The sequence below is a fragment of the Meriones unguiculatus genome, chromosome 20 (genome assembly GCF_030254825.1).
Source record: "Meriones unguiculatus strain TT.TT164.6M chromosome 20, Bangor_MerUng_6.1, whole genome shotgun sequence".
NCBI classification, from domain to species: domain Eukaryota; kingdom Metazoa; phylum Chordata; class Mammalia; order Rodentia; family Muridae; genus Meriones; species Meriones unguiculatus.
In genome coordinates, this window is record NC_083367.1 from 42,313,793 (window position 1) to 42,385,881 (window position 72,089).

The following is a 72,089-nucleotide window of genomic DNA, read 5'->3' on the forward strand; positions in this document are numbered from 1 at the left end:
ATGCCTGCCTGTAATTTCTGTAGTTGGGTAGTTGAAGTAAGGAGGAGGACGAAAGTCTGAGGACAGACTGTATGACAAGATCCTGTCACTTAAAAAATGTTGTTTTTAGTGCCTGAAATGAGTGACAACACTCATTCATTCTAGTTCAGTTCCAGGTTAGGATCACTAACCAAGATGGTAAGAATGGTGGTAAGAATGGTAGCAAAAGAGCTGAGCAAAAACAAGACAGAGTTATTGACAAAAATGACAAGAATTTAACCATGAAGCCACCTCTACCAGTGTAATTAAGACATGGGAAACTGAAAATAATAAATGAGGTTAAATCTCACTGTGGTACCTTCACACTGAACACAACCTTGCCTCAGTACGGTGTCGCTCAGGAAGGACCTACTCTGTGCAGTGAACCAAGAGACTGATGACACAGGAGGACCTATTCTGTGCAGTGAGCTACCAGGAGATCACACATAAACTGTCCCTATACTGTCTTCCTCTTGACACGTATTTGCAAACCACCAACCCTGTTTCCCTACTGCCATAGAAACAGAAAGACAAGAGCAAAAAGAGAACATGAATTTTCAGTTTCAGGATAGTGCTCATAGTGTTATGGATAAGGAATTTACAATGAAGGGATCTTTTTAGGAAAAGCGCAGCAGGATTTGGCTTTGTATTTTGAAGGAGCGTGATGGGAAGTGACTGGTTAATGAAATTTCAAGGTGTTAGTTAAACCCACGTTATTGTGACAAAGCACCTGAAGCAATCAGCTTTATAAAGAAGGAAGCTCTATTTTGGCAGGCCGCTTCCTTCCCCTTGGTCCCACCTCCTGGACGTCTGACCAGTTTCCTGTGTAGGCTGGAGGCACCCTCAACCTTTGGGCCTTTAGGATGTGAGATGGAAACTACAGCAAAGAATAAAGAGTGAGTTTCAGGTTGACCTGTTTGTGAAAGTTGCTTAAACCTCCCATTTATTTATGTTTTTGCTGAGTTCTGAGTCTGGAGCAGGTAGCAGAAAGAGAAAAAGTAATGGTCTTGTTCGGGCTATTGTCTGATTGGGTTGTGTCTGGAGGAGGGACTAACTAGCTAATGAATTTACAGACAAATGTAACCAAGGCTACTTGATTAGCATTTCTAGAAGCCCCTGTACTAAATGATACATTTAAATAAAAACATGGATGCCAGTTGGTGCCCAAGCAGAATTTTGAATAATTGCATGTACCATGCTTTGCCAATGCAATGACTAATATCACACTTAAACCAGAGACAATCCATTATCTCAGCTCGAAGGCTCTGAGCAGAGACTTTTAGCAAAGTGGGTTTGTCACTGTTATTTCCTCAGTCCTGTCTTTGCAGGCACTGACGGGATGAAAAGTACATCGTTGTGGCACTAAATGTTATCTGCGTAGAATTTGTCTTCTAAATGTGTTCTGAAGGACCCACAATCTGAGAGGACAATGACTAGGCAGCCTGTCAGCCTCATTTCTCTCTCCCTTTAAATCTGCCTCTGGCTTATGTAACACCAACAGGAAAGACTTTCTGAGCATTTTCTTTGTAAATGATATTAATTTTCTAAAAGATTTTTCCTATCTCGAAGGTCCTTGGACATCAAGCCTTGTCTTTTCCTTTCTCGCCTCCCTGTTTGATAACACTTGTAAAGAGAATTGTTTTATTGACCTGAACATCTCTTTTACATCCTTGGATGAAAGGCAGGAGTACAAAGCGGTGTTCTTGGAGAAAGAGTGCATACTCATCATTGTTCCAGGCAATACAAATTTTCAGGCTTCCGATTTGGGAATAAGTAGATAACAGAAATATTAAAACTAGGACAAAAAGACTTGTAATGATAACAGCAAAACTTTTGGCTGCATTCATGTAGAAGAGCTTTGAGATGTTATTTAGTTGTTTTTCAAATTCAAGCAAAGAATGATAATCTTTTTATGCTATGAGCATTACATAGATCTTTCGTTCAAAAATTTGGAAAAAATAAAACTGTCAAAACTCATATTCATAGCAAGGAAATAGAACCAGCCTAGATATCCATCAGTAGATAAATGGAAAATGAAAACGTGGCACAGATATGCAGTGGAATTTTATTCAGCTGTAAAGGAAAAAATTAAATTATGAAGTTTGCAGGAAAATAGATTGATCTAGAAAGCATTTTTAAACAAGGTAAACCAAATTCAGGAAGACAAATATTGCATCATCTCTCTTATATGAATATCTTAATCCTATATTTGTGCATAAATGGGCTAAGTGTGGGTATGAGCTATCAAACAAGAACGAGGACCATGAGAGGAGAAACAGAGATTTCAGGGCGATAGGATACGTGTGACACAAATGTGGAAAGGAGGCCGAGAAAATTAAAAGAGGGTGCAGGGGATAGGGAGAAAAGAATAGTAAGACCAAATTTTGTTTGGAAATTTCATAATGATAATTAAAATAAATAAATGATGATGATATGATAATTGTGTATTAACTATAATAAATAAAATAAACAAATCCTTGTATATGGTTGCCCAGTTTAAAATATAAATTGTTATTCTAGTTGGTACACTGTTTACTTTTGTATGTTTTTTGCTTCCATAGAAGTAGAAATAACTGTTTGTTAATATTGTATGTGTAAAGTTAGTCCTTGTTGGTGACATGCTGCCATTTGTCATTTCCATAAGCATTCTGCTGTGAATGTCCATTCTCTTATAACAGAAAGTGCTATTTATTCATCTATCTATCTATCTATCTATCTATCTATCTATCTATCTATCTATCTATCTATTATTATTTATGCTCATGGTGTGGTTGGGTGTGTCACAGTGATCCCATGAAGGCCAGGATACGACTTTGTGGAACTGATACTCTCCTTCCCTATTTTCATCAGCTCCTAGGATTGATCTCAGGCCTCTTGCACAGCAAGCGCCTTTACCATCTTGTGACATCTGAATATGACATTAACGTTTTTTTTTTTGTTTTGTTTTTTTTTTAAGGTTAGTGTCTTGCTAGGTGGCCCCAGGCTGTCCTCCTCTCCGGGCCTCATGATGAGAGTATTCCAAGGGTGTGCCAACACACCCTGAGACCTGTAGATTTTTGCAGTATGAACATTGCTACCCTGAGTAATCTTGAGCGTCTGCTGGGCTGCATCTTCTCCATGCTGGAAGCCTAGAACTTTTCCTTGAGAATACACGTAGAAGCAGAATTTTGGAGTAGAGCACAGTTTGCGTTTCCTGCTCTGCTATGTGTAGCCAGATAGCTCATCGGGGCGGCTGTGCTAACAGCAGCGTGCAGAGCAGTGTGAGAATGCCCAGAAGCTTCCAGTCCTTGTCCACGCATTGTCATTACCATGCTTACCCTTTGAACTTTGGCCCCGCTACGTTAGCTTTGACCTGATACTCTCACTTGTTTTCTTTCAAAAATTTAAAGATTTTATTTATTATTAGTATTAGAATATGTACATGTGTGTGCCTACAGGTGTGCATGTACAAAGGTGTACTTTCAGAAGTCAGAGGACAGCCTTAGGTTGTCGAAGAGGCTCTCCTCTCGCTGTGAGTTTGGGGCTTGAACTCAGGCCACCAGGCTTGCCTGGCAATGGCCTTTTACTCTCTGAACCATCTTCCTGGCCCTGGTTTGGGTTTTCTGAATATCAATGATACTAAGTAACTTTAATCACTGAACAAAGGTCTATTTTATTCTGCTTATTTTCTTGAGCTACTGATACGTGGTGTTTATTGCTATTGTTTCAGATCCCAGTCTCTTGCTTGTCGCATGTAGGAGAATTATCCTCTTCTGTTTTGTAATGTTGTCTTCTTAGAAACAGAGGCGTTAAATTTTTATGAGGTCCGATTTGTAGGATCTTCTGATAGTGTTTGTCTTGCAGGAAGGCTTTGCTCTTTGAGGACCCCATTACCTACTCAGGTGTCATCATGCAAAATCTTGGTGACTCGAATCCTCAGGTCTGTCATCCACCTGGAGTCATTGTATGCTGTACGAAAGGAATCACGTTCAATACTTTCTGTACTAATTGCCAGCTAGTCGTGTCCAGCTGCTGATGGATCACCCTCTCCTACCACCTCGCACTCTGAGACTGGATGTGAGGCTCACTCCTGGGCTTCTCACTGTGCTCTCTGTCTTTACAGACGTTCTGATCAGTAACCGTGAGGAGTAGAGCAAGCCCTTAGCGTGTAAAGTCCTGAGTGAATGTGTGCCATTGATGCGGGCCCATGTCAAGGACTCTAGCCTGAGACCCAGAAAGAAATGGCCAAGCCTTCCTCTGGGCCAAGTGTAAAGGCTGAAAGCATGGGCAGAAAATGTCCCCTGTAACTTTCTCCCTGAAGACTTCCACAGCCTGAAGAGTGCTTGCTTACAGAGACTGTTCTTTCTGAGATAAGTTAAACCTGTCCCCTTGATCCAGCTGTACACCATAAAACCCTGCCTTCTATTTATCTGTAATAACCCTACCTCCTTGTTCATACACATTATCACCTCACCACTCTGCTCAGTTCTTAAGAAACATGCTATGCTTCTGGAGGATGGTAGTTTCTCCAGCAGAGAGCCCAGATTACCCAAATCCAGCTTTTCCATGAATACGTACACATATACATGCGTTTTGTGTATCAGTCTTTCCTTCGTTCCCTCATTCCCTTGAAGCCCCAGTCAGCTCCACACCTGAAGCAGCACCTACAGCAGATAACAGTTCTAAATTTCAATACAGACAAATTTGTTGATCACTTCCTTTGTAGTTTATGAATCGGCTATTGTTCTGTGCATTCTGATGACAAGTTGCCTTGATCCAGCAGGCTTATGAATTTTTCTGTTGTTGTAAATTCTTTTGAAAGACATATTTTTCCTGATATATTGTTACTGGAGCTTAGGAATGAGATTGATTTTGCCTTGCTGGTTTTGTCTATCATTTTGTACTTTCTTCCTAAATGACTAAGATTACACATAAGGACATGTTTGTAATCTCAGGATTGATTAGTCTTTTTAAGACTGGGAGAACTCAATAAATGTCCTGGCTCAGGGTGAGCCTCAGCCTCCTGAGGACCAGGATTATAGGTGAGAGGTACCACATCCATTCATGTGTTCTTCCTTTTAGCCCGCATAAACACTTACTTTCATTTAAAGATACACTATTTGTTTGTTTATTTTGTATGTGTGTCTGTACAGTGCATGTCTGTGCCATGCACATATGTAGAAGTTGAAGGACAACTTGTGGGAGTTGAATTTCTTTCTACCATGTGGTACCTGGGGATGGGATTTAGGTAATCAGGCTTGGTGGGGCAAACACCATTACCTGCTGAGCCATCTTACAGGCCTGAGCTTCATCTTTTAGAATAAGCCACGGTCATTTTATATTAGACTCAAAAGTCTCATATATCCCAGGCTGCCTTCATTGTGCAGACATGGATGACTGAATTCCCAATCCTCTGCCTCAACCTTTCAAATGCTGGGACTCCAGGCATGTGCCATGATACCTAATTTGGATTAGTCTTTCTTTTTCCAAGTGTCAATTCTGTTTTATTAGTCAACTGGAAAACTAGACCATCCTCCAGTCCAGGAAGGTTTTAATTTAATCCTCTTCCTCATCATCACCAGCTCCACCACCACCGTGGCTTTTCTCGGCATTCTTCCTCTTCATCTGGCCTGGGCGGCCACCACCCAGAGCACGAAGCACAGAGAGAGAAGTCCATGTGCTCCTGGGAGTCCAGACGGACAAGGAAGGATGGGATGTTCACCACCTGCCTGCAGACCCTGATATGACGCTGGCGGATAAGCACACGGGCATGGTGAATAGATTTGGCCAGGCCCAGTTTAAAGACCTGGATTTGCAGCTGCTTCTCCAAGAAATGTTTAATCTTCAGGCACAGGATGTAGTCCAGCATCATCCAGCACTCAAATGCAAACAAGTCGCCCCAAAAGAGCATTGACTTCAAAAAGATGCCTCGAGTCCTTTACATCCAGTATCAGCAGCTCCGGGGAAGCCTTGCAGATCTTGGCCAAGGTCAACTTGACCCTCCACACTTCAGGTTTTTTCTGGAGCCCATATGCTCAGATCAACTTCAGTTCCGGGTCAAGGTGCGATTTCTCAAAGGGTCTCTGTGGGGTCACATAGGTTTTACGACAAAACCACCTTCTGGCAAGCAGCATGTTGACTTCTCTAGGCCCATGACCAGATTAGTCTTTCAAAAACTCCAAGTTTCTCTGGCTATGGTGCATATTTCTAGGCCTAGCAGCAGGGTGATCATGAATTTAAGAACAACCTGGGTTACATAGAGAGAGCCTATCAAAAACAAAACAAACAAAAACCAATAGACAAGAGAAAAAAATGTTTAACATCAGTTTTCATCAAATTATGTAAATTTGAACACATATACATAATTGAGTCATAAAATAGTATTAAAAACAATGTCTTCCAACATTTTTTGTGATCTAAGACAAATGTTTTGATGTCTTGATTTTTAATAATACTTATTTTTTTATGTTTCTGATTTTATGTCTGTATTGCAGTTTCTCCATTTACTTTATTTTATATTCCTCTCAGGTCTTACAAAATGATTTGGTTTTTTTCAGACTGTCCTTAAACATCCTCCCCTCCTCCCACATAATTCTACTGATTATGAAATTTTGCCAGGTCAGCATCAGTGTCATATGCAGAAAGTAGACTCCGAAAGAGTGCGGGGTATATCCTGGTTTCATTTCCTTTCCTACACAAGCTCCTCTTCTCTGTTCTGCTGGGGTTTCTGTGTATCCATCATCGATGAAGCTCCGGACTTTCCATCATAACCACATAATTCATTTTAATATGGCCAATAAATACTACTACTGCATTTCTCATTGTTTCTGAGACACCATCTCTGTGCTTCCACCATTGCTGGGTCCATTTGTTGTAAACTTTAGAGCAGGCCCTGCCCGAAAGCGGTTTCTGAATGACTACAATAAATAGCTATCACCTGCCTTCTCCGTTTGTTGTTGTTTTAATTTTGAGAAAGGCAGTCACTGTGTAGCCCAGGATAGTCCAAACCGGCAAATCTCCTGCTTCAGTTTGCTGGGGTTAGATATGTACCACTATGTCTGTTTTTTCATACACTGTGGACTATCCTGTTTGTTTGTATTCTTTGAATTCCTTCCTTCCCTGATAGTGTCCCTTCCTTCCTATCATTGTTTTATTTACATATTATTCTGCTCTCTGCATTTTTCCCTAAGCGCTTACTTATTTTGATCATATGATAGGCTTAGAAGAGATGTCCATGCTCTGTGGCTATTTGTTCTCATTATGAATGTCACATTAAAAACTCTGCAGGGTGAGTTTCTTCCTTTAAATTTTCACTGTAAGATTCTGCAGATCCTCCACAATAGGCTTATTGAAGAACATATCTCCTCGTCACTACCTTGCTGAGAGGGAATTTAAAAGCAAGAAACCAGGAATGAAGTTTTATATGTCAACAAATGATTTCTTGGGACCCACCAAAAGCGTCATAAACTGTTTAACTCTTGTCAATGAGTTTTCTTGTGGCAGGAATTTCTGACAGGAGTATGTTAAAACAGCTAGGTAGCCAGGAAGATATTGATACTTCTACTTTTCTAGAAGGTGTTAGAACTGATCTCTTTCTCTGGGTTCATGGAGAAGTGATAATTTGTTTTGTTTTGTTTTGTTTTCATGACCAAGTCTTGACCTTGAAAGACTGTGACATATTACAAGACCCCAATTAAGTTTGGAGTGACAGACTTTGACCTGTGATATAATGCTTGCTTCGTAAACAGTCCATAAAACCATTAACACAGTATCAGACACATATATCTGCCATACTCTAAGGGTAAGATTTGGGATTTACAGGCCATTTTCCATGAGCGTGTCATCTGTGGATTCGCTGCTTTCCTGCTACAGTGACTCCTTTTCCTTCACTTCATCCTCACATGGTAGTCAAAAAGCCCAGGCCTTTTCTTTTTTTTTTTTCTTTTTCTTTTTCCTGTAGCTCTTTGCCCTTCCCTGTACATTCTTAAAGAAGAGGGGGCCAGCTAGAGACCTCTCTCATCATTAGCACTAGCTATGGTGAGAGTAGCTATAGTGCCTGGAATGCCTAAGGATATACATCCAAGATTATTCCTTACACATGAAACTAAGAACATTCACAAAACATTTCAGAAAGGAGAAAAAGTAGAAGCAGCATAATAGAGCAGTAACGGGAGAGATCAGGACTGGCATGAGCAGGGGTGTCACCTTCAGCTTGGAGTTTACTAGGTCATCTGAGCCTTGGCTTTTTGGTTTGTAGAAGTTCTCTAGATCATCTGCATGGCATTTTGAGGCTCCACCACTCTTTCGTACTTAAAGTAATGTGGTGGGTTGAATAAAAATGGTGTTTATGGACTTATGTATTTGGATGCATAGTCACCAGAAAGTAGTATTATTTGAAAAGGATTAGGAAGTATGGCCTTTGCCAAAGCTTTCTGGCAAAGTCAAAAAGTACCTAAGTGAGGAATGAAATAAAGAAATAAAGCAAGCCACAAGGGATCAGAGTGAGAGGTCTGTCAGTAAAAACGGCAGCCCCGAGTTTATTCCACAGCTCATTTTTATAGGGAAAGCAAAACAAGTCACATTAATACAAGGAAAGGGTTCATGGAACAGCCAAAGTTGTTTTCTTAAACTACTTTCCTGTAGCAGATACGGTCCAAGGTCACACAAACAAGTTAAAGGAACTTGGCAAAACATCTTGTTTATCTCTGTCTCAAGGTAAAGGCCAGGGTGAAAACATATTTTTTTTTTGCTTAATACTCAATAACAAAGCAGTTTGCCAAACATGCCACTCTCCACAGGCCTTGTTGGAGTAAGTGTAGCTTTGTTGGAGAAAGTGTGTCACTGTGGGTGGACTTTGAGATTTCAAAAGCTCAAGGCAGACCCAGTGTCACTCTCTATTCTTGTTGCCTATAGGTCTCTCAATTACTCCTCTAGCACAATGTCTGCTTGTGTTGCCATGTTCCCTACCATGATGATAATGGACTAAAAACTTCTGAAGCTGAGAGTAATTCTCAATTAAATTCTTTCTTTTATAAGGGTTCCCATGATTGTGATTTCTCTTTTCAGCAATAGAACAATGACTAAGACAAGTAATAGCTCTAGATAATCGCCAATAAATAAACCTAGGGACTTTATCCTTAATTATGAATTTTCTCTAATTTTAAAGGGATCTTGCAATTTGTATTATTTCATAATATTCATAATATTTCATAATTAAATCGCTTTATCTCAATATGGTTCTTCGTTTTTTAATGCTATTATTGATTTTTGTTTTATTTGTTTGTTTGTTTGTTTATTGAGGTAGGGTTCCATTATGCAGCTCAGGCCGCTCTCAAAGAGAGATCTGCTTTAGCCTTTTGAGTATTGAGAGATGACAAGTGTATGTTACTATGCTGTGCCTGTTTTTAAGTATATGAAAGAGAATGTGTCTTAGGGTTACTTTTGCTGTGATAAAATACCATGGCTAAAAGCAACTTAGGGAAGAAAGGGTTTATTTCCTTACATCTCCTGAATCACAGTCCATTGAGAGATGCCAAGGCAGCAACTCAAACTAGAAAAGAACCTGGACGCGGGAGCTGATGAAGAGACCATGAAGGAGTATTGCACATTGTCTTGTTCAATCTCCATAGAACTCAGAACTACCAGCCCAAGGTGACACCTCCTATCTTGGGCTGGGCCTTTCCACATCAATCCCTAATTAAAAACAAAAACAAAAACAAAAAAAAACTACAATCTTGCCTAATGCCTTATTTATGAAGGCATTTTCTCATTCCCTTTTTCTCAGATGACTCCAGCTTGTATCAAGTTGATATAAAACTAGCCTGCACAGAAGGCTAACTGGAGACTCCATAGATACTCCTATGACAGTAAGAAGCATACTTCCCCAATGATGCCAGAGGTCTAATTCCCCAAACTTGTAACTTTGTTATCTTCCAAGACAGAAGGATTACACAGATATGGCTCAGTTAAGGGTATAGAGGTGATGTTACCCTGATCTAATCATAGGGGTGTTAATAAGGGAAGAAGGGAGGGCAGAACTAGAGTTAGGTGACGGGAGAAAATGCAGTTAACATTGCTGCTTTGAAGATGAGAAGGGGGCCACCAGTCAAGGCAACTGTGCACCTGCTGAAGCTGGACAGGACAAAGAAACAGATTGGTCCTGGACGTCAGAAAGTGCACCATGCTGGTATGTGATCTTAGCCCTGTGGGACACATTTATATTAATGGTCTCCAGAGCTGGAAAATAATCTGTGTTTTGTTTTTTGGGTTTTTTTTTTTTTTTTTTTTACCACCAGATCTGTGGTAATTTGTTGCAGCAGCAATAGGAAATTCTAACTAGTTCCTTACTTCTGACCTTTATTATGTTGAACAGATTTCTTTGGCTTTATTTTGTTTGTATGTATGTTGCTCACAGCATCGCAAAACTGTTCTGACTTCATGACCAAAAGGTATGCTGCATTGGATTATTATGTATTATGGCTAAAAGAATAATTGAAACCCTGTACACCCTTGAACCAAGGCTGGTTGTTTCCTGCAACCTCTTTTCACTCTTAAAACTCATAAAACATTGTGTCTAGGTAAGTCTGATGTCCTCTAATAAGGTCTAACTTAATATTAATTTTTAAAAATTTATATGTATGTGTGTGTGTGTTTCTAATTTTATGTACACTGTGTGTGTGTGTGTATGTGTGTATGTGTGTATGTGTGTGTATGTGTGTGTAGGGGTGTCCATGGAGATCAGAAGAGGTCATTGGATCCTCTGGAACTGGAGTTATAAGCAGTTGTGAATCACCTGATATGGGCATTGAGAACTGAACCTATGCAAGAGCAGTACTCATTCTAACCACTGAGCCCTGTGTCCAGCTCCCCTGGCAATCTCTTCGTATAAGAGAAGTTCTGACCCTTTGAGATTTAGTCTGAATTTTTCCACAGTCTTTTAGCTGGTTGCTTATGACACTGGATATAATTAATAATCTCTGGTTCCGAAGTGGAACAGAGGTTCTCGCTGAAAGCATTAGGACATAAAATATCTAACGACCTAGGCTCTTGGTGTGAATACAAGATCCAGATGGACCTTGTGTTGCTCAATGCTTTCTCTTCAGAAGCCGTGTAATGTGATGGTTGCTATCTTGCACTCCAACGCCAGATTTCCAACTTGATAGTCTCATCTCTGTTACTTCCAAGCTGATTACCTTGGGCGTTCTTTTCCTATCTCTACAACAGAGATGATGATAACATATAACTCATCATCATTGGTAGAGAGATTTGAATGTCTTAGTAACTATAAAGGTCATACAAAAGGGCCAGGACTGTATTCAATATAAAAACAGTATTACTAACCATTGGCTATATGATAAAGGCAAATCATCTCTGATAAACAGATGCACACTGTTTTGCTCCTTAGTATGACTAGTAATTACTGCTACTGTGGTTATTAACCACCTCCTACACAAAGTCACACTTAATTCTAATTCAGGACCCACATGTTCTGGCAAACTGCCTGTAGACTAGACGGCTTCATACTCTTTAATGTCAGCAGACACTCTGTGGGTAGTTAGCACATGATAGTCATGAGTACCCTTGATGATTAAAGTTACATTAATAGCCCAGAAAAGCACAAGGATGGGTTCTACGCTGCTCTTTCTGCAAGCTGCATTGTTTTCAGCGTGAAGCCTGTGGGGGTACTGTTTCGTTTCTGAAGTAAGGCTGAGCCTGGGCATCCCACAGACTTGCTTAGCTGGCAAACTGTGGAGCAGAAGTGAGGCTCTTGTGTGTGTCTTTGAGAATGGGGCAATGTGAAGTTAAAGTGAGCTAGGGAAGAAACAGGAAGTGAAAAAAGGAGACCAGGAAGACATAGGTAGATAGAGGAAGAGAAAAAGAGGAAGGAGAAAAGAGAGAAACTTGAGAGGAGATGAAAGATAAATGGAAACCCAAATGGAGACAAGGCCTCTTGGGTGAGGCAAAGGGAGGCAGGAGGAGTTTTATATACAGCATCCCTGATGCCTACTGGAAGTCCTTCCTGCTTGATCCAGCTTCAGAGTCACTGGGATACTCACTGAACAGCGCCCTGCCTCTCCTTCCCAGAAACTTTTGATCCAAATGGGCAGAGCAAAGCCCCATAATTTCATTCCTACCAAACTCATTTGTGATGCCAGTGCTGATGGTGAGAGACCATTTGAGCTAAACTATATTCACACAAAAGAAATTGCTTTTAGATTGCTTTTATTGGGCCATATTTTATATACTGTAGCTTGCCCAGATATTAATATTACTGGTTTCCTGGCATAGCCAGTTCTCTACTCAGTCATATAAAGATTTATCTGTTCCTATATGAAGTCTCAGGCCAGAAAACCAAGAGGCTGTTTTGAATAAAGTTCTAATGACTTGACATTATTTCCCACCAGAACAAATATAATAAACTCCAGTCAGTTTCTGGGCTTCTTAAAGAAAAAAAAATGTTTTCTATACATGGAATATTAAATAAATAGAAAGCATCCACATTATTTTGCTTGCATCTGGTCTCATTTAAGCTATCATTTATTTGTTATTTATTATTATTATTTGTGGTCTGAGAGTTTCAGCCCAGGGCCTTGTACATGTTAGGCAAACATTGTACTATCTCCCCAAACTGTGTTCACTTAAAAAATATAAATAAATAAATGTGTGTGTGTGTGTGTGTTCATTTGAGGCATATATTTCATTACTTGCCTAAGCAGGGTTTGAACTGTCAACCTTCTCCCTTAGCTCCTCAACCCCTGCTCCCAGTAGATGATGTAACAGACCTGTGCCACCAGACCACTCCTTATCCTCTCATTATTCTGATGAACAGAAAATTCTCCTGTTTTCAGAAATGTCTCTTATGCCTTGGTTTAGCAATTTATTGGACTTACAAACCCAGTATCTCTTCTGTTGGACAAGGAGGCTACAGAGATTTAAAGCCCTGGACAGGCTTCTTAAGCTTCAGTGTGCACACAGTCACTGGGGATCTTGTTAAAATACAGATGTCCCTTGCTGGGGCAGGTGTGGAGTTTCACATTCTGTCTGTAACAAGCTCCCTGGTGATGCCCGAGCTGTCAGTCCACATATAACATTTTCAGTAGAATGTCCTGCATAGGAGACCAAGTGACTCTGAGACCTAAGCAGGTGTCAGAATCATCAGAAGCTGTTTAAACGCAGATTTGGGCTGGGGTTCTTGCTCAGTTGGTACAGAACTTGCCTAGCACACACAAAGATTCAGGCTCTAGCCCCCGCGCTGCATGAAACAGTTATGATGATGCTCACCTATAATCTCTGCACTGGGGAGGTATAGACAGGAGAATCAGAAATTCTAGGTTAGCTTTGGTATCACAGAGAGGTCAAGGTTTCCCTAGGCTACATGAAAACAAAGCAGGAACAAAGTTAATAAAACACAGTACATGTGTGTGTGAGTGTGTGTGTGTGTGTGTGTGTGTGTGTGTGTGTAAGAGAGAGGAGACAAAGAGATAGACACACAGAGAGAGAAAAAGTGAGAGAGAAAACATAAAAATTCTGTACCATCATGTCTGAGGCAGTGGGGGTAGGCTCCAAGACTGTTTCTGTTTGCCTAGATGCTGTGAACACATTATTACTGCTGCATGTCTGTGACCAATCCCTGTGTCTAGCTATTTGCATTGCAAATGGAGACCATCTCCTCCAACTTGTGACCGCCATCACTCCCCAGTCTCGGCCCTGCTTGCCTTCTGGCTGCTTGCCATCCCATTCTTACCCTCCTCTTCTCACTCCTTCTCCTTTTCTCCATGTAGCCAAGGCTGACCTCAAACTTACTATTTGCAATGTAGCCAAGGCTAGCCTTGAGCCCCAGATGTTTCTTCTTCTCAGCCTCCCAACTGCTGGGGTTAGGGTTGTGCATGCGCCGCAGCTGGGTGCTCTTCTGAATGCCCTCATCTCTCACTACCGTCATAGCATTCAATCTCCTTTGGTCTCACTTCTCCAACCCGGACTGCCTTCTATCTCCTCTGCCCCACCCCAGAACTGTATCTTACTTTAGGCTGCCAACATCTCCCATCCTCACACCCTGTCCTCCTCAGAACTCTCCCAATGAGGCTTCCTGCCTTTGTATTAAGTCTGTGGGGCAGCGTGCTGGTCTTCCATAGTGATCTTTCTGAACCACAGATGAGAGCATGCTATCATCTAGCTGAAAACCCCAGTCACCAGAGAATAAACTTCATGCCAGTTGTCTTGGTGAAGGTGACCATCTGTAATCTGGATTTAGCGTCTTTTCTCAGCATACACACTTTGAAATCTTATCAGGCAAACTTCAAAACATCCAGTCTCCTCAGCAACTACGTAGTCCTCCATACGTCTGTTTACGTTTCTAGCTTTTCCAAGAATTCTCCCCATCCCCTGTAGAACCCACTTGTCCAGTAAACATCTTCCCACCTTCACGTCCTTCTCTTCGAACAGTTTTGCAACCACCCCAGGAAACAGTGGTCATGTATGTTCTTCCTGTGCACACACATAACAACACTGTTTATGTGTTTCCCTGTGCTTCTTAGCATGCATGTAAAATCCTGGTAGTTTGCAATGTTCTATAGGACAGATTTTTTTTTTCACTTTTCTGCCTGTTTATTTTCAGATTAAATATTCATGTAGCCATTATTGGGAAACAGAAGCCAAAAAAGACCTCAGTTAACTGCCTTAATTTTCCAAGGTTACTGGGACAAACTGACATAAATTTGGTGCCTTAGAGCAGCAGGAAATTGTTGACTTACAGTCCCTGGAGTCAGAAGTCTGCAATTGAGGTGTTGGCTGGGCCTCAGTCTCTGGAGACTCTAGGATAGTTCTCTACCCCCTTTCTTTGACTCTGGTGTTCCCAGCGGTTCCTTGGCTTGTAGTTGCACTGTTTTGACCTTTGCCTCTGTCTTCCCATGGTGCTTTTGTCCCTATAAGGAGGGTTTGTCTGGGTAATCAAGGAGGATTTTATCTCAAGTTCTCTTGTTCAATTACAACTGCAGAGACCCTCATTTCCAAGTAAGGCTAAGTTCCCAGGCCAAGGTGGCCTAAAACTGGGCATATCTTCCAGTGGGTCACCATTTGTGCCACCACAGTAATTGTTAGGAAACAAAGATGAGGTCCATACATAGAAATAAGAGGCAGAAGCTGGGCACAGGTGGCACTCCTGTAATCTTAGTCTTCTGGAGGAAGAGGTAGAAGGATCATGACTTCAAGGCCAAATTAACTACATAATGCGATCAAGGCCAGTTTGGACTACATGAGAACCCATGTTTAAAAACTTAAAAAGCAGAGAGGTAGAAACTTTTTCTTCTCCTGCTGGACCTCAGTTAGAATTCTTGAAGACTACATTATCATGCTAAGTCTTTTCAAATCACTTTTCTCCTATTCACAGACAAGTTCTCTATCTATCTATCTATCTATCTATCTATCTATCTATCTATCTATCTATCTACTTATGTCTCTCTCTCTCTCTCTCTCTTCTTTTTTCAAAATAGGGTTTCTTCTCATAGCCCAGGCTTGTCCTAGAACTAGTTCTGTAGACCAGGCTGGCCTGGAAGTCACAAAGCTCTGCCTGCCTCTGCCTCCTGAGTGCTGGGACTAAAGGTGTGTGCTACCACCAGACAAATTTTTCTCAAAAGAAAGAAAGAAAAAGAAAGAAAGAAAGAAAGAAAGAAAGAAAGAAAGAAAGAAAGAAAGAAAGAGGGGGAAAGGGAAGGGAAGAGAAGAAGAAAAGAAAAAAGAAGAGAAGAGAAGAGAAGAGAAGAGAAGAGAAGAGAAGAGAAGAGAAAAAGAAAAGAAAAGAGATCAGAGCCAGGTATTGTGGCTCATTGTAATCCTAGTATTTGGGAAGCCGAAGCAGGAGGTCTGTGGATTTGAGTCCAGGCTGGCTTATTATCTGGAAGATGAATAAACATTTGTTGTTTGTTATCTTTGTGTGCATGTCAAGGGGCCAAGACTCAAACGTTGAGGGTATTCTAATTTTTGTCTGGCATCATACCGAGTCTTCCTCCCATTAAAAGAGTGCAAATATGTCCTCTGTTGTTCTTTCTGAACTGATTCTGTTTTGTACCCTTCTATTAGCCCTGGAGGAGAGGGAACTGTATATTTCTCTTCCTGACTCAGGACCCTGCCTTCCCCAGTAAAAAGTCCTCTGGGCAAGTGTGAGGGTGGTAGGTGAAGCCAGTTCAGCAACAGCTGGGATAAGCAGCTGTGGAAACTGGGAGAGCAGCCTGGGCACGGGGGTGCGGACCAGATCCAGGTTTCCACATAGTCCCTGCAGCCAAGCCAGGGCTACGACAGTCCTCAAGGCCAAACCCTGCTCTTGGCTCTTAGTCCCAGAGCCAAGACTTCCTCTTTCCAGCTCAGGAGAAATCTAGGGAAAATATCCAAATACAGGATGCAGCATCTATAGATCCTATCCTCTTTTCTTCCCACGGGAGAGTAGAGCGCAGGATTCCGGGATTTGTCAAAGCCTCAAACAAAACAAAACAGGGCTGCTGTTGATTCAGACAAATGGCCGCAGCTGTGGAAAAATTTCCACGTGAAACCGGCAGCTCGGCACAAAAAGCCATCTCGGCAGTTTTGTGATCATTTTTCCAGCACTCTCTCTCTTTCTCCGCAGTGCAGGGCAACTGGTTCCTTGAGGTCAGGTCCCTTCTTTTAGGTGGCCGGAAGGGGGTGGCGCCTCTCCTGCAGTAGATTCGCTTTCCCTGCGCTCAGCCTCCCGGGTTGGTACACGTGTCATATCAGTTGACACAGAGAGTTCAATACCAGTGGCATGGAACTGGGGAGAGTTGCTGCTGGGTGGTTGTGCCAACACTCCGACACACAGCCCTGTGTCCCACACGTTCCTGGGCGGCGCAGCATGCTCGGGCAACGAAGCCTGGAAGCCAGGTTGCCTCACAGCTAAAGCCAGCCCAGGTGTGCTTGGAGTTTTCCAAGGTTTGCCTCATTGTGATTAAGTTTGCTGGAACGGCTGGGAAAGCGAGAAGCCAAGAGGAGCGAACCGAGGTCAGTGAAAGCTGAACCATAAACCTCAAGCGAAACTCAAGGAATCCAAAACCAACTTCAAACCAAGTCTTTATGAGACACTTCTGTGTCTGAAAACTGATGAGCTGTACGGTTTTTCTCTGTTGAGGCTTAGTTATCTTCCCCTTTTGGAGGGTGAGCGTTTCTCTCTCCCTGCACAACACCGGTGTCACAGCCGGGCTGCTTTCATTCTGAGCCTCATCTGTGGAAGCTGCATCCCCATGTGCCGGCATGGTGAAACTGAAATGCATGTATGGCATCTCTAACAATCAGTGATCACTACACAGAACATTATCACGTCACACCTGTTTACAGAGTCAAGGTGGCAGGTTCTTTTAAAGCTAGTCTGTGTGTGTGTTGTAAGCTATCTTAGTGTTTATGTATGGTTAAAGGCCAGGAAAATTAGCCTTTAATCCCAGTGCCTGGGGCAGAGAGGCACGTGGATCCCCAGGTCAGTCTGGTTTACAAAGGGGGTTCCAGGACAGCCACGGCTGTTACAGAGAAACCCTGCCTCAAAACAGAAAAAAAAAAAAAAAAAAAGAGGCCAGGAAAATCCCACAAGATAACATCAACATCAAACTTCAATGTTTTGTATACTTTTAGATGACAAAGTACTAAAAAGCCAATGGGAGGGCCTGGAAGGTTGGCTCAGTGGTTAAGAGCGCTTGGTGCTCTTGCAGAAAACCCAGGTTCAGTATCCACGTGCTGGCTCACAACTGTCTCCAGATCCAGGGGATCTCACCCTCTTCTGGCCTCCAAGGGCAGCAGGCATGAAAGTGGTACACAGACATGCATGTACACGAACATTCATGCCCGTAAAATAGGAGAGAGAAACAAATGAAAGTCTTTTAAAAATCCGTTGAAAGACAGGCAGGGAAGTCTGAAGAAAACAAGTTGCTCAGCTGACTACCTAACAGTGAGTGAGCAGCGCGGACATTTCAGCATTCAATCTAGACTTTTTCCTTGTTATATTTTACAGGGCTGGAGTTATAGTGGATTAACAGAGGGCTGGCTTACCACATATGAGGCTGGAGTTCGGTATACAGAATTGAAGCAAAGCACCTCCATATCAACCTCTGAGCTAAGTCAGTTTGCAAGGGATCTAGCAGTTCTCCCGGAACAAATATCCACATAGATCCATTCAGGCAAAAGTTCTTCTGAATGTGGTAACACGAATCTTTCATCACTGGGGACATTAAGGCAAGGAGAACTGAGAGTCACAGGCTAGCATAGGCTAGACAGTGATACCCTGACCTTCCAAACCAAAACAAAACCTACAATAAATAAATAAACCCAAGCACTCCAGAAGCTATTTCCTTAATACTGGAAGGCCACGTCCAGCGTCGCAGTGGCTTGTGTTACATATTTCCCAGGGAGCTCTTTCTCTGGAGAAGATGCTGAATGCACTATTGGGTGGTTTCTATGATGAACCCACTATTTTCACTCTTGAGACAGGCTTTTTTTTTTTTTATGCAGCCCAGCCTAGCTTTGAACTTGAACCGGCTATGTTGCTGTGGACGGCTTTTTAACCCTTCTTGATCTCCCCACCTCCACCCCCTGAATGCTGGAATTACCGGCATGCACCATTACACCTGGCTCGTGCATCATCTCTTCACCTTGATTGACTTCAAGGAAGCAATAGGGGGAAAGGCACAGCGACAGGCTGCTGTCTAACATTCTGCCATGCAATAGACCTAAATAACTTCTGGGTTATAGGTATTAGTGAAATGTAGGGCTCTCAAGACGACTCAGCAGATGAAGGTACCGACTTCCACAGTTGTCCTCTGAGTTCTCACATACCCCATAGCTTGCATGCGCACGCACGCACATACACACGTAAAGAAAATGTAATAAAAATTCAAAATAACCAAATATACTCAAATGATTATGAAGTTATGCAAATTATACCTTCATTTGTACTGATCTATTTGCTTTTTAAGGTTACAGGGTTACCTTTTTCCAAATACCTTTGGTTCATGATTGATGTATTACATTCCTTGACAAGTGTCCTGGCTCTTATGAACAGGTGAAAACTGGCTTTCCTGACCAATCCTCCATGTCTATTTTCCAGGGACCATCAAAGCCCAACTCTTTGCTTTAGTGTTAATTAAATATAATTCAATTACACCAAAAAGCTGGCATATCTTAGCAGCTTTTTTTCTCCAGAGATATCACTTTATTGAAGAAATTTCTTTTCTTTCCTCTTCTCCACCTACACTTAATGCTCTTAGTTTAGTAATGTCAAAAATCATAACCTATGTTCAGTTTATTGAAATGGAAAATTGGGGGTGGGGAAATTCAGGTGATAAATAAAGAAACGAGAAGAAAATGCCTGAAAAGAAGAGGCTTTGGCACACTTTCCTGCAGTGGGATGAGGTACTTCCTCCTTTGCAGCTTCTGCTCCCCGTGGAAACAGCCCTTTCTCCATTCCAGGAAGCAGCTGCCCTCTTCCCTCACAGTATGTGTTCTTTGGGAAATTTTTCACTGTATGCAGGAGAAGAGATCTGGTTTCTCTCCTGACAGCAAAATCTCATGTGAGGCTTGTGAGAAACTAAGGGCTGTTTCTAATGACGCTGCAAGGCACAGCTCCCTGACTCCTTCTCTGACAGTTTGTGGATGCTTCTGTGAGGAGTAAGTTGGAGTTGGAGAAATCAGAATCAGGACAAGACCCCAAACACCACTGATTCTTTTCTTTCTTTCTTTCTTTCTTTCTTTCTTTCTTTCTTTCTTTCTTTCTTTCTTCCTTCCTTCCTTCCTTTCTTCCTTCCTTTCTTTCTTTCTTTTCTCTTTTATTCCTTTTTTGGTTTTTCAAGATAGGGTTTCTCTGTGTATTATAGCTTTGGTTGCCCTGGAACTTATTCTATAGACCAGGCTAGCTTCGAACTCACTGAGATCCACCGGCCACTGTCTCCTGAATTCTGGGATCAAAGGCTTGGGCCACCACTACCCAGCTAAACACTGATTCTTGAAGTAAAAAGGCAACCATAATTTGGCTTAGCTCACTGCATCTTTTGTAAAGTGCTATTGTTGAATAAAGAGTAATTCCATGCTGGGAGGAGAACATGCCAGTCATTTCTACGTGATTACAGATGTTAGGCTCTTTAACTAGAAAAGTACGTATGTACAATGAAGCAAATGTAAGCCAGGCATGGAGGAATATGTCTGTAATACTAGCACTCAGGAAAGTGAGGCAAGAGGATTGTTATAAATTTATGGCCAGCCTTGGCTACATGTTCACACCTCATTTCAGACAAGAAGGTAAATATAGTACAGAGGAATCTTAGGACATATCTACACAATGACCACAAAGCAACCATTGAAATTCTCCTTACTCAGAAAGGCAAACAGGACAGACATCGGAATAGGGAGAAAACAGGGAACAGGACAGGAGCCTACCACAGAGGGCCTCTGAAAGACTCTACCAGCAAGGTATTAAAGCAGATGCTGAGACTCATCCAAACTTTGGGCAGAGCGCAGGGAATCTTATGAAAAAAGGGGGAGATAGAAAGACCTGGAGGGGACAGGAGCTCCACAAGGAGAACAACAGAACCAATAAATCTGGGCAAAGGAGTCTTTTCTGAGACTTATTCTCTAACCAAGGACCATGCATGGAGATAACTTAGAACCCATGCACGGATGTAGCCCATGGAACCTCAGTGTCCAAGTGGGTGCCCTAGTAATGGGAACAGGGACTGTCTCTGACATGAACTCAGTAGCCGATTCTTTGATAACCTCCCCCTGAGGGAGAACAGCCTTACCAGGCCACAGAGGAAGACAATGCAGCCAGTCCTGATGAGACCTGGTATGCTAGGGTCAGTGGGAAGAAGAAGAGGACCACTCCTATCAGTAGACTTGGGAAAGAGCATGGAAGGAGATGAGGGAGGGTTGGGGGGATGGGGGGATTGAGGGAGGGGGCTATAGCTGAGATACAAAGTGAGTAAACTGTAATCAATAAAAAATAAATTAGTAAAAAAAGAAATGATCATCTCTATGTATATTATATTTGTGAAATGGTATTCACCTATGCAAACTATGTCTCTGAAGAATTTTTAAAACAAAGCATTATGATATGTTGAATATATTATATATACATTATATGTAATATATACATTATATAGACAATTTATATATATTTAGACAGGATTGACAGGAATGACTAAATATATATAAATATATAAATATATTTATTTTTATAAATATTTTTATTAGACAGGAATGACTGGGTTTAAATATATATACATATATACATATATGCCATGTTGTCGGGCCCTAAGAGTTGTATTCTGACTTCCATACATTACTGTGGCACATACACATGTCCCCTCCACAGTAACAATACAAAGGAAAGTATATATACATAGGAAGGAAGGAAATTCTACAAACCGGAGAGTAGATACCTAAATCTGCAGTATCACATAAGCTAGACAGGTAGTATATTCCTATAAGCTCATCACTTGGAAATGAAAGGCAGGAAGATCCAGAGTTCAAGGTCATCCTTAACTACACAGGGAGCTGGAGGCCAGCTTAGGATACAGGAGTCCTTGCCTAAAAAAGAAAAGAAAAGAAAATCACAGACTATACATAATGAAATGATGCTAAGGCACACATATATTTGGAAACAGGGTCTCACTATGTATGTCTGGGACAGATTTACTCAACCATGCTGGTCTCAAACTCACAGAGATCTGTCTGCATCTGCCACCTGAATGCTGGAATTAAAGGTGTGTACCACCACACCTGGCTCTGAAAGTTGTATACTGACTTCCATACACACACACTATGCCACACACACATGCCCCCTCCATATTAACCATAAAATACCAAGGATACATATACAAGAAGAAAGAGAATTCTACAAATTGAGCATAGGTACCTAAAATGTGAATGGTTCTAATTATTTTGTCAATTTTCATCATTTTAAAATGAAGATTTTTCAAATGAAGACTGATTTATTACTGTCAGGACTCAAAATTTATTTCATTGTTTAAAGTACCAATTACCATGGGCCTTAATCTATACAACCGAGTACTTCTCTAGACCTGCCCTAACAAAGATACTGGGGACTTGGGGTGTCCTTCCTTACTGTTCAGGAGGCAAAAAGCCTAAGATCGTAGAGTAGGCAGCTTTGATCCTTTCTGAGGTTTCTGTGTCTGTCAGTAGCAGCTTCCTCTGTCTGTCTGTCTCTTTGTGAAGTGTGTGTTGTGAGTGTGTGTGTGTGTACGTGTGTGAGTGTGTTGAAGCAGAGCCTTATTTATCCAAGGGCGGCTTTGAACTTGTAACATAGCCAAGGATGACCTTGGCTATCATATTCCTGATCCTCCTGTCCCATACTTGCTTAAGGTCATTTTTATATGCAACATGCTATGGGTAAGTTGAATGTCCACAAAATAACTTCTGTTGAAGCTCCTATAGGACTGCACCTGGAGACAGGAATGGCTGGGTTTAAAGGACCATGCCTTGTGCCAGTAGAACTGTTATTCTGACTTGAAGGGAATAAGGCATTAGATATATCTTACTAGAGCTATGAACAAATATAGAAAACTCTAGGCAAGAACAAAGAGAGAGGGGCTGCCCCCATAGCTCTGCATGATGGTTCATGACTGTTCCAGCAGCTGGGGGGTAGAAACAGGAGGACCACCACTTCAAAGGGTCAGTGTTCAGCCACAAAGCAAGTATGAGGCCAGCCTGGGCTACATAGGATCTTGCCAAAAACAAAACAAACAAAACAAAAAACAAACAAACAAACAAAAAACAGAAAAGATTTTAGACTTAAAATTGATTCATAATAAAGCAGAGAAAGTTCTGACACAAATGAAACTTCTATGAAGCTTGTTTTACATGATGATTATTTTTCCACCTCTAAAGACATGCTTTTGACTCCATTTTCCACAACTGCTATCAAAATAATTTTTCAATGCCAATGTTGTAAGATTTTCTGATATTGTTAAATTGAGTTTGTGAAATGGCTCAGTGGATTAAGGCATTTGTTGCTGGGCCTGACCTTCTGACAGAATCCACATTGTGAAGGGAGAATGCTGACTTGTACAAATTGTTTTCTGACATACACACACACATATGAGAAGAGATAGATAGATTAGACAGACACAAAAATAGATACATAGAGGGAGGAAATATAATAAAAATTTTTAAACATTTTAAAAGAATTTTTTAGAAATATAATTTGTTTTATAATACCAAATCAGCCAAACCCTCCTACAAATGACTTGATTGAAATGAATGAACTACAATGAATGGAAATTTATGTCCAGGCTTATAATAATTTAATCCTGGATACAATGAGAATTTAGAAAACCTTGTTTGCTGGGTCTGTTGATACAGATGGTGACATATGCTCCAAATGTTGCCTCTCAAACTGTATGTGTCTGTACATTGACACACACACACACATAAATATATATATAAACTGATGGTGATACATGCTTTCCCTGATTTAAAGTAATACATTTGAAAAGCTGAGCACGGTGGTGTTCACCTGGACTCAACACTTCAGTAACTGAGGCAGGAGGATCACCGCAAGTTTGAGGTCAGTCTGATTTATTACGCGTTCCAAGCTAAGAGGACTGCATGGACACACCCCATCTCAAAAATCCAGGGAGATGAAAGTAAAAAAATGCTTGACAAAGATGCAATGTACAGCTGTGAAGCCCTTGGGCGGTAAAACTGGGAAGATTAAATTCCAGGTTTAGTCTCCGTAGTGAGACTCTCTCAAAACCAAAACAAAACTTACCTATAAACAAAGATGGTATTTTGATGTTGCTCAGTGCTAGAGTACTTACCTAGTACATAAGAGGCCATGGGTTCCATCCCTGGCATGTGCACAGGAAAACACACAAGGGAAAAGCACAGTTACTACCCCATTGCTCAGAGAGCTAGCTTGTACTAATAGGCATGTGTTTGTGGCCTGCTTCCAGGATGCTAGCCAGGCAATCCTGCCTCCTGCTACCCTCACCTTGGTATCATTCTCTCTGGATGGAATTAGGCTCATTGGAATGACTGCTAGAATAACTTTAAAAGGTCTGTGTGTGAACTCCAAAACTGGAGCTTAAAAGGGATTGCAGCCTTTTGTTTTGTTTGGGGCAGTACATTTCTGAGGATAGCCCAGAACTGGCCTTCAGTGCAAAAATCTCTCGTGTGGGACATGGTGGTCTGTGCCTTTAGCCCCAGAACTCAGGAAGCAAAGGCAAGTGGGTCTGTATGAGTTCGAAGTCAACCTAGTTTACAGAGCAAGTTCCAGGAGAGCCAGGGTTGTTACACAGAGAAATCCTGTTTTGAGAAACCAAATACTGCTATTGCTGCTATTAATTCTACTGCTACTAGTAATACTAATACTACTAATAAATAATCTATTGCATACTACTCCACCTAGAAATGGTAGACAGGGTATTCTACATCATGCGGCTATCACATTTCAATATAAGGGACATGCTCTGTCCCTAGGCTACATTGCTAAGACACATAAAACACATACACACATGCACTGGAGAGATGGCTCAGCAATTAAGATCACTTATTGCTCTTGCGTAAGATCCAAGTTAGATTCCCAGCACCTACGAGGTGACTAATAGCCATCTGGAACTATGGTTTCAGAGGATTCCATACCCTCTAACGACCTCTGTAAGCATGCGGAGCGTAGTCATATGTGCAAGCCAAGTACTCACACACAAAATAAAATGAGAAATCTAATTTTAAAAACCACATTAAACATTCTACAGACAAACAATAAAATGCTAAGATAAGGGCATGGATGTCGCTGTTGGCAGAGTGTTTGCCAACAGCACGAGAAGCCCTGGGTGTGAGCCCCAGCTCGTAGTAAACTGGGTAGGTTGTGAGGATGCATTCTTATGATTCCGGCACTCAGAAGTCAGAGACAGGAAGATCAGGACTTCAAGGTCATGCTCGGCTAGATAGCTCAAGGCCAGGCTATGTAAAACCTTATCTGAAAAAAAAAACAAAAAACAAAAAACAAAAAAGCCCAAAGCTTTTAGAACTCGTTAAGACTGGAAAGTAGGACACAGGACTATAGTGATGGGATGAGAGGCTATGGGACTGTTAAGAAGGACTCCTTTAGAGAGGAGCCCTTTAACCCCAGCACTTAGAAAACAGAGGCAGGGGGATCTCTGAGTTCTAGGCCAACCTGGTCTACAAAATAGCCAGGAGTACAGAGAGAAACCATATCTCAGAAGAAAAGAAGAGAAGAAAAGAAAAAAGGAAAAAAAAAAAACACCTTTTGTTTCTTGAGATACAGTTAAGATGAACCACAGACAGTATGTTACACAACAATTCTGTGTCTTTCTGCATGGAATATGTGACTTTCAAAACAGCCCATGTTCTTTTCTGTATTGAGGGATATGTCTAAGACAGTGGTTCTCAACCTATATAATGCTGGGACCCTTTAATACAGTTCCTCATGTTGTGCTGACTCCAAACCATAAAATTATCTTTGTTGCTATTTCATAACTGTAATTTTGCTGCTGCTATGAATGTAAAAAATTGATATGCAGGCTATCTGATCTGCAACCCCTGTGAAATGGTCATTTGTCCCCCAAATAGGTCACAACTCACAGGTTGACAACTCACAGGTTGACAATCACTGGTCTAGGACATTAATATATAGTTATAATAACTGACCTAGGCAATCACCAAGAAATTACTCAAACGTTTATTTTTTAATGTGTATTTGTGAATGTCTACATGTGTGTGTATATATTATATGTATGTACACCATGTTCATGCTTGGTGCTTGTGGAGGCCAGAGAAGGACATTGGATCTCCTGTAACTGTACTGCCCGATGGCTATAAACCACCCAGTGGGTGCTGGGAATCTACCAGGATCTTCTGGAATAGCAACAAATGGTCTTAATTGCTGAGTCATCTTTCTGACTCCTAGCTCTGTTAGTCTTTAAAAATCAACAACCATGCCTTCCATTTGAGTAAAGGCTTTCTCCTTCTCCTCCTCCTCCTCCTCCTCCTTCTTCTTCATTCTCAAAATGTTTTCATATCTTCTGCCCCATATGATATCTATGACCTTCTGAAGATGACCAGAGTGCCATGTGATGCAATGGACCACAGCTGAGTGAAGCTTTGTGGTTGGTTGTGAGTGGACTGAAAAAGCAGAAGGTCAAGCTGAATGGGACTCTTCTTCCTCATGGAGTTGTCATTCTACAATGGCCAAATACACTCAGGGGTTCTCTACTGATAGAGATGTGTTCTGAGGCATCTTTGGAGATTTCACCACCATGTCATGATCATAGGGGAATGGCAGAGCTAAGATGCTTATGCTATCATTAGGCACTGTAATTTTATGGTGCCACTCTCACACATGCAGCTCATCTTGGACCAAAATGTCATGCAGCACATGGTTGTAGCTATAAAATGAGGTTTGATGTGACAAGTGCTATTATGGGCAGGAAGCAGGGATGAGTCTTGGAAACACCAAGGCAGAAAATCAGATTAAGCAAAGTCCCAGAGAAAGACACAGAATATACCTAAAGTACTTCACCAGGCATCACATGGTGGTGTTCTTGGCATAAATGTGCAGTAAAATTGGCCCAGTGGAAAGTCATAAATATAAGTAGCAAAAATAATGTCTGAATCTGTCTCAAATAATATTTCTTTGTAACTAAGCACAGAAAATATTATTTTACCACACAGAGGGAAATGATATTTTGGAAAACAGGAACGTTTTCCAAGGCATGAAGAACACTATGAAATTTCTGCTGTTAAGAATTTTCATCAGGTTTGTAAGTGATCTTGAATCATCTTTGACTTTGGAGAGTCTTGAAATCTGGACTATTCGGGTCCTGTTTTTCACTTACAATTTGCTGAGCAATGGCCAAGTAGATGACAGAAGGTTCCAGAGCTTCCTACTCCATGGCCAAGGGCAGGAGGGGACCTGAAAACACCTTGCTGGCTCAGTAGTAGGTGGCACAGTGGACTGCAGCTGCTTTAGGAAAAACTTTGCACGCTCTTCTTGATTCCAGAGTAGCCTACAAAATCAGGGGCAATGAAACTAATGGAAATTTACTCTAAAGATCTATTTTAAAAAAATTCTTGGTTTTTGACTGGGAGTAGTGATGTGTGGTATACACCTTAACCTCAGCAGTCTATAAGTTTATCTAAAAAAAAAACAAAAAACAAAAAAAAACATAAAATAGTTGGCTTTAAAAAAAATGACAAAAAAAAAACTATTAACTGTTAAATTTTACCCACTTTGTAAAGTGGAATCATAAGCAACCAATCTCTGGCTTTCTTGGTATTTCTTCATAAGGTGGTGAGAGTCTCATCACAGGAGTCAGCTGACTTTGCCAGGAGTTCAGGAATGGCTATAACAACACAAGAGAATGTTTACCCCAGAGAATGAAAAGGAACAAAGGCAACCAAAGGGCTTTCCTTAGGATATGCTTTGATCCCAGTGAGATCTGCATGACCTTTTAATTATAATTGCCCCCATTTTCAATGATTAAAAAAAAATGAAGCTGAGTGCGGTGCCACGTGATTGTAAGTGTAGCATTCTAGAGCTGGAGGCAGGAGGAGGCTGCACTTGGCCTACTCATGAATTTGAGGTTAGCCTGGTCCCAAAGCAAGATACTAAAACCCTGGACCTTACCAAAACAAACAAACAAACAAACAACAACAACAACAAAGAACGGGGATGGAGAGATTGATTGTGATGTGAGGTAAACCCCTTAACCTCAGCAGTCTATGAGTTTACCTGAAGCAAAAAAAAAAAAAAAAAAAAAATATATATATATATATATATATATATATGTATATATAAAGACTAAACCTAAAATAGTTGGCTTAAAATACACACACACACACACACACACACACACACACCTATTAACTGTTAAATTTTAGCCAAAAAGGGATTTCACTTGTAAATTCAACTGAAGTTTTTATTATATAGGAGAGATATTCTACTAACTTTCAGCAACTCTTATCTTAAATTTCTAGTTATCGCCGTGTCTAAAATCAATTTCAGTAGCTAAGGGCATAAGCTAGGGATAAACCAGACCTAATTTGTCCTTGCAAGAAAAACACATGACAGAATTTCATCAACCACTTTGTTGTTCCCATGATAATTGTGTGAGTACTTGGGGTCATATGGTGGGAAGAGTTTGTTTTATTCAACTGCTATCAGTGTTAAGGAGGTCCCAGACTGCCTGGAAAACAGGTATCTGTCTGGTTTGGACTAGCCACAACAAAGGAAATTTAGCCAACTAACCTGAGTCAGACCTAGTGTGGCTGCCAGGCTTGGCAGGCAAAAGGGCATGATTTACAGACCTAAGGCCAGAATACAAAGGTGAACAGATTAAAAAACAAAGAACTGAATTTTTAAAGTACAAATGTGTAGGGCTATTTTCTCCTTGTTTTTAAAGTGAAAAACAAGGCACTTAAACTATAATGCTACATATTTTCACACATTATAATTTATGTTGTTTTTGAGACAGGATCTCATGTATTCAGGCTGGCTTTGAACTTTCTGTGTAATCAAGACAGGTACTCAAGTAAGCTACATCTCTAGCCTACTTCCATCCTGCTTTGGTTTCTCCAGATATGGCATCCCTAAGTAGTCGAGACTAGCCTGAAATTTGCAGTCCTGTTTCTGCCTCCCCAGTGCCGGGATTCTAGGTGTGAGTCTTCAACCTTCTCCAAGTTGGTTACTTCTCTATAAGTTTCTTTCTCACAAATTAGGTCATAATTTAATGTTGAATTTAATCTGTGGCATTCTGGGGATTAAACTCAAGGCTACACGACTAGGATACCTTCTCCCGCTGAACTGTAGTGCCAGCATAGACCTAAGACAGGACCTCATTTAGCCAAGGCTAGCCTTAAAGTCACTATGTAATTTGAAGTGAATTTTCTCATCCTACCTTCTCCAACTCCTAAGTAGTGGGGTTGTGGATGTACACCACTATCCCAAGATGGATTATAGAAACTGATACTCAGAACCAAACCCAGGGCTTTGTGCATATTACGCAAGCCCTCTATCAATGGAACCACACGAGTCACGATTTTAAACGCTCTGAAGGCAGACATGTAAGACAGAGTGTTGTGTGGGACACTATTCCTGAGAAATACATGAGAAAATATCTATTTATCAGGAAGGGAACTGACAACAGACCAAATTATAAAACCAACAAGTTCCAATTTGGCGAAACAATAAGTTTTATTGAGGTTAGTTATAGAAATATGAATGAGGGGGTTACTTAGAGAAGCAGAGATGACTGAAAGACAGAGCATCACCAAAGCCCCTCCCAGCAATGGTGCTAGATCACAAAAACTGGAAACCTGAAGCACACTGTACAACCTACAGATGGTTCAGCAGGCTGGAGGGTATCCTCTCCAGGTGGATCAGATAGTCTTTGCTTCTTTCAGGCAGTTCAGCCTGATTCAAAGTGTCAGTCCTTATAGCATATACATACATATGTCTGTATATATGCATGGGACAAGAAAGGCCATCTTAGTTCATTTTCTATTGCTGTGGTAAAAACACCATGGCCAAGACAACTTGTTAAAGAAAGCATTTAATTTGGTGCTTATGGTTTCAGAGTGTCCGAGTCTATGATGGTGGAGCAAAGGCAGAGCAGGGGCACTAGCTGTGAGCTCACATTTTGACCCTAATTAAGAAGTAGGGGGTAGAGAGTGAGCACTGAAAATGGCATGAGTCTTCTGAAACCTTAAAGCCCATCCCCACTGACACACCTTCTCCAACAAAGCCGCATCCCCCCAATCCTTTCCAAATACCCTATCAGGAAGATATGTTGTGATATTGATCAGAGACAGACATTTCCACCCTACAAATTCCCCCTCAGAACTAAGAGAGGGCTGGAGAACTTACTTGGCTCTAGCTATGCAAGCATGAGGACTTGAGCTTAGTGCTAAGTACCCAAGAGGAAATGCAGGGTATGATAGCATGCATCTGTAAATCCTAGCATGGAGAAGGTGGAAACAACAGGATCTCTGTCACGTGCTGACCAGCCAGTCCACCAGAATTGGCAAAACCAAAGGCCAAAGAGAAATCCTGTCTGAAAAACATAATTAAAAACAAATACAAATACAAAACAAAAATAAAACCAACAAGGTGGAGTGTAAGTGAGGAAGACACCTCTGGCCTCTATATGTACATATGTGCACATACCTAGGAAAAATAGTCACCCCACCAACTGTGTGTGCATGTATTGAATATAATTTTAATAGGTTGTAATACAGTTTTTCGGCATCGTTAACAAAATGGGTTTCCAAAGCATTGCTGTTTTCCCAAGGGAGGAAATTTAGATGTTGGTTTTGTCTATGTAGGAAGCTGTGGGCAGGGCTCTCAGCTTTCAGGAAAATTCTTCCTTCATAGAAAGAAGCTTTCCAGATGCTCTTTGAATCACTTCCATGAAAACACTGTAAGGCTATGAAGATGGAACTGTCAACAATACTTGCTTTTTGGCGGGCTAACCTGTAGCTGCTTCCACCTTTCTATGAGTTAGAAATGGGAATTCAGCCAGGAGTGGTGGTACATGTTTGTAATCCTAGCACTTGGGAGAGAGAGGCAGGAAGATCACAAGTCATAAGCAAGCCTGGGCAACTGAGCTGGGTTGTTTCAGGTCAGCTTGACACAAGCTGAAGTCATCTGAGATGAGGGACTCTCAAGTAAGAAAATGCCTCCATAAGATTAGCAAACCTTTTGTTTTGTGTGTGTGCATGTCATTGTTGTTGTTCAAGAAAGGGTTTCTATGTGTAGCCCTAAATGTCCTGGAACGGGCTTTGTAGACCAGGCTGGCCTCATACTCAAAGAACCACCTACCTCTGCCACCCAAATTCTGGGATAAAAGGCGTGTGCTACCACCACCCAGCATATAAGGTGCTTTCTTGATTAGTGACTGATGGGGGAGAGTCTAGACCATTGTTGGTGGTGCCATCTCCGGGCTGGTGGTCCTAGCCTTTATCAGAAAGCAGGCTGAGGAAGCCTGTAAGCTGCACTTCTCCATGACCTTTGTATCAGCTCCTGAATCCAGGTTTCTTCCTTGTTTGAGTTCCTGTCCTGGCTTCCTTTAATAATGATCTCTGATATGGAAGGATAAGACACATAAACCCTTTCCTTCCCAACTTGCTTTTTGGCCATGGTGCTTTATTAGAGCAATAGTAACCCAAACTACGAAAGCTATATAGAACTCTCTCAGAAAACAATACAAGCAAAAAAGATGGAAAATGAAGGAACAGAATGAAAAGGTTTGCATGCTCTGTAAAGGAAAAAAAATGGTCCAGGAGTGATCTAGAAAGGGTCTAGTTAGTCAGCCCTCCATGAGGGCTGTAGACGTTGATACGTCATTACAGTGTGAATGTCTATGTCCTCCAAAATAGATATGTTAAAATCTTAATCTAAGTCTCAACATACAATATCCTAGTCTGCTTTCTATTTATGTAACAAACTACCCAGGGTCAGGTAATTTATAAAGAATAGAGATTCATTAGCTCTTTGATTCTGAAGGCTGGGGAGTCCAGGGATATTGTTTCATTTACTATATATTTTTTTACGTCATAGGACTTTAATTATAGTTTTAGAGGGCTAGAGAAGAGGGAGGGAGGAAGAGAGAAAGAAAGAGAGAGCACCAGAGAGGAATTGTGACTGGGCCTGGCATAGACTTTTGACACCTCAAATGGCTCCTCCCCACCCCCAGTGATGCACCTCCTCCAATAAGGCCACACCCCCTACTCCTTCCTAAATAGTTCACCAACTGAGACCAACCATTGAAATATCTGAGCCTATGGGAGCTGTTCTCATTGACAAACATCTGCCATATTATAATACAGTAAAGGCAATACATGCTGTCTGCTCTCCCTACAAAGCCACCAGTCCCTCCAGGACTGTGCTATCACAGTGGCATTTTTTAACCTTAATCACTTCTCAAAAACCTTACCTTTGAATGCCATCAACATATGAATACCAAAAATACAATATTGGTGACTCATATGTACTGTACTCATTGTACTATAAGTGATAGCTTTAGGAGATAGGGCCTTTGCAAAGTGATTCATTTACGAGAAGAGTCCTCAAGAGTGGGATCAGTGTCTCTATAAAAGAGGTCTAAGGAGCTGAAGAGATGGATCACAGTTTAATAGCAAGCTTGGCTCTTCCAGAAGACCAGAGTTCATGTTCTTTTCTGTAAGCGGGCAGTGAATTTCCTGATGTTTCTGAGGCCCAGTCAGTGGTGTCACACTGATGCACTTGCCACAGACAACCCAATAAAGCAGCAGTTCATCCACTTGAGATAACTGACCAGGCCCTGAGGTGCAAGATTGCTGAGCCACATGTGGTAGCTTTCACTGTGCCTAGACTTTAAGAGGCTGAGGCAGGAATTGGAGTGAGAGGACATCTGGAGGCACAGCAGAACCCTGTGTCAACACAGACAAACAAGCAAAAGCACAAAAAGTAGCATGTTTCTGAGCTGACTAAATGAACATTACAAATTCCACCCAAGAAAGCTCACAGACTGATTGACAGACACAACTGTTCGTTTCCTCGGTGTTGCCCTGCACATGAGTCATATGCAGATTTCAGCAGGCTTTTATGATACACTTCCAGACACCAAAGGAGAATGAGATGCATCATGAAAAGCCCCATATTTCACTCCTAGACTGAACATTGGCAAGACCAAGCCAGGAGACAAACTCTGAGAAGGTGGAAGGAAGCTCAAACTGTAGCATGTTCAAGTAATTGCCACATATTTGACTAGTGTCATCCAACAGGCAAATATCTTCCACTGGAGGCTTGGCCCTCAGAACAACCTACATTAGAAGTTTTAGCAACCAATGATCTGATGCAGTTTGAACACTGACAATTTACTGTGAGTAATATGCCTTATTTAATATTGTATTACAAAACTTATTTAAAAATATTTCTATCTAACATTGTTTACTATCAAAAAGAACTAGCCCTTACTGAGGGAAAGATTGCTTTTTTGAAGTAGTGGGCTCAGATATTTGAGGTCTAGTTAGTATCCAATTAAAATACATCTTTTGTTAATACACCCACATTTATGATTTTTACTTTAGTTTATTGGACTTTAGTAATCTAGAGCAGTTATTCATCTGACTGATAACGATAAATATGTACAGGTGAATATGTATAGATGAATATGAGATAATGCCTAAACATATATAGCTCTTGTTTTGTTTTCTTTTGTCTTGTCTTGCTTTGTTTAGTTTTGTTTTGACAGTGTTTCACAGCATAGCCCTGGCTGGCCTGGAAGTCACTCTGTAGACCAGGTTTATCTGAAGCTTACAGAGATCTGTCTGATTTTGCTTTCAGGGTATATCACCAACCTGGCATTCTTAGTTAGACCAGGGGAAAACTATCTTGTATCAGAGTAAGGTAAGCTCATACTGCCAGCATTCAGTATATACTAAAGTGTAAAGACTTCAGATGAAGAGACATAAGTAGATGTTTTCCATTATTTATAGGACATACACAAATAAAAAAGAATCAAGAGACCCTACCTGACATGCATTTGGTGGTAATTTTAAAGATATATTTTTATTCCTTAGCATTATATCAAATAGCACTTTGTTGATCAAATTATATTTGAATTGTCAAAAAAAACCATGTTAGTTTAAGATGGGTAGAAAATTACATTTTGAGTACATTATTAGATGAAGTTTTCAGCCTTATGATTAAATGAAGGCAATATCTGTCATTGTTATTAAAAGAAACATGAGGCTGGTCAACCGATCTTCTATGCTAGAGGTTTATTAAGTGGGTATGGAGGGAGTGGGGGAACAGGGCATGGTGGGGAGAGAGAGAGAAAGGGGAATGGGGCACAGAGAGAGAGAGAGAGAGAGAGAGAGAGAGAGAGAGAGAGAGAGAGTAAGAGAGAGACCACGTGTCGGGGTCGTCCCTTTAAGAGGCAAGGTCTCCCTGCCTTCCAGGTGTGGCCACCTGGCCAGCGACACATGATGACATCATAAGTTGCTGGGTAACCCTGGAGCAGGTTGTGTTCCAAAATACTAACAGTCATATCAAGGAAACCATCAAATTTTTTTTTCACCAAATTCTGTACAATGAGTTTACTCTTGCATGCTGTTTGGTGATTTTTGGATAATGTGTTTAAGTGCAGGATGACAAATAAGAAAAGGCTTATTTATAGCAGCATTGAAGACAGAGGTCTTTCAAAGGGCAAAGATACCATCTTCCTCTTGATGAGCAATTGCTTTGCACATATGCTCTGCAAACACCAAGTGCAAAGAGCCTGGCTTATAATTACAAAGTAAAATATCATTCCAAAATTGCATAATTGGTGTTTGCCTTTTGCAATGCAATGAACATAAGGGAACCTTAAATGTCTGATGTGTTGCCATGGCATCTTCTGGAATTTTACTTTATGCTGCTTCAAACTGCCAGCTATGTTAAATTAGAATTCCTCGAGAGAGTGTGTGGGATGGGGCAGGATAGACAACAGAACCTTACAAAGAGTCCAATCTAGGCCAACTGAGGCAGGAGGATTTCCTTGAGTATAAAGCCAGTCTGGGATATAGATTGAAATCCTGTCTGAAGCACACGCACACGCACACATACACACACACACAACGCTAAGACAAAAAGTAGATACAGAAAATGAGACAAATGGGGTCTTTATTTGTCCTCACAGTAATTACATGTTTTCCTGGACATGGAAGCTAGTTAGCCAAGTAGGGATGTCTCTTGCCTGCCTTTGGGGTAAAAGATAGCTATTAGCCTGGGGAAAATACAGTGGCAGTCAGTGCCCACTCCATTTAAATGTGTAAGCCATTGATCTGGTGGGGGTGGGGGCTGTGCCCATGTGTATGTGGCACATTGCTGGAAGAATCAGTGTTAGGGTTAGTGTCCCTCTGCGTCATTTTCAACAAAACCAGCTTCAGAATGCACACTATTTGAACAGAGGGCTGGAATTTTGGACTTTGGATCATTTATGCTGTGACTGTAAAAGACAAAGAGGTGAGTGGGTGTGGGAGCACACACCTAGGGCTGGGGGACTGCTGTAAATCTAAAGCCAGCTTTGCCAAATGTCTGAGGACAAAATGGAGACTAAAATGGTGGTTCACTGTGTGCCAGTGTGGCTTCCTCAGGCTATACTAAATCAGGTACATTCTGGAGTCCCCCCACCCCACCCCCTGCAGTGGATGTTTTTTAATTTCAGTATTGTTGTACTGATTCAAAAATGACATAAATAAGCTGTTGGAGACAACTTGAGTTCTCTGGCATTATCCTTGATTTTATAAATATACATAAAATTCATTACAAGTAACGAAAGGCCAAGAAAAGGTCAAGGCTGTTATTCATCTCTTCCTCTTCAGCGCTTTTGTTATTCAAGTGTCAAACCTGGACATGGTAGCCAACTCCTGTAATCTGACTACTGAGCCAGGAGGAGTGCTACTGGATCAAGGCCAGCCAAGGGTACATAGCTAGACCCTGTCTATAAAATAATTAATCAGTGTCTGGAGATGTAGCTCACCAAGTAGAGGGCTTGCTGAGCATGTGCAAAGCCTCAGTGACGTGTGACTGGAAGCCTAGTCCTCAGCAGGAGCAGGAGTACAAGGCCATCCTCCTTTACACAGTAAATTTCAGGTCTGCCTGGGCTACAGAAGACCATGTTTCAAAATGTATTCATAGGAAAGTCCACAGCGATAGCCAGTGTAAACCTTTTAAGTTCATTAAGTAAATACTTTGAAATGAAGCCTTATTTCAGAACTACCCAGAATGCCCTTGGCTCCCCCTGTGCCCATCCAATCCTAGCTCCTCAGACAGAATTCAAGATCTAGAGGCATATCTCTGTGAGATCTTAGAATTTTGACCCCAGTGTTAGAATCTTTCTTGAATCATAATATTATTTGTATCTTTTTATGCCACTTTCTATATTTTGCTTTCTTATTTATGAAGTGTTTTTTTTTAATTTATTCTTCTCCCATATATTACATCTCTAGTGCAGGTTCCCCTCCCTCTTCTCCTCCCAGCCCCCCCTCCCATCTACTCCTCCTCCATTACCCTTCGGAAAACAGCAGGCCTCCCAGGAATATCAACCAAACATGGCTTATAGAGTAGGACTAAGCACCTCCCCTTATAGTGAGACCACACAAGGCAACCCAATAGGAGGAAAAGGGTTCCAAAAGCAGACAAAATAGTCAGAGACAACCCCTGGTCCCACCATTAGGAGTATCAGAAGAAGACCAAACTATATAACCACAACCTTATTTATGAAATTTACTGTACTACTATTGTCATAAAATACTTGTCGGTTTTTAGTTAGTTCTTTTTTTGTTTTGTTTTGTTTTCCTTTTTTCTTATTATAGGGTTCATGTAGTTTAGGCTGGCCTTGAACTTGCCATGTAGCTACTGATGACCTTGAAGTTTGCAGTCTCCTGTCTTTACCTCAGAGTGCTAGGATCACAGGTGTGCACTACCATGCCTGGTGTTATGCAATGCTGGGATCCAGGTTCGAGCCTCCTGTATGATAGACAAAAATCCCTGCCAACTGAGCTTCACATCTAGCCCTTAAGATGTTTATATATTATTCTTCCATAGGTATATATATGTACTCCTAGATTCCCTGCTCCATATCCCTCTCAACCTCATGTTCTATTCATATACACACAACACACACACACACACACCCCCCACATGCACATTCTCGCTTGTGCAACTCCCCCTGAGTCCAAAATCGGGGCTACCCAAATGTGTATGAATGCATCCACTGGAGCATCTGAACCTATGAGGGCCACACCCCTGACGAAAAATGGCTCTCCCTTACCCAGATGCCATGAACTGCCGACTGGCACATCCTCCGCTGGAGTGCAGCCTGGTGAGCCGCTCCATGCTGAATTGTTGGCTGTCTTGACTGCAAGAGGTTATTCAAATCTTACTGTGCATCAGGCACAGGAAGGCCATCAAGCTGACTTTTATAGTCATGATGTATTTATATATCAGATTAAGTTTGTTTAATAGTAATGCTGCTCAAACTCTTAGGCCTTGCTTGCTAATGCTGCACAGCTCCTAAACATCAAAGCACAGACTTAAATTTACCATCCAACTAGTAATACTTTTGTACCCATTCAGGGCCCCAGAGATAATCCCAAAGAGTTTAGGTCTTGAGTGCATGGTTGAACAAGCAGGTCGGTTCCTCCCCTCTCCCCTTTCTCTGACCCAGTGTGACAACTCTAACAATGTGTCCCAACCTAGTAGAGCATGTCTATGTCTCAGCACCTGGGAGGTGGTGGCTGCAGGAGCGGGAATTCATGCATCTCTAGCTTAAATTATGTGAGGACCTGTCTAGATAGACAGACACACAGACAGATAACATACACATACACACACACACAAAGAGAGAGAGAGAGAGACAGAGAGATGGATGGATGGATGGACAGATAATAGACATATATAGTATGACACCCACCTCCCATGGAAGTTCACACCAGAATTCTAGAAAGGTCACACTAACCATCTTAAAAAGGAACTCATAGAAACATGATATATCAAGCCAAGTTTGGCTTACAAGTGTAGGAATTACAGCATTTTATTAACTCATTTGTATCCAATGAGATTCCTTTTTCTATTATTGTTATTTTATATGTATTGGTGTTTGGCTTGGATGTGTCTGTGTGAAGCTATCAGATTTCCCGGAATTGGAGTTACAAACAGATATGAGTTGCCATGTGGGTGCTGGCAATTGAACCTGGGTCCTCTGGAAGCACACCCAGTCCTCTTAACCACCGAGCCACCTCTGCCGTCATCAGAGCCAATTTTGTTCAGTTCTTATAACCATTAAGTTTATTCTTTATAGATTATGTGGCTTTACAATAAAGGATTGGAGTAATTTTGTCTCTTTGACACAGGCCAGAGTCATCTGAGAGGAGGAAACCCCCATTGAGAAAATACCTCCATAAAGCAAGTTTGTAGCACATTTTCGTAATTAGTGATTTATGGGGGAGGGCCCCTGGCACCCTGATGGTACTACCCTGGGATGGCAGTTGTGAATGCTGTAAGGAAGCTGACCGAGCAAGCAATAAGCAGCAAACCGGTAGGCAGCATTCCTCCATGGTGTGATTGCATCAGCTCCTGCCCCTGGGTTGCTGCCTTGCTTGATGTCCTGCCCTGACACCCTTCAATGATGGAGTGTGATGTGAAAGCATAAGCCAAATAAGTCTTTTTCTCCCCAAGTTACTTGGTCATGGTGTTTCATCACAGCAAAAGTTACCCTGACATAAGACTGCCAGAGAGCGTCTCTCAAAACCACACAGGAAGTAAATGTGGAAGAATTAATTCTTGTATCTATCTACTCAACGTATCTCAGGGTGTTATTTCGGGGTGCATGTGCTTTCATAGGTTCCCCCTAAACTACCAGAAATGCCTGCTTACAATTTATTAATGAGGCCATTTAATAAATCAAAATTTACTGAAATAAATTAAAGAATTGCTTTACCACTCTCAGACTGGTAGAACACATAAATTACATCCGAATTGGCAGCTATCGAGATCATCCAGCTTGTCTGGCTTCTGGTTGGGAAGCCAGACAACAAATTGGGATACTGGCCGTTCCCTCTTTGTTGCTAACGCTGGCTTTTTTTTTTTTTTTTTTTTTTTTTTTTGTGCCAGCAGCCTGTGGGGGAGCAATGGCAGTTCCAAAGCAAAGCAGTCTCGCTGGCCACCTCCTTCCTGTAATATACTCAGCCATTCCAAGTTTTGGGAATGGTTAGTGTTCTTAGAGGATCTATGAACAATTCCCTTCGAGGAGTTGGTGACAGGTAACTTTTGTGTGTTTCTGAGTGAATTGAACCAACTGATCAGGGTGAGTGTGTCACAGTGAAACCCGAGAGAGCATTCATTTTCACTGTGCCAAGACCCTGCCTTGACCTCCTTGCCCTGAAGGTTTGTTTATCTGTTCTAAGTGGATGTCATCCACGTAAGGTCTTGGACTGTGTCTCTAAGTGCATCTAGTGTTTTCTTTTCTTGGTCCTCTTTTAGTTTGTGAGGAGAAAGTTGCTGGATTCCACTTGAGACGCAGGCAAAAGCAAGCACTGGAATTTGCAAGTGAAAAGAAGTATTTCAGCTAACAGCGCCTGGTGCTTCAGTCGTCTCTTTACACCAGCGGTTCTCAACCTCTGGTTCAAGAAAATAGGAAAACACAGGCATTTTCACTATGATTCTTAACAGTAGCAAAATGATAGTCATGAAGTGGCAACAACAATAATTTTATGGTTGGGGTCGCCACAACATGAAGAACTGTATTAAAGGGTCGAAGCATTAAGGAAGGTTGAGAACAGACAAACAGATGCTTTCTCCATTGTACAAATGACCAACCTCTAGGAGAGTGAATTAAGCTCCTCCATGTACCAGAGCATCTCTAGCAGTTCTCATTATTAGGAGACACAAAGAAAACTCTAAATGGCAATACTCATTCTATTTGTGTTTTGAAAAGTTTAAATATTTACATCTCAAAAAGATGTCCAGGACAGGTAAGGCTACACAGAGAAACCCTGTCTCAGAAAAAAAAAAAAAGAGAGAGAGAGAGAAAATGTAGATAATGTTTGAGTTAAGTGTTGTATATTACATTCCAAAGCTACCCTAGTGATGTAAACACAGAATTCATGTTCCTTTCTTCTCAGCCTTAATTAATTCTCAGTGTAGTCTGCTTTATGGAAGACAATCAATAGTGAAAGAGATTACACCTTTGCCAAGCCACGTAAGAAACAAATCTTAGTCTCAGCCCAAAGTTTGTTTGCTTATTGTTTTGTTTTGTTGTTTTTTTTTTTTTTGGGGGGGGGTTATGTCACAGCGCAGGCTAGCCTTGAATTCACCATCATTCCTGCAATGCAAGCATTGCTGCATAGGTGGCTGCAGATCAGAAGAGGATGTTGGATCCCCTAGAACAGAAGTTATAGGACACTGTGATTCTCCTAATATGGGTTATGTACGAGGTGGAACTATGACTCCTAGTCTTCTAGTCTCCAAAAGGGCAGGTAAGCACTCTTAGCTGCTAGGGCCATATCTCTACTTAAAAATATACATACATATATGTGTGTGTGTGTGTATACATATGTACATATGTGTGTGTGTGTGTGTGTGTGTGTGTGTGTACCTTCCTTACACTCTGTCTTCTGTAAGTAGAGACAAGTTGCTCATCTCTACTGCTGAATGAACCTCACTAATGTGGCCTCAACCATGGAGAATTTGTTGTCTCATCAGTGTATTAGTGATTATATAAATTTGGCAAAGGTGACTGTAATTTCCTAAACTCATGTTCCTGAGAGAAAACTTACTTCATGTGAAAATTCAAGAAAATAAATATTCAGACATCTCAAGAAATCCAAACCACACTTATCTGTGAAAAGGGATTTTTCTTAAAAGTAATTACTGTTTTAGAGTTCCATATTTAATAAAGATCATATGGTTATTTCTAAATTCTCAAAACAAGGTTAAGTGGAAAATAACAGCTCTCACTGATGTGAGTTTTTTGTAATAACTGAGGAATCTGGACATGGAAATCTTGCACCCTTTCCAGCTGCTGAGGGCAAAGGTGAGCAGGGAAAGAGATGATCAGCCCAGCATCCAATTTCTGCAAGACATTTTTGTCAACAAATCTCAGGTCTTATATCCTGGGGCTGACCTCGAAGGAATGCTGTTGAGAAGTGCCAGGGTGTTTGCTGCTGGGGAGAGGCTTTGGGTCACACTTGGTTCAGAATGAAAATGGTGGAAAACCACTAGGTTCCCATGAATGAGGAGTCCACAGACATCTAATTAAATGAATGTGTTCTGTCTGGTCGGCACTGATAAACTGCAAGAGGAAAAGCCATCTATCCTGCTATTATTAAAAGTTGAGCTCTGGAAGGAGCACAGACCACAAGGGCATGAATGCTTGGGACATAACACAATTGCTCTGCTCTTAACAATAGAATTACACATAAAATGTCATTTTTCGATGAGTCACATGTTGTCAGTTACTTACATTAAACACAGAGGGTCCCCAAATGTGGGAACCAGGTCAAGAGAACTTTACATTCTCATGCTGACTAGTAAAATCAACACAGAATGGAAGATAACACTCAGGCCAGAAGAAACCCACTGCACTGATAAGTAGAGGGCGTTTCCCAAGTTTTCATGGGTGTGTTCCCAAAGAATTCCGGCCTGGAATGTGATGATATAGAGAAACTGAGGTCAACCAGGTTGCGCTGTCATCTGGCATCTGCGTGAGGATGAGTTAAAGGCAGGGGTTTAGTTGCTGGAGTCCAGACCTCCAAGCCAGCGACACATAGGAGCTTCAGAATGGAGAGCTGATGCCTGTGGACCAAATTCCTTGTGGAGGCAATTCTGTCTGACTAGCTTAATGAAATATCTTTTGAAAGTGTTCCAACATATTTTGTCTCCTTCTTTCCTTCCTTCCCTCCTTCTTGTTATTTTTCTCCTACACCTTTCTCCTTCCAAATCCCTACCAGAAGGAAATCTCCATTCTTTGGAATGAGTTCTCACACTTTAAGTAAGTCACATACCTTTGATTATATTTTAATTTGTGTTTGAGAGAGAGAGAGAGGAAGAGAGAGTGTCATAGGGCACCTATGACAGCCGGACAACTTGCAGGAGTCGACTCTCTGCCTCTAACATGTGGCCAGTTGCTTTCACCTGATAAACCATCTCACTGGCCCTCATTACTTTATCATTTTATTTATTTACTTGCTTGTCTATTTATTTATTTGAGATTAGGTCCCTTACCTGGCTATTATTAATTTCTTAAAATTTTGCTTAAGGTACTCTGGATTATGGGTGTCGCACTCCCATAATCCCAGCACTTGACAGATTAAAAGAACAGGATCAGAAAGGAGGTCAAGGGCATTTGTCTATAAGGCCAGTTTGAGGCCAGACAAGGCTTTGAGGCCAGACAAGGCTACCTGAGAGCGTCTCTAAAGCAAACAAACTAGGAAATCCCAGATAAACAGAAGGAGGTGATTTGACCAAGGTACAAAGCATTGTTTAGGCTTTGAAAAGCTCAACTCACAAAATGTCTGTTGCTGGAGCAGGTCTATCAGCCAAAGTTCTAGCCAGATAGTTTCATGTCAGAGGGCAGGGAGAGTGGTATTTGGAAGTGGTTCTGGCAATTATGTTTGATTGACACATGTTTACATGCAGTTTCAAGGACAAAGTGCTTTAAAATACAGGGTTTTAGCTGAGCGTGGTGGTTCACGCCTGTAATCCCAGCACTTGGGAAGGTGGACTCAGGAAGAAACAGAGTTTAAGGTCAGCCTGGGTCATCTGATATCCTGTCTCAAACAAACACACAAACACACACTGGTTTGTGTGTATAAAAGAAACTACTACCCAGGGTATTGGGTAGTGGCATCTGCCTGTAGTCCCAGCAGATTTGGACGCAGATTTGGGATAGATACTGAGCTTTTGTCTCATAGGGCAGGGGATAGTAGGAATCTTGGAAATGAAACAGGAACCGCTATAGTCCTAACATACATTTTGCCTTAATTAGTAAGCCAATTTTCCCCAGTTAGAAAACCGAGGATCGTACTGCGTGTTTGGGGGGTTTTGCTGTGCTTATGTAGAGGCTTTCAATGCCACACCTCCTTAAATCTTAACGAAAAGTTAAGTAAGCTTAGAAGTTGGAGTTTGCAGCCAGCTTTAGCACCACCGCCCAGCTTCTCCTCCCACTCCCACAGGTTTTTTGTGTTTTTTTTGTTTTTTGTTTTCCCCGGGCTGAGATCACACACCAGCTTTGCCATACTCATAAGCACTCTGGTCCTGGGCCCCACCCACAGCCAATAACTGCATTTTTTTTTAATTATTTTTGTAGTTTTGAAAGGAGAATTGAAATTCCCCGAAGAAGGAACACCCTCAGGGAAAGCTGCTGCAGATTGTTTGGCTGTGGCTAAGGGAGATCTCTGTAACATTGCTGGGAGCCATCTTTAGTCCTTTCCAACAGCCCTTCAACTCAGCCTGCATAGCTCACCTTACATCTCCATGACCAGTGGGTAAATTCTTGAAATGACTTTCTAAGCTTCCCAGACCTCTAGCTTCCACCAACCCTCCCCACCTCGTCCCCAGGCCAAAATGCTCTAGAAAGAGGACTTTGGTCTAACACTACGGACAGACTTCCGGGCTCTGCTGCAGCCTGACTATCTGAGGACCATACTGAAGTATTTGGTAAACATATCAATGACTCCCCTTTGTTCTGTGACTATAAAACTTCAGACTCTTTCTGTGGGAAAGCCTAAGGATAACCGGAGTCTGTACCAGTTCTGCAATCTCATTCATTCAGCTCAGGAGGGTTCTGTCAGGCCTCCATGAGGTGAACTGGAAAGTAAGGTTCAAGGGTCAACACCTCATTGAAGAACTGTACGAAAAGGGGAAGGATAGGGGGAAGTCCATTGGTATGGAACTGAATCAGAAAAAATACAATATTTACTGTTAGAGAGATGAGGTGACACAAACTGTCAGGGAAGAGGCAGAGGCAGGAGGATCATCACAAATTTGAGTCCAGACTAGTACACATAGTGAGTTCCAGGCCAGCCAAGAACTGGTTGTCTCAAAACTCTACCCAGAATTCTTTCTTTCTTTTTTTTAGTATATAAAATTTACACATAACTTTCTAGTATGGGACTACTTAAACTTGTTAGTATTGGGGTTTGGGGCTGTACACCTTCTAGGAGTTTGGGGGTGGTCCTGTGTTTTGTTAGGGGATCCAGCTGTACCCTTGGATTCAACCTATTAGATACTAGATTTCTGAGGGTGTTGGGATTGGGATGGAAAAGTTATCTCAGTTTTTATCTCAGAATTAAACCTATTCTCCAAGTGGTTCTAAGAGGATTTGATGGAGCAGAAGTTCCTTAAAAAAAAAAAAAGTGCTCTCTCCACCTAGATCATTTTCTTCTGAGTTTGGGAATGTCTACTGATTGCACACAAGATTCTCAGATGTTAGCAATCTGTTTATAAACCCAACTGAGGAGGTGGTACTCACCCACAGATAGCAGCAGTTCAAGGTAAGCCATAGGCTGGATAACAAGTTCAGGCCAGCTTGGGCTACTAAATGGAGTTGAGGGGGGTGGATAAGGAGACGGGGAGAAAAAGAAAGCTATCTATGCTTAATCATCTGCCTTTGATGTAAAAATTCCGATTCCTGGGTGACACTGGTGGTTCCCAGTGATTTTATCTGCCCTTAGTTCCGCCCTATTCTTGATTATCTGGTCAATAATGTCATTTTAAGGACAGAGTAATGGTCTCCACATAGAACTCTCCTCAGGCTTTGTTCATATTGATCACCTGCACAGTGAAAGGACTCATTCACAACCTTATCTCAGGATTTAGTTTAGAATGATACTATAAACAATAATTCGGGAAAACAAACTTTGGTTGGTTTTGTTTTGCTTTGTTTTGTTTTCCATTTTCTTCTTCATTTGTTTATTTCCCTTATCTTCTTCCTTCCTTGTTTTGTTTTTCATCAAGGTCTTACTTTGTAACTCAGAACTCCTGGCTAGCCTCAAATTGTGTGTGTGCATATACGTGTGTGTGGTTTTAAAATGAGAGTCAGGGAAGAGTGCTCAATGAGTATAGGTACTTGCCAGGAAGTCTGATGACTTCAGTTTGATCCCCATGACCTATATAATAAAGGACAGAAGCGATCCCACAGGCTGTCTTCTGACTTAAGACACACACGCCAACACTGACTTCAGACGTGAGCTTCCCTGGGCTTCCTAACTACTAGGGGCACATGCTGAGGTATGCACACAGAGATCAAAGGTTAAGCTTTCCCTTTCCACTATTTGCCTCCCTAGGATGCAGTTCAGATAGTCAGGCTGGGTGGTGAGCATGCCTCTCTACTACTGGGCTTTGTCACCAGCCCTGAAATTTCTAAACTTTCAATTAGAAATCGTTTCTTTCCTTGATAGTTATTGTAAAATATTTTAAAATTAGTAAACAAAAGAGATGAAGACAGCATTTTGTAAGAAGTGCCTGTTTCTGAGGTCAGATTTTAAAAGTTGCTAGCTAGACACCCAGTGTTGGTAAGGAAGGCTGTTCTTGTTGGCACTGGATGCTATCTGGGGCAGGGTTCTATCAGTTTTTCCATTAAACCTTTTTCTGACTATTCAGACCTACAACCTAGCCATGCTCTGTGGTTTGTTTGAGACAGTGTCTCCTGTAGCCCAGGCTGGCCTAGTAGTTGCTACATAGCTGAAAATGACTTTGAATTTCTGATCCTCCTGCCTTAACTTCTCTAGTGCTGACAGTACAGGAGTGTGCTAACATGCTTGGCCTTCCTCTGTACTTTTTAAATAAAAAAAAAAAAAGTTTTTATTTGTTTTTGAGACATGGTCTTCCTGTGTAGTTGGGGCTAGCCTCATACCCAAGAGCTCCCTGTTTCAGCTTCTGTGCAATGCAGCCCAGCTTTGCTTTCTTGAACTTCACAATTTCAAGAAAAGTCATAATTCTGTGCAGGATTAGTGCCTTGAACTTACAATTTTACATAGGTAGACTGAAACAGTCTTAATTAAAATAGTGAGAGGTGAGGTGTACCTTATCAATAAATAATGTGTGAAGAACAAAATGGTAGATTTGTAATACATTCAAACAGCTACAGGGAATAGTCACAGATTAGATGCACACATTAATACTTTAGTATGGCCTTATTTGGTGCAGAGCCTATTTCACTGCAGTACAGGTTTCCCTTTAAATTTTTTTATATAATGTTGAAGGTGGATATTTTGTTGATTTTTTCCTTTTGATTTAAAAATTGTATTAATTTAAAGAGTCAAATATGAGTACTTTATTCATATTATTTACCCCTTCCTTCAAACTCTTCCCATGTCCCTCCTTACCTCCCTGTCACCTCTCTTAAATTTATTGTTATATATACACATATGTATAATTACAAAATTGTAGAACACTTCATGAATTTGTGTCATCTTTGCACAGGGGCCATGCTTACTGTTTCTGGTATATTCCAGTATGTTGCCAAAGTGAGCACCCTTTGAATTTTTTTTATTCAAAGGCATATGTTCTTTAAAAAATATATACTTATTTTATTTTGTGTGTATGAGTGTTTTGTATGTATGTATGTGTGTATGTATGTACCACATACATGCCTGGTGCCCTCAGAGGTCAGAAAAGGGCACCTGATCCCCTGAAACTGGACTTGCAAATGGTTGTAAGACAACATGTGGATTCTGGGAACTGAACCCAGGTCCTCTACAAAAGCAACAAGTGTTCTCAACCATTGAGCCATCTCTCCAGTCTCCACTAATGTTCTTATAGTGAAAATGGAAGTAAGGTTTTTAAGCTTTCCTATTTTTTTTTCCAAGATAGGGTTTCTCTGTGTAGCCCTGGCTGTTCTAGAACTTACTCTGTAGACCAGGCTGGCCTCAAACTCAGAGATCTGCCTGCCTCTGCCTCCTAAGTCCTGGGATTAAAGGCAAGCACACTACTATTGAGCTCTCCAGTCCTGTTTTCACTAGTGAGATGTAGTTTCCCTGAGTTGCCAGGGCTCTTTTTGCACTCAATCTATAGCCTAGGTAGCCTTTGAATGCGTCATTCTCCTGTCCCTGCTTTAGCCTTCTGAATAGGATCACAGGACTCCATCGTGAAGCCTGGGTCTACTAAATAGCTATGAAGTATTTAAATCACTTCTCAGAAAATTTAAGGTTTTTGGGAAGACAGTTTGAAAACCTTCCACCCCCCTCTCCTCTTCTCAGGTAGCTCAGGATGTTCTAACACTTGCCATGTACTGGATTCTCAATTCTCCTGGATGTGAAGAAATTACAACATGTACCACTGTACCACTTCTCATCCCTGAGTGCTGTGCAAGAGGCTACCCAGTGTCTGCTTTCTTCTCATTTTCTTTGACAGTAAGAATATTGGCTTACGTTATTGACAACAGTCATATTTTATTAAACTGAGTACTTACAGCAAATCTACCATGTTTCATACCTTCTTTACCATCTCCAGGAAAAAATAAGGAAAAGAAAAAGAAAGGCAGTACATGGAAGAGAGGGGCAGGTCAGGCCATGGAGTGGTGCACAGAGAGGCCAGATTCTATGTGTTCAGTGCATCTGGAGCCATTTCCTAATGATTTGTAGTAGTTTGACTGCCAGTGGCCCCTGAAGGCTCATATGTTTGGATGCTTGGCCAGCAGAGAGTGGTACTATTTGAAAGGATTATAAGGATTAGGAGGTGTGGTGTGGTTAAATGAAGTGAGTCACTGGGGGTGAACTTTGAAGTTTCAAATGCCCAAACCAGGCCCTCTCTCTCTCTCTCTCTGCTTTCAGATCAAGATGTAGCCTTTAGCTACTTCTCTACCTACCTGATACCATGCTCCCCACTATGATGATAATGGACTAAACCTCTGAAACTGTAAGCAAGCCCCCAATTTAAATTTTTATTTTATTTTTTTGATAGGAGCTGTGGTCATGATGTCTCTTCACAGCAATACAACAGTGACTAAGACAACATGTTAGAGATTTTCTTTTATAGTTTTATTTTTCTCTAGTTTCAGATTCGGTAACATGTTATAGTGAAGTATTAAAGGAGTGTGTGGCTATCTGATGCTTATTTTCATTAGCCCCATGGTACTTTCTTCTCCTTTTTATCTGGGCCTTTCCACGACATTATTGGAGTCCTTCCTCTTGGCCTATGTGATTGCTTTTCCACACTAACCCATCCTGGCATCCTCCTTCTTCCCCTCTTTTGGTCCATATCTCTCCCATCACCCTCTCTGTCTTCCCAAGCCTGGGAACCTTAGTCACACCTACCCCATTCTGCCCTGCCCACATATAGGCTATTTAACCAACCAATCATATATGTGTTAGGCAGGTTTACAAAACAAAGATAGGTGTAACCAGATCTTAAGGGCCAGTAACATTAGAACAACCTCCAACAGTAGCAAAAAATAGGATATTTAGGGATCCTTAGCAGTGAACGACACACCATTTTCCCATCTTGCTGTCGTGTCTTGGTCTTCCTTGTCATCATCTGTTCCACCTGCTGCTGTATTTCCTGTTTGAATTGCTTTCCCTGGTTCCTATGTCTCTCTAAGTCCTTAGTCCTTTGAGATCTTCTAGATCCTTCTGTGTAGAAAATGCTGAGCTGGAGATTGTATCGTTTAGCTCTCTCCATTCCCTTTCTCCCATCTTGTCCTATTTTTCCTCATATTCCCTGTTTTGAAATAGAATCTGGCCATGTATCCCTAAGTGGCCTGGAACTCACTAGTAGAACAGGCTTGCATTTGTCCTGTGACTTTCCAGCACTGTGCTTCCAGAGGCCTAGAATTACAATCATGGTTTATCATGGGACTACTTTCATATTCCGCATCTGTTCCTTATGGCTTCAAATGTCGTCATGTGGTTTTTAAAGTATCTCTAAGCCATCCCCCAATCACTGTCTTCATGGAATTTCCCATATCAGTAATCTACAAAGATGTTGTGTTCTTTGGGAAGCAACAGTAGAGAGAATGGTTGTCTCTGCCAGTTGCTCTGGATTAGAACCCACTTCCATTGCCTTATTAAAATTGTGCATTTGTGACTCAGGGCTCTCCTGCTGTGAATCAAACCACTCACGATTTAGTATCATAAAACAAAAGAAACACTCTAAGCCAGTGGTTCTCAACCTGTGGCCAAGACCTCTTTGGGGTTGCATATCAGATAGACTGTGTATCAGGTACTGACATTATTATTCATAACAGTAGCAAACGTATGGAATAAATTTATGGTTGGGGTCACCACAACATGAGGAACTATATTAAAGGGTCACAGCATTAGAAAGGTAGAGAACCTTGCTCTAAGCACATAAATCCCAGTATCCTGATTAGGAGAATGGTGAGTGGCTTTCCCATGCTGTTATGGAAGATCTGTCCTTTACTGCTTCTCACATGTCTGTAGCCAGAACTAGGATGGCTGAAAGGTAGGTTCAAATAGGATTGTCAATTACTATAACTCCGTCTGCCCACCCCAGCACGGCAACCACCAGGTACAAGAACATTTCATTAGCAACTCAGATGTTCAACAAAGAGGTTTCCAAAATCACATAGATGCTGCTTGGCCCTTTGGGACATAGCTTTAGAAGTCACATAATGTCACTTCCACTGTCATATGCCCAGAGTGAGATTTAAGGGAAGGGGACATACGATATTTCAATGATTTAACTCTGGCAGATCTTGGTGATGGCTTATTATCACCATGCTCATTTTTAAAACATAAGGACTAGGCAGATGAGGAGATCAGGGTGTAAAGACACTAGCTGCCAAGCCTGAAGACCAGAGCTCTGCCCCCTGAATTCATCTTGTAGAAGAAGAAAACTGACTCGTGAAAGTTGTACTATGACCTCCTAGTTGCCTCTCCTGCATATACTATGTTCAAATGCAATTTTTTGTTGTTTATTTGTTTGTTTTTTTGAGACAGGGTTTCTCTGTGTAATCTTGGCTGTCCTGGACTCGCTTTGTAGACCAGGCTGGCTTCAAACTCACAGAGATAAGCCTGCCCCTGCCTCCCTGAGTGTTGGGATTACAGGCGTGTGCCACTGTGTCCTGCTCAAATGTAATTTTAAAAGATTAAAAACAAAACCTCCAAAACAGGTGGAAAAAGCTGGGCATAGTGGTTAACACCTATAACCCCAGCCCCTAAAAGGCAGAGGCAGGAGGATCAGAAATTCAAATCATCCTTCTTTATACATAAGGAGTTTAAGGCTAGCCTGGGCTACACAAGGCACCATCTCAAAAACCAAAATAAAAAAAACACCAGCTGACCAAACAAACAAAATGCAAGGAGAAATCAGGACAGGGACACAAACACCTATAATCCCAGAAGTCATGAAGCTGTGGCAGTTATTATTCAAGCTGGAGGCCAAGAAGGACAAGAAGTTAAAGGCGACATTATATATGAAGCAACCAACATGCAGAACGTAGCCATTACATATTAGCTACGTGTGTTTTTCATGGACTTGCTGGTTCTTCAGCCTGAAAGTCTTACCTTCCTCACTATCTGAGGAAGATACAGACAGACTGGTGCCTCCTTCGGGAAGTTTCTTTTTCTCCTCGGGTCCTGGTAGGTTCACCCCTGGCATGGTGATAGGATGAGATGGTGCAATGTCCTGATTTGTCTAGAATGTTCTAGACAAATGTCTAAAATGGTGCCGCATTTTATTCTCAAAAGGTTTCTGATTTGGGTAGTAGATCAAAGGAGAATTGGTACAACTTCCTCTTCTATCAGAGCAAACCAGTTCCTGGATCATACTGGTGCCTGAGAAAAATCACCTTTCCCAAGAGAGTTGGGGCGTCAGTTGAAAGAAATATATCTCTTATGACTTGACAGCAGCCGGTCTACGAATGCTGAGTCACTGACGCCATTTCCCGAAAGTGAGTTAAGAAACAACTGCCCACTGATTCAACGGGTGTGGGACTCTAGAACCAACTACCTGTTCAGCTTTGACGTCGTTGGGAAAGCGGCTTCCGGTGCTGCCACGCCCCATTTGTCCTCATTCTCTACGGCCTCCGGAAGGCTGCCCCGGAGCTGAGGCTCTGTAGAAAGCCGGTGTGCTGAATGTTCTCAGGTGTTCTCTAGGATGAGTCTGAAAGGGAAGAAAATTGGCTCAGGCCTGACTCGCAAATGCGCTCATCTCTGATGTTTACCTTTTCCTGGAAAAACAGGTTTAAACGATCCTGGAAACCCGCTTGTCAGAATCATCCATGAACACTTCAGAAGAATGTCTCAGACCTTGCTAGGTCTCTGATTTTGGAAGAGAGAATGGGGACTTTCATTTTTCCCCTTTTGGCTGGTCTTCCTCTGTATTCAGGGCCCAGTTTAGAAAATTTCCTGGACTGCCATAATTGATCTTCTCTCTCTCTCTCTCTCTCTCTCTCTCTTAATTGTTTTCACAATTTATTCATTATATATCTCGATTGAAGCCTCCTTTCTCAGCTCCTTCCAGTCCCACCCTCCCTTCCTCTTCCCTGCTATCCCTTTCCCCTAGTCCACTGGAAAGGGGAGTTCTCCCCCTTTGCCTTCTACCCATTGCTCATCAAGTCTCATCAGGACTGCCTGGATCCTCTTCCTCTGTGGCCTGGAAAGGTCACACTGCCAGGGGTGAGTGATCAAAGAGCAGGTATCCTCTGCTCCTCTTACTCGGAACCCACAGGAACACAGCTGTCTATGGGCTACATCTGAGCAGGGGCTCTAGGTCCTCTCCTTGCCTGGTCCTTGGTTGGTGCATCAGTCTCTGCAAGACGCCTGGGCTCAGCTTGTTTAGCTTTGTTGGTCTCCTTGTGGGGCTCCTGTCCCCAAAAATGTTTGTCTGAGTGTGTGTCTCAGAAGTTTTGTCTCCACCCCTTTCAGAGCTGAGGTCACAGGTATTCGCCCACTGCCGGGATTGTTACATGGGTGCTGGAATTCAAACTCTGGCCATCATTTGTGTAGGGTAAGGACTCTTAATAGCTGGGTCATTTCTCCAGGTCCCAGGGGGCAATTTGCCTAAAACGAGTGATCTTAAAACAGTATTCACAGGTTATAGGCACCTTTCATGTACTTTGCATAACAAAAACAAAACCCCTTCCACTCCTTCCCATCTACCAAGGAAGTAGGATTACCTATATCCTATACATCAGTGTCCTCAGCATGACGTCACCCCTTCCCACCTGTCTGGTAAGTCCTTCAAACATTGCAAACAGGTTTCTTTCCTTATCTCTCTCATGTCTCAGTTTCTCTCAAATACACAGGAATTCAAAGGAGCAAGCTACGTAAGATGCTAGCTGATTTAACTATCTGCTCCACAACAATAGGCATTTAAAACTTAGATGTAAGTGTGATATAGGCCACCCTTTAAGTTCAACATGAAGAGGAAAACAATTGGCATATTGGAGTTGTCATTCTGAAAGTCAGTCCATGGGCTCTTGAGGCACAGGGAGCTTTGCTTAGCATTTATGTAAAAGGGGAAGACAGTGTTTGAGATGTTAGGCATATGCTTCTGGCTGATTTCTAGCATCACTGAAGTTTTCTGATTTTCGTGTATTTATTTATTTATGTTAGATATTTTATACATGTATATCTCACATGTGACTGTGGCGTGAAAATAAGTCGCACATCCTAAAGAAGTATACAATGATTATGCAAAAGGTAGAAGTTCCTTAGCCATGAATTCAAGTCTAATTTTATCTTAAAGCATATTTTCTTTGCCTAGCCTGGTGATGTAGGCCTGTAGTCCCAGTCCTTCAGGAGTCTGAGGCAGGAGGATGGAAAGTTTGAGAATAACTTGAGCTACAGAATGAGTTCAAGGAGCTGTCTGGGAAATTGAATGAGATTGTCTTAAAACAATAAAATAGGGGCTGGAGAGATGGCTCAGAGGTTGAGAGCACTGGCTGCTCTTTCAGAGGACCTGGGTTCAATTCCCAGCATCCACATGGCAGCTCACAACTGTCTGTAACTCCTGTTCCAGGGGATCTGACTCCCTCACACAGACATGTAGTCAAAACATCAATGTTCATAAAACAAACAAACAAACAAACAAAACAATAAAATAAATAAAAACAAATGATGCCGGGGAGGTGGCTCAGTCAGTCCAACTGTTAGACAAACCACTTGCCAGAGGAACTAAGTTTGGTCCCCCGAATCCATGAGGGAAAGAGAGAACAAACAACCAACGTTGTTCTCTGATGTCCATACATACACCAGTTTATAACACTGGCACACGTGTGTGTGTGTGTGTGAAGACTTCCTGTGCTCTCTGGCCTTGTGTTCCTACTCACTTTTTAGCTTTGGGCTTATTACCTCTCCCATCTTTTCCTGTTATGAAGCAGAAGGCAGCTGTCCAAACACAGCTCACAGGGTGCTGGAGCCAGGTGTGGTTTCACTCACCTATAATCTTGGCCCTCAGGATGCTGAGCAGGAAGATTGTGAATTCAAGTCTGGTCTGGACTACGTAAAGAACTCTGTCTCGAGGCAAGAAGCAACAGTGATCACTAGGTACAATGCTCAAAAGAACAATTCAAGAAGCCGGCTCCATCAGTGCTTGATCAGCATAAGTTGTTTTATTAGTCACGTGTTTGTGGAAATGGCAAAGAGATGCCCTGTAATTGTAAGCTTTTAAATTTTTTTTATTAAAATAAAAATTGTTTACTTATTTGTGTGTGTGTGTGTGTGTGTGTGTGTCTTTGTGCCCACACACATGCACTTATGTGGGGATCAGACTACAGCTTTGTGGAGTTTGTTCTTTCCATCCATCTGTATGTGGGATTTGGAATTGAATTCAAGTTGGTCCCTCTTGTAGAGCAAGCCCCTTTATCTTTTACCATTGAGTCATCTACCTTGATTCTGGACATCTCTTAGACACAATCACAAAACTAGAATAGACAAGCTTCCTGAACAGCTTTATAAGTAGTTATAAAAAAATATCCACCCCCTTTTGGGGGAGGCACTCCTGAGGCCTGCCCCTTACTGGAGAAGGACAGGGTAAAGGGGCTTGTCAGGGCGTCTTGGGTAGTCTAGACTTTGTTCTGGAGGGGGTTAGTCTGTGTTTCACACCTCACCACACACACAGACCTTTCCAGTCTGCCATAGCTTAGGGTCCTGCTCTGCTCCTCAGAGTGCTCCACAGCTGGCTGGAGGATGGGCGAGAGAGACCCGAGGATGGTGGGCAGACAGGAATTAGCAGGCCAGGGTTGGATTCCTGCTTCAGAGGAGCAAGGGCATCAGCACTTTAGAAGGGGAAGTGAGCATCAAACCAAACAGCTGATGCTAAGATCTAAGGGTGACTGTCCTGAGTGGGGGAGGAAAGTGCAGAAGCTCCACCTCCCATCTATTCTTTTATTTCTACCTTTGACCAGGGTTAGCAGTTCGTAGTTTCCCCATTCTGTTACCCGGTTCCTGAGAAGACCCCTCCCAAGCCTTCCACTCTTCCTTCTATAGCTTATCTCCTTTGCTCAGGCTGGTCAGTAGTTAAGATATGCAAACTGTGTAAGAAGCACTACAAAGTAGCTCAGGGTCATCTAGGACATTTGCACCAAAAACAGGCGGAAGAAAGCCACGCAATGCATTGCAGTCTCTTTGAGTTTGTCCTCTTGGGCTCATTTTATTCTGCTGACTTGGAACTGACTGGGAAAACCCCTGACATCCTTTGCAAGCACTTTTTTTTTTAACACTTCCTCTCCAGACAGAGCAGAGCAAGGGACATGAAGAATTCCAGCTCTTTGAGATGTCCTTTAGTTATTTTGTTTTAATCTTGTTTTCATGAACACCTCGTTCATGAAAAGTCTCATAAATATATACAAGGAGGTTCTGCTACCTTGTTTTAACATTAGCCCACGTTTTCTACTCACCAGTCAAGAATGGAATTACAGCACACTAGGATAGCTACTATCGAAACCAAAACAAAACAGAAAATCCCAAGTGCTGGAGAGGGTGTGGAGAAACCAAGATTCTGTGCATTGCTGTGGGAATGCCTATGGACGATAGTATGATAGTTCTTCAAAATTTAAAAATGAGCTGGACAGGGTGGGAGAAGCAAAGAGAGTGATCACTAGTCTTAGGCCAGTGTGTATTACATAGTGAGGCTGAGGACAGTCTGGGTCATCTAATGAGAATGTACAAAAGAGAGAAAGAAAGAAGAAAGAAAAGAAAGAAAGAAAGAAAGAAAGAAAGAAAGAAAGAAAGAAAGAAAGAAAGAAAGGAAGGAAGAAGGAAGGAAAGAAAGAAAAAAGAGAAAGAGAGAGAGAGAAAGAAAGGAAGAAAACTTCAAAAAATTAACACATGGTTTACCAACCTTTGACTTTGAATACATACACCGAAGAATTGGAAAATGAAAATCAAGACCATGCTGTCCTTGAACTCATGGCAAACTTTTCAGGCTCAACCTCCAATACTCTAGAATGAAAAACATGAAAGATCATGCGTTTAAATATCCGTGATTTATACCTCTAAAGAGATTGGATTTAGTCTTAAAGCAGGAAATTCTGATATCTGCTGTGATGCGGATGGACAGTTATAGTCATAACACTAAATGAAATCAGCTGGTCAAGGAAAGTTCTACTCGCGTGTGGATCCTAAAGTGGTAACGTGAAGGCAGAAAGTGGAATGGTGCTCATTAGGGTATGGAGGGAGTGGAACTGGAGGAGTTGTTTAATGGATCCAGACTTTCAGGCAGGGAGGGCGAGAGGGGAACATCTTGAGCTTTGAGACCAACCTGGCTGAATAGTGAGACCCTACCTCAAGGCGAATAGTTGTTTTATTCAGGTAAAGAAGATGAAAAGTTGTTGAAATGGAGGGTAATGTTGGTGGCATAATGACTCAATAGTTCACATAAAATTGTGTGTTGTGCTCATTTTCCAATTAAAACTAATTTAAAAATTGCTACGAGGCCAGCCTGATGGCTCACAGTAAAGGTGCTTGCTGCCAAACCTGATGGTGTAAATTCAAGGTCCCCGGAGCCACATAATAAAAAAGGGGACTCAGTTCCTGAAAGTTGTCCTATTACTTTAGTCTGTCTCTATGTGTCTCTGTCTCTCTCTCTCTCTCTTTCACACTCACACTCACACACACACACACACACACACACACACACACAAGATGAAACATTTTAAATAGTTGGGAATTATAGCTTAAGGAGAACACATGCTTAGTTTGAGCAAAGCTGTAGTTTTAACCCTTAGTATCTTCCCACAAAAATACGTAAATAAAGTAAAAATAGAAGCTTAAGTTTGATAGGTGCATAACGTAGAAGAGCAACAGGGTACATTTAGGGACATTAGAATTTGATGGTGTGGGTCCCATGACTCCCAGCCCCCTCCCAGACAGGGTTGGAAAAATTACTTGGTGATGTTGAATGGTTCAAGGAGCACAGGTAGGTGGTTGAATAACGTCACCTTGTTCTTTTCAGTTCAGAGGGCGATGGAGATAAGCTAGGAGAGGGATTGGCATCATTATCTAACCAGATGGTGTACCGTAAGATGGACGGTTGATACTTAGTCCTCACCTCTACTGCATTCAGTGAACACTATAGGCTTCAGGAATGCCTACTTCCGGCCGAGGCCACTCACACAAATGACTTTTGGCAAAATTAAGTTGCTGACCCTGAGGGGAAAAACAAATCCACCTTATGTGATTTAACACCAGACAGGCCTTCAAAACACGTGGTGTGATATGCATCTTCAGACATTTAGGTTACCAGGCCAGTGGTAGCATGGGTTATTAGTAAAGAAGGCTATGATTATTAAGGAGATTATTTGGCAATAGGAAAAGCAGTAACCATGCTTTGATTGCAGCCTCTCCTTCCTGGGGCCCACACACGTAATGATATCTTTTTACCCTGTGCTACGATGGTGGGAGAAGTGGGTATGATTATCTCCACTTTATAGAAGGTGAAACTGAAGCACAGGAAATAATTTAGGTTTGGGACCGTGACTCACTAGCCGGGTTGAAGTAGAAAACAGGCTTCTAGGCTCCTAGGTGCAGGACCTTCTGGCTGTGAAACCTTTGCTTCTGTTCTGCTGATCCCGTTCCACAAAGCTGAGCCCTGAAGGTTCCAAACACCGGAAATGCTTGGTCTTCCAAGACCTTTCCGAGCAGAGAAACCCATAGGGTGGGGTATCTGCCAGGGCTGAGAAACTAGACTTCTCTTCAGTGTTACTTTGAGCATCTGAATTTTCTTGACTGTCCTGTTTCCCTCTTCCTGACTTCATTTGAATGGGGGTGGGGGGGGGAGGGGGGAGAAAGAGAAAGAAAGAAAGAAAATTAAAATTTCAGTGCACTCTGTTTTCTTGGCACAGAGGCCCCACTTAAGGGCAGTGTTGCTGAAGCGACTCTTGTGTGCTGGGGGAGACCACCCTGTGACCCAGAAATGCGGTTTCGCAACATGCAGATGGAGGTTTTCAGAAGTCCTCAGCTGGGGCTGCTAAATATGACTGAGACAACACAATCCCAGAGACAAAGGTCAGACCTATTTTCATCTCTGAGTGAGGCTATTACTCTGAGACAAGGCCCCTCTTGTCTGATTCCCTGCTATTTTCAGTGATTCGCAAGCCCACATCCCTTTCATCTGGGAGAGCAGAGAGACACATCCACTCTTTGAGATGTGTTTGGGAGTAAAAATAGTTCCCATCTTCATTCTTCTTGGAGTGTTTTCTTACAGCCTTGGGATTCTTCAGGCTGCCAGCCTGGGGGATCCCCTGGGTATTTAGTTAGGACATCTTGGAATGTGAACCCCTAGGGGAAGAAAGCTAGCATGTAGCAGGAAGTGGGGCTGTTGCTGGCTGGGATGGTCCATATTGTCTCCAGTCAATAGCCTGGTGTTCAGGTTAGCGAAGTAGGTGACTTGTGGAAGAGACGGCCAATGCCCAGCAAAGCTTTAGTAAGCTAGTCATATCTATGCTTATCCCCGACTGTCTATGTCTGTGTTTTGTTGGAGCATTTGATGATGAAGGAGAAACTGCTCCCTTAACACAGGCTTCTTGCTTAGTCCTTGCTGTCCACTTGATTTACGGGAATACGGTCTCACTTTGCGTTTCTGAGTTATTTCTCTAAGTGAATGCTGCTTTACAGAAACCTGCTTTTCCAGTTTTCATCTATGCTGTTCTTAGCTGCTGTTTCTGCCGGTTTGCTCTGCTGTGCAGAGAACTGAACCCAGGGCCTCGGACATGCTAGGTAAGGCCTCTACCACTGAGCCACCTCCCAGCCCTACTGCGTTTTTTCAGATTTCATCACTCTTGTCTGCCCCACCTCTCTTTTTAATTGATCCTTGCCTCAGTTCCATACGGTCAGAGAATAGTTTAAGAAACGTGCCTTGCCTTAGTTTCCAGGGATCTACCTAGTGTGCTAAGAGTGGTGTGCTTTTTTTGGTTTGCGGTTCTTGACAGGCATGGTCTGACTGAATCTGCATAAGAATCCCATGAGATCACTTTACAGAATGCAAAAAAAAAAAAAAAAAAAAAGATGTGAAGCAATTTTCCTGAAGTCACCTAGTTACCTTGTGTTTTGAAATAAGATTCCACCTGAAAGCTCCAGACCTAGAAACCGAAAATTATTGTCACAGCATCCGCTTCGAGTTACTGTTTGGTGGATAACATAAAATCAGATGTTTTCTGGGTTTTCTTCTCTTTTTTGCTGCCTCTTTGAAAGAAACCAGTCCCTGAAGTCAGTGAGAATTTGAGCGAGCTGCCCTTTCCTTTTGTTTATAAGAGGAAGTGTGAACTTTGTGATCTGTCCACACATTCTGGCCACTTCCCTAAATCAAAGGGGGAAACAACCTCAAAACCGTGGCTCCGATGTATGTTTTTTTTATACCAAAAGGTCAGAAATGCAAAGACCCTCCAGCTGGCCATAAGGAAATAGTAGGAAGAGAGCATTGTAGCAAAAATGCCAGGAACAATAAGTAAACAAATAAAGGCCGTTTTTGAAGGGGATGGTCAGAAAGAATTAAGATTCTGTTTCTGGGTTCCAGCCTGAATCTGGTGCTTCAGCTGTAACGCACCAGTGAAAGACTGAAAGCGTCTGTGTCAACATGCCACCTACGAAGTAGAATTAGGAATTGGTTACCTCCACTCCTTTCTCTCAGCTCTGTCCCCAAAGTGTTGTAGGGACAGTTTTTGCTGTGGTCTGTGGCTACACACAAGTTGGAGCAAGTTGGAGCCTTGAGCCAGTTTCCCCAAACTTCAGGCCAAAAGGCCCGTGGGTTGGCTTTAATTATGTAGTTAAAAAGTATTTGGAAGACTGAAATATTTACACAAATCTGTATCATTTCTTGGCATACACAGAGTGACTTTGTGTTTAGGCCACTTCAGCTGATAGTTACTCTTCAAGCTTCTTTGGTAATGAAATTTATCTCTGCTTATATAACGGGAAGCAGCTTCACATCCCATGAGGAGAAAGGGCCGAGGGCTGAGATATGTTGTTTAAGTCAACTGACAGAGCTGGAGAAGGATACAAACAGACGTTCTCTTATATGCAAGTAAGAGTCACACTGAGATTTTAAAGAGGCTTTCACGGCTTGGGCTCATCAGAGGCCAAGAGAACTCAGGGTCCCAGCGATGGAATTTTGACCAAGGCATTTCCTTTGTTTTTTTCTGCTTCAGTATTCACCATTGGGTTTATATGCCATTCATAAAATCCATTAGCAGGCAAAGAATTAAGTTTCCTATGGCATTTTTTTTCAATGCAATTTGTTTTATTTGTTTCTCTTTCCTGCAGCTTCTCCTCCCCTCAGCTAGTGTTCTTTTGGGTCCTTCCACGCCCCGTAGCTTCTAGCTTCCTTTCCACTTTCCTATCACTTGGCCTTGGGCGGTCTTCCTTTCGCTCAGGTTCCCTCTTAACCAGTTTCACGGTCTGGTCTGTACAAGTTCTCACACTCCCTCCTTCACAAGCATGCACATATGTAAAGGATCACCATATGAGAAAGAACACATCTTTCAGATTCCTTTCTGTTTCTGAGTTTGGGTCACCTCACTTAATACCGTACTTTGCAGATCCACCCATTTCCCACCAGTTTTATTTTTCTTTATAGCGGAGTAAAAGTCCATTCTGCGTATATGCATTTTCATGATCCATCCTTTTGTCAATGGGCATCTATGCTGGCTTCATGCACTTGCTGTTGTGAACCATGAAGCAATTAACATGGATGTGCAAGTGTCTCTGCGGTAAGAGAAAGTCCTTTGGATATAGACCTCCCTAGAAGTGTTATATATGGGTCATATGGCAGTTCTATTTTTACTTTTTTGGGGGAAACGTCACTGATTTCTGTAGTGGTGGGATTGCTTTACACTCCTAGTAGTAGATAAAGAGTCCTTTTCCTCACATGCTTGCCACAAATGGAACAGAGCTGTCATTTGTTTTAAATCAGTTATTCTGATTGGGATGAGATGGAATCTCAGAGTGCTTTTAATTTGAATTTTCCCCAATGGCTAACAATGTTGTATATATACATATAGACATACACATATATATATATATACATACATATATGTATGTGTATATGTGTGTATATATTATATATTATACATATACACACACACATATATATTTACCATTGTGTTTCTACTTTTGAGAACTGTCTGTTTGTTTCACTGATTGAAGGACACTTTTATGTTTTTGCCGTTTTAATTTTTGCAGCCCTCATCTCGGATATAACAGGCCAGTTTCACCCTGGGCAGGGAGTCTCTGAGAAGGCCTCCAGCAATTGGAAGGAAATGGTAAAGTACACACTCATCATAAGAATCATCGTGTTGACTGTGGGAGGTTCATTTGGCTCCCTGGATCTGTGGCTCTGTATTCTTTGGTTCAGTCATGTGTGGCTTAAAATTATTTGAAATGAGCTAGGTACACACCTTTAATTCCAGCACTCAGGAGGCAGAGGCAGGTGTATCTCTGTGCGTTCAAGGCCAGTATGTTCTACAGAGTGAGTCCAGGACAGCCAGGGCTAAACAGAGAAAAACAAAAACAAAAAACAGAAAAAGATAAAACAAAAACTATTTGAGATAATTCAAAGAACATGGAGGGTGTTCCACGTGAGCACAAGGCCTCTTTCTGTAAGAAATGTACCTGACCAATTATGCATTTTGGTACTTGTGAGAGTTCAGTGTTAATGCGAATATTATTTTTAAGCTTTCATGCAGTGGAAGTTTTGTTTTAGTTGTGAATGTGTTTTTTTTTTTTTTTTTTTGGGTCCCAGGTGTGGGACATGGAAATCATTTATCAACCGCTGAAAGCAGACTCATGAGAGGGCAAGTGATCTTTACCAACTGGAAACTACCTCATTTGAGGGGCATGGTTTTTTCTAGCTGGAAAACATCCTTGCTTGGACTCTGAGAAAGTATAAATAAGAGCCCACAGACAGAAAGAGGACATTTCACATCACTTCGGCTCCAGAGGACTGCTGGAATACAGATGACTAAGACTGGTATTGCCCCAAAGAACCCAATGACCCCAACCAGTAGGAAGTAGCTAAAAAGGTCTACATCTTCAAATTCCATTCTGTTCCTTTCTGTACGTGCGGACTGCCCCCCCAACAGAGTGCAGGGACATAGAATGAACAGCGACATGCCTACTTTATTCAACAAAGTAGGAAAGATGACCCAAGGGAGGGTTTATTTGGAGATTTTTAGATTCATTAAAATTCAGGAACATAGAAGAAAACGGGAGGCATTCTGAACACAGAGAGGAAGTATTTAGGAGCCTGGTCGCTGACAGAGCCCCTGTTGGCCCACTGATTGGGTGAAAGAAGCTATAACTGATATTTTTGTATGAAATGTCATGAATTTTAAATTTCGACAACAAATCTAATTTTAAAAAAAGTGATATTCTTCTAGTAAGGCAAAAACACCTATAGGCCCAGTTTGGCCTTGCTGTTTCATAAATTCCAGTCCTCAGGTTTAATGAGGTTAATTACTAACTCCGCTGCGTACTCTGTGCAAGTCTCTACCCAGGTAGCTGAACTGATCAGAGCCAAAACTGCGGTCTGCTGTAGGTACAGGATTTCTGTAGCACCATGCGTCTTAAAATGTAGCTGTCAATCACCAGCATCTTGTAGGCTAGGGACAAGGGTCAGTGGTAGAGAGTGTTTGCCTAGCAAGCCCAAGGCCCCAGGTTTGATTCCTAGCACCTCAAAAACAAACAAACAAACAAACACACACACCCCAAACAAAACCAAACCCAACCAAACAAAAACAATAAACAAAAAGTAGTGGCATCATTGCCCTTCAGGACCTCGCTAGAAATGCAAATGACCTGCCCAACCTCAGACATCCTGAACCCTAAACCCCAGAAACAGAACCAGAAATCTCGGTTAGAACAACATCATTCAGATGTCCACTGGCAGTCATTCATTTACTTGAGAATTTAAGGCAGGCTTATTAAACTGGCATAAACATACTGAGCAATCTTTGGCCATGCAATATTCCAGGTTGTAAACTGGATGTGGTCATAAGCCTATAATCTCAGTACTGTCAACTGGAGGATCACTGTAAGTTCAAGGCCCACCTGGACTCCATCTTGAGAGTCTCTCAAACAACAACAACAAAGGCAAAATCACTTTTTTAGATATTGCTAGAATATTGTATACCTGACAGGTACTTTAACATACTTCTTAATTTCATTATAATACTTTTTTTTTTTTTTGAGACAGGGTCTTTCTGTGTATCTCTGGCTAGACCTGAACTCATCATGCAGAATAGGTTATCTTAAACTCACAGAGATCTTCCCACCTCTGCCTCCTGAGTTCTGAAAATTAAAGGCATGTGCCACCACACTTGGCTCTACCAGCTACATCTTTCTTTCCTTCTTTCTTTAAAAAGATTTTTAAATTACATTTAGTTATTTCTGTGTGTGTATGTGTGGTATGAGATAGATAGATAGATAGATAGATAGATAGATAGATAGATAGATAGAATATGTGTATGATATACAGGAACAGGTGCCACTGTTGGAATGTGGATATTATAAAGAAACTTTGGGGAGTGAGATCCCTTCTACCATGTGAGTCATGAGTATTGAACTCAGGTTCTCAGGCTTGTTGGCAAGTGGACTTATCTGCTGAACTATCTTGATGGCCCAACACTTCTTTTTAAGATCACTGAAAGAGCTGGAGACATACCTCAGTTAATGGAGGGCTTGCCTAGAGTTCACAACGCCCTGGGTTCATCTCCAGAGTAGTATAAAACTGAGCATGGATGTACTCACCTCTAATTCAGAGCTCTGAATGTGGTAGGTGGAAGATCAAATGTTCCAGGTCATTCTTAGCTAGTCTGAGGTCATCCTTGTCTCAAAGATAAACAGGTATGTACAAGAACATATGTTCTGAATAAAAAGTAACTCTGGGGTTGCCACAGATAATGATGTTTCAATTCTATACACTGTGTCTATGTGTCTAAGTACATCTCTCAGAGGACGGCGAGTGGAATACCTGTGAGAAGACTGGCTAGCACTGTTTCTACCCATTTCTGGAAGCCCGGACTAGTACTGTGAGTACCATTTCCTTCCATGATGATTGAGCAATGTACTCAACGCTCCTGAGAGCTTTGCAAGCATCTAGTGGTGTTAAAGGATTGGTGTCACTTGGCTGAGCTTCTTCAGTTGCTGGCTATGTGTGGATTGTGTATTTGCGTGCATTCCATTGAAATCACATGCTATGAGCTCATATACCAAGCTTTTATAGTAACATTTAAGTGTTTATATATTGCTTTTCATCTTCAAAGCCCTTAACATACTTACAAACCCTTCCAGCTACACTTTGAGGTAGTTACGTACTATTAAAACACACACACACACACACAAACACACAGGTCAGGGGGAGAGATTAATTTATTCAGAGTAATTTACCTTTGGCTGAAGGAAAAACATATACTGGCATTCAATTAAAAATAAAACCATACTTTTCTTGCTTTTATTTAGAGAGAGAAAGGGAGAGTGTGTGTGTCTGTGTGTGAGTGTGTTTGTGAGAGGACAATTGTCAGAAGTTCTCACCTTCAATCGCCTCAATTCTTAGATCTAACTCAGGTGGTCAGGCTTCTAGGCAAGTACCTTTACCTGCTGAGCCATCTTTCTGGGAGTAAGAATAAGGAAACAAAACAAAACAAAGCAAAAAACAACAAACAAACAAAAAACAAAAAAAATGTAACAAAAGCGAATGTATTCAAGCCATATTAAATTGAATTCTATGTCATATGAGTTGTTATTGTCAAAATTTTCCTTCATTTGAAGAGTCTACAGATTAAGCTTGGATGTTCTGTGTGAGGTTTCTCTCTAATCTTTCTACAGAAAGGCCTTTTTTTTTTTAATGTCTACCTCAATGAAAAACAGAACGCACAGCAGGCCCATGGCTCAGTCTGTAAATGAAGAGTGCTGTTTAAGAGATGGTAATATGTCTACTTTCTTATTTAATTTTAACAGAACCAAAATGAGAAGGCTATCTGCTTAGTGGAATCTGCTGAGGATGGTGGCACATGCCTGTCACTCGGGCACTCTGGAGGTGGAGGCAGGAGGATGAAAAGCTCAAAGTCATCCTTGGGTATTTAGGGGGTTTGAGGTCAACCTGAGATACATGAGACTCTGTCTTCAAACAAAGGAACAAACAACAAAACAAAGTAAAGCTTCCTGTTACCAGAAAGCAGCAGGCACATGTTGTGGCTTTGTGTGTTTTTGGCTGCTGGCTCAGAGATTTGCAGTCTTACAATTTTTCTATAACTCACTAGAGAGTAAATCCTTTTAGAATAATGTCAAACATATGTTGAACTGTGGTAACCTTTGCTGGTTAACAAAAATTTACCTCTCAACAGGGTCTGTAATCACAGTCCCAATAATGAAGCTATTGCTCAAAAATGCAAGTTTAGTTAGAGAGTTCCTAATGACACTAGGAGGAGAGTGAGGACAGAGGGAGGGGCCGTGGCAGAGTGATGGCAGGGAGACAAGAATGAAGGAGAAGTGCAGGAACGAGCTCTCTGGAGAGGACTGGTAAGTACAGAAGGATTTCACGCAGGAAGTATCCATGAAGCCCCAACTTCCGGCAGAGGCATTCAGAAAGCGTGTAAAATACCTAGGGGTGGTAGAGATGGCTCAGCCTGTAGGAGATGGCTGCCCAAGCCTTGTGACCTTAGCCTGATCTGTGGCACCCAGGTAAAGGTATAAAGTGAGAACGGTTTCCTGAGGATTGTCTTCTGACCCTCACAATGTGCTGTGGCACATGCACACGCAAATTCACGCGCACACATCACATATGTGTATGTATTCAATAACAAAACACAACACAGTCTCTTTCTCTGGTGTAGGTGATTGTCATCGTAATGCTGTTTTTCTACCTGAAAATTCTGTTACGATTGGAGGTTTGTTTTTTTTTTTTCCTTCCTGTCTGCTTTATATACAAATTCACATTTCTGTGCATGCTGAATAGAATATATTGCAATTACAGAAGAGTTTCATGGTCAAGGGTATTTGCCAAATGCCCACGGACACTATAAAGTATGTATTTATAACATTATAGGTTTTTATTTAAAGTTTTAAAAAGGCCAACCTGAAACCACGTGGCCTATCTTTACCAAAGGGCTGGGGAAACTGGGCTCTCCCTTGCTGTTTCCGGCTGTAGGTTTTCTGCCCTTGGAACGTATTATAACTGTTCTGCTCATACATGTGAAAACATGAATTCACCTTAGAAAGGACTCTAATGGTTTTGCTTGGGTTGGCTCACCAAATTTTACTTTCTACGAGTGCCGAGTGTTTCGATGAGATGGAAATGTGTTGTAGAGGAAGGAGGAAGAGAGTAGCCTCCCATTTGTGGCCGGCTGCATCCAGCCTCCAGGGCATGTAGATAAAGTCCATGTGGCTTTGCGCCTGGTGCTCCTCTGAACATCTGAGATCTGATTCTCTCTTCTTCCTTGCCTCCATCTCTTCCTGTCTGGAGGTTTTGAAACAAGGTCCCTAGTAGCCTAGGCTGGCCTTTAGCTCCATTAACACCTACGATGGCCTTAACCCCCTGATTGCCCTTTCTCCACTTCCTAGTGCCAGGATGACAGGCAGGTACTACCATTCCCAATGTAACATTTCCCCTTGATTTCAGGCTAAGGTGAAATTCTCACACTAATTTTATTTTATTTTTTGATTGCTGTGAGAACGTATTTGAATTGTTTGGTGGTGGGGTTATTTGAGGTCACTTTCAAAAGTTTCAGCACCCCCCCCAAAAAAAATATCATGGCTGTTCAACTCATGGCCACTATATATATTAGGGTAGATAGCCCATTAGTTCCCAGAGACTGTCCTGTCTCCACTTCACATACCATTGGTATTATACAGACTTGGATAGGGCTACTATGGCTGCATGTGGGATCTGGGATCTGAACTCAGCTCCTTATGCTTGCATAGCAAGCAGTTTACTCGCTGGGCCATCTCCCTAGCTTGAATTTTGTGTTTTGTTTTGTTGTTGTTTTTACTGTTACGATTTTTTTTTTTTGAGATAGGGTTTCTCTGTGTAGCCCTGGCTGTACTAGGCTTGCTTTGTAGGCCAGGCTTACCTTGAACTCACAGAGATCTGCCTGACTCTGCCTCCCTGAGTGCTGGGATTACAGGTGTGCGCCACTGTGCCAGGCTGAGTTTGGTGTTCTTAATACAAGATCTTGCTAGGTTTCCTAGACTGGGCCTGGAACTCATGATGTAAGCCAAACTAGCTTTGAACTCACTATCGTCCTCTTCCTGTCTCAGCCTGTCCAAGTTCTTGGAATACAGGTGTTTACCGCCATACCCAGCTTGAGAATGAGTTTAGACTTTTTTTTTTTTTTTTAAAAGGACCGATGTTGAGATGTTGACAGGATTCACCATCACTTTTAAAGGGCTACTTAGGGAAACCAAGTGTGAAGGAGTCCACACATCCTCCAGTGCAGCTGTTACACCTCTGTTGCACCAAAGATAACAGGCCCTTGAAATTTCCCAGAACAGCACGAGCGGAAGATAAAGGGTGAATTTACAATCCCCGACTCCTTCTACCCATTGACACCAGAAGCACTTGTGGTCATTGTGGTTGGTGATGACCCCCTGAGTGACAGGCACATGAATGAGTCAGAACCTGAGCTGCTCTAGCATGTGATCAGTTAAGAAAAGTTTATTGAAAAAAAATCTTAATCACGGGGTAGTGTTAAAAATATCACAAAACACAAAGCGCAAAACACATTGGGCTCCGAAAGATATCAGAAAATTGCTTTGGATGACAGAAGAATTAATATCTGGTTTTGGCTCTACTGTTCAGCTACCAAGTGTGTAAGCTTGGGCAACCGCTATTTTGTTCTTTTGTCTTAAGCCTTGGTCTAGGGATGAGAGTGTAAAAATCACAGCAGCTCACAGCAAAGAATAAATAAAGCTTGGTTTTCACTTTCTGGTCTATGAGAGGGTGGATCTGTCTGAGTGTCCTTCTCATTCCACGAGAAAGAAGCTGCTGCTCTAGAGCTTAAGCAGAGTGAAAAGAGGGGAGAGAGCAAACATACAACTTCTGTGACAGCTTCAGGAAATGCAATGCTCCTTCCACGACAGCAGCCAAACAGCACACACAGCCCAGCCCAGAGTCAATAGAGGGGACACATCCTCTGCGAATAGTCACTGTATGGTTGTTGGCCGTGGGAGGCTGTTCCTGATGATGTCACGGGAAGTGGGCGTGGCTGTTCTTTTATCCCTGCTTTCTGAATGGCCACACAGTATTCTGATCTTCAGGTATTACGTTGAACTTAGATCTGCACCATTCCAGCCTTTCTGCTCAGAAGCTGATGATTTGGGGTGGTGCTCACAATGAGTTTTCAGAAGAAAGAACTGTTGCTTCTATACCGCACTTAGCGAAAAGCAGCCCCCACCCCTACTCCGTGTGTGTGTGTGTGTGTGTGTGTGTGTGTGTCTGTTGTCTGTGTGTATGTGTTTCTCTCTTTCTCTCTCTATCTCTCAGGTTTCTCTATATAGGCCAGGCTAGCCTCAACCTGAAGAGCCTACTACTTCAACCTCTTGATTCCTGGGATTACAGGCAGGCACCCTCTGCACAGAAGTTTACTTTTGATCTCTGTTTCTGTAAGGGCTAAGATACGGTGAATGACAAGTATACCTGGTTATAGTTAATGAAATAGTCTCATTTTGCTTAGATGGTGAATGATGTAATTGCTGTTCTTTTACATTTTGAGACACAGACCCATTCTGTGTCTCAGGAAGGCGTGGAACTCAGAATGTGGCCTAGGTTGACTTCAAATTCATGGCAATCCTCTTTCCACGGCTACTTGACTACCAGGATTACAAGCATGAGTTACCATGTGTGGCTTTGTAGTTTGGACTAGAACCCAGGTTTGTTGGATTCTTCAGTACAAATGGTCTTAATGTGATGCCTAACATTATGTTTGAAGTTTAAATTGCTGTGCTTAGGAGATCTATACAACAAAATTTTCTCTAACCTGTAAGCCCCACTTGCCCAGATGACTTCCTGGAATGCAGAGGGCTGCTCTTCATGTAAAATAACAAGCTGCTTGTTTTTGCTTCTGTAAACAAGCTTGGTTGCCCCAAATACCCAGGATGTATGTTTGATCATGTGTAGGAAAGAGGTACCTATTCAGGAAGTAAGTCAGGATGTGTGTTTGTCCCTGATTGGACAAAGGCAGGAAGTGCAAAGCCTTGTGGGTTTTGCTTTGACTAATGTAATTTGGTGCCATACCTTGAGCACGATTATGGACCTGGGCTATGGACCTGGCCAGTATTCATGGTCCTGGCCAGTATTTAATAAAGCCTCTTATTAATTAAAATTTACTCATGGTCAGACTGATGAATCTCTGAAAGATCCCAGACCCCATACCATATTTTATATAGATCTTATTTTTTGAGATTCATTGGCAGTATAATAATTTAAAAAGCATAGTAGTCTGAAGATATAGTAACACACACACACACACACACACACACACACAAACATATACACCTGCAATGTAGTCAATTTTTGTTTGAGACAAGGTCTTATTATCTAGTCCAGGTTAAACCTGAACATCCTTCTGCCTTTTCTTCAATGACACAACAGGTATGTGTCATTGGTAATTTGCTTCAGCATAGGTAATTGGCATACCAGTCAGCACAGAATGGACAGGTTTGTACTTTGATATATATACTTAATAAAATAAAAACAGATCTTTCTCAGTCTTGATCCCATGTTCTTTTTGGTGTTGTCACCAAAATGCTTTGACACTTTTGATTTTTCTGGTTTTCATAACTTGGCACCTGAATTCCCTTGTCCACATTTCAGTCCAGAAATCTTCTCCATCATTTAGAAATTTGCTCCACACAGTGCTGGATGCTTGGAAGGCCAAGAGTAAGGCAGGAACAGCATCTGATGGGAGAACTCACATCTTTAGGTAGGTGCCACTGGCATTGCTCTAACTCATGGTAAGGGGCCCTTGGATCCATCAATGCTTTTGTAAGAACAGCAGTCTCTTCTCTACTCACATCCTAAAGGTCTCACTTCTTTTAAAAATTGAAACCAACAAACTTAAATAAAGCACAGAGGCCAGAGGTGTCAGAGCCTCCAGGAGCTGGAGTTACCGTGCTTATGAAGTACCTGATGAGGATGCTGGGACACAAACCGTGGTCCTCTGGAAGGACAGCATGTATTCCTTCCTGGGAAACTACATCTCCAGCCCTAGCTCTCACTTCTTAGTATGATCACAGCAGGGATCAAGTCTTATCCGATGAATTTTGGCGATGCTCGATCATACCGTAACAAGGTTTTGAAATAAATGTATACTGAATGATTTTTTGCACATGAATGAATGTGTCACTTGTGGGTTGTGGGTCTTCATTTCTTCCCTCCTTAAACTTTTTAGCAAGATAGAGATACTCACTATCAGTGTTCAGTTAACTAAAAATTCCATCAGAGTCCAAGAGATAGTGTTTTGTTTTGTTTCTTTTTTTCCTCAGATAGTCAGTCATGAACCTAAAATCTCATTTGTGGTAAATATTCCAGGATACTTGCCTTTGTCTTCAGAAACATTTCAGTTTTGTTGCAAAATACAATTTTGAAAAAAAAAACCCTCTATTCTGCTAAATCATATGTCTTTGGTCATATTAAATCTAAAACATATAAGGCAGGATATAAATATCACTATAGAGAAAGTGTCACATGGGGCTGAAGGTGGCTCAGTAAGGTAAGGGTGCTTGCTGCTGAGCTCAACGGCAATGTAATTCCCTGAACCCACACTGGAGCGCAGAACCATAGATAGACAGACAGACAAAATAGATTAGGTAGATAGACAGACAGACATATAGATGCTGTTGTGATAGCTCAGTGATCATAGAGTGCACAAAGCCTTAGGTATAGGCCTAGAGAGCCACAATAAATTAAAACAGACCCTGAAATGGAATCATCAAGGAAAAGGGAAGTAAGCTAGTAAATTTATAGTGATTCAATAGAATAAAAGGTGGAGATTAGTATAGGTTATTACATAAAAGAATTGTGACCTTTTTTGTTAAGAGAACAAAACAGGAGCTGGGGAGATGGCTCAGTGGCTAACAGCCTGATGACTTGGGTTCAGTCCTTGGAACACACGTAAGAAGCTGGACGGGTGGTGGCCATCTGCAATCCCTGCACTCCCATGGTGAAATGGGATGTGGAGATAGAGGAATCAGCCAGAAGCTCTTGGGTCTGGTGCCTCTACCTGATGAAGGTCAAGGTTAGGGGCAGGTGATAAGATGAACCACCTGCCAACAGTAGCCCACTCCCAATTGAGAGCACATTCTAAGTTGACTTTACAGCTCCCCAGTAGTTGCCGTACACAATAGAGGTGGAAACAATGCTTAACATTAATACTTATTTCATCACTAGTGTGATTGTTTGAAAGAGAAATGTCCCCTATAGGCTCTTGTGTTTGAACAATTGGTCTCCTGTTGGTGGTACTGTTTGGGGAGGGGGAGATTTGATGAAGAAAGTATATCACTGAGGGTGGGCTTTAAGGGCTTATGGCCTCACCCCCACTTCTTTTTTCCCTACTTCACTTCTGTTGTGTGGATAAAAATGTGATGACTCAGCTTCCGGCTTCTGTTGCTATACCAAGCATTCTCTGCCGTGAGGCCTCTATGTCCTTGAAATCATTAGCTACAATAAACCCTTTCTTCCTTAAGTTTCATTTGGTATTAGTATTTTATGACAGCAACTGAGAAAGTAATGAATGTTGCTTAACTTAAAAAAAAAAACAAAAAAAAAAAAAACAAAGAGATATGTATATTACCACAAAAATCCACGAAGTCTTCTGGGAAATTTTGACTAAAATTACTTTTTTCTTCTTACACAAGCATGGAGCTTATTTTTGTTGAACAGTTAATTAAAGAATGACTAGGTTTAATTTTTTTATGACTAGAATTAATGCCTTTAATCCCAGTGCTCAGGAAGCAGAGGCAGGTAGCTCTCTTTGAATTTGAGGCCAGCCTGGTCTACAGAGTGAGTTCCAGGACAGCCAGTGCTACAAAGAGAAATCCTATCTTGACCCACACCTTCCACCCTCAAATGATTAAGTTAAAAGGAATAATTTTTTGTTTTTTATTTTAGAAGGTGATGGGATTTTGGAATGCTGCCAAGGATTGGACAGTTAATGCTTGCTGATCTTGAATGATCTTTGTGGTGTGTTTCTAACTTTTTGATGTGACTTCCAATAAGTACAAGTAGGAAGCGACACTCACAGAAGACATAGTCTAACAATATGACTTTTTAAAAAGTTATTTCAAACCATTTGTGATTTTTATACATAAAATTCACATTCTGTTTCTTTTGTTTTATTTTGGTTTGGTTTTTGAGACAAGGTCTTATATAGCCCAGGGTGGCCTTGAATTCCCTGTGTAACTGAGGCCATCCTTGAACTCCTGACCCTTCTCCCTTTATCTCTCAAATGTTGGGATTACAGACAAATACCACCAAGCCCTGCAAAATTCACATAGTTTAAATTATACAATTCAATGAATTTTAGTATGTTTACAGAGTTGTGCAACCATTGAATTATCAGCAATTTCAAACATTTCATCATCCCCCAAATAAGCCTCCTGCTAATCTGAGGTCATTCCTTATCTATGCCAAGTATTTACACTTTGTTTCTTTGAATTAACTGCATAAATACTTGCAAAGCCACTGGATCGATACTTTCCCCTCTCTTCTTTATATACTCATATATACAGAAACATGTGCACACAGATTTACATATACCTACTTTCTTTTTATCTCTCTCTCTATATATACCTACAAATGCACATGGATGGATGCGTAAAGACAAAGGTTCAGATAGACATGCTAAGACTTTTCACTAACTTCACGTGTTAGAGATATATCAGAAAAGCAAATGGAGAGTTAAGGATGGAGAGGAACTCTATCCATGCCACCTGGAGACATGGGATGTGACTGGCAGATGTGTGTGGGCCCTGGAAACAATACTGTCAGTTTAAGACCTAACCCTTCAGAATCCCTTTTATGTGTGATCTTTGGGAGGGGGTGTTCAACCACTTTGATTTCATGTTTGGCTATTTTTAAAATGTGGATGGGGGAGAGCCCATGTTATAGACTACTGAGCAGGCATGGAGAACAGCACCTACAAACTCAAACC

At 41.7% G+C, this 72,089-nt stretch overlaps 1 long non-coding RNA gene and 1 pseudogene across 1 annotated transcript; both read right to left on the minus strand.

The window, feature by feature from the left end:
* Positions 1-3,955: 3,955 nt before the first annotated feature.
* LOC110549894 (small ribosomal subunit protein uS4-like) lies at positions 3,956-6,278 on the minus strand (annotated as a pseudogene).
* A 14,966-nt stretch (positions 6,279-21,244) lies between these two features.
* LOC132649503 (uncharacterized) lies at positions 21,245-56,514 on the minus strand. Its single transcript, XR_009587960.1, has 4 exons — positions 56,433-56,514; positions 54,791-54,891; positions 50,456-50,608; positions 21,245-21,564 (listed from the first exon to the last, which is right to left on the minus strand). It is a non-coding gene; the product is annotated as an uncharacterized LOC132649503 (long non-coding RNA).
* Between the last annotated feature and the right edge of the window lie 15,575 nt (positions 56,515-72,089).